Source organism: Calypte anna, chromosome 7, assembly GCF_003957555.1.
Source record: "Calypte anna isolate BGI_N300 chromosome 7, bCalAnn1_v1.p, whole genome shotgun sequence".
NCBI lineage: Eukaryota > Metazoa > Chordata > Aves > Apodiformes > Trochilidae > Calypte > Calypte anna.
The window spans coordinates 5,773,174-5,845,262 of NC_044253.1; the positions used below are offsets into that span (position 1 = coordinate 5,773,174).

At 39.6% G+C, this 72,089-nt stretch overlaps 1 protein-coding gene across 1 annotated transcript; it reads right to left on the reverse strand.

The window, feature by feature from the left end:
• Window positions 1-219: 219 nt before the first annotated feature.
• Window positions 220-36,015, reverse strand: SPOPL (speckle type BTB/POZ protein like). The gene is made up of 11 exons (XM_008494357.2): window positions 35,751-36,015; window positions 18,712-18,846; window positions 18,426-18,547; window positions 17,963-18,114; window positions 15,387-15,514; window positions 10,814-10,991; window positions 10,661-10,716; window positions 8,975-9,097; window positions 6,709-6,851; window positions 6,572-6,625; window positions 220-4,476 (listed from the first exon to the last, which is right to left on the reverse strand). Exons 2-11 carry the CDS (start codon window positions 18,787-18,789, stop codon window positions 4,332-4,334), a joined length of 1,179 nt encoding a protein of 392 aa, XP_008492579.1. The 5' UTR covers window positions 18,790-18,846; window positions 35,751-36,015; the 3' UTR covers window positions 220-4,331.
• Between the last annotated feature and the right edge of the window lie 36,074 nt (window positions 36,016-72,089).

Here is a 72,089-nt window from a genome sequence, read left to right on the forward strand (position 1 = left end):
ATGGAAAAATAACCAAGTTAACAGAGATCAGAGTAAGATGCAATATGATCCTCCCCAAAAAGGTTTCCAAATAAACACCATTATATTTTACACAAGACTGGTCGGCAGCTGGTAAAATACCCCTCTGAAAGGAGAGAAGCAAAAGTTGCCACTGTGAACTTATACAGTACAACAAAGTAAAATAAAAACAAAAAACCAAATACAAGCCAGAGAGACACATTCTGTATAAGTAACAACTTTATTGTAACTTGATGTGCTGAAACGCAAAAATATTTTCAGCAACAAGGTACAAAAAGTATTTCACCATTAACATCAGCTGATAAAAAAAGGCTGGATGGTTTGATACAACTGTTTACACGTCCAAATTCTCTTAATCATTTCCACCCCAAAACAGGTCTAAGTCATTTCACTGCTTTAATTTCTAAAACAGGACTCGCTGATCTTAAGCCTTCAAAAACCAGGTTACAAATATGGTGAAGTTCCTTGCAAACCACTGGAAATTGGGAATTCCCTTTACAAACGTAGTCCATTTACTGTACGCAGAAGCCAAGTTATGAGATAAAGTCAGTGTCTTGCCAGCTGAGCTAAACTCTGCACTAAATATGTTATCAACACCAGACAAAGATGACAGTTAACATTCCATTTGTCAATTACAGAAAAAAAAATAAAATAAAAATCAATCAGTTAAGCACAGGAATTTTAGCCAACTGTAAAAGTCAACAATATTTCAGGCAGCAATACCTCACGACTGCAATTCACTGTCTTCTATGAAACACAGTTTCAAATACTGCACATCATTTTCTTCTCCCAAAGGAGAAACCTTTTCATGAGGATTTAAAAGGAACATAATCTCCATGTAAGCCTTCTACTGACCTTCTGTGCAAAGGTGAATTTTATACTAAATACTCAATGTTTAGAAAGACATCAGAACCAGAGTAACTTATAAAACAGTTTGTGTCCATGATTATCACATTTTGACATACATTTATCTTGTAACAGCAAATATTTTCACATTTTCACAAAAATATACCATTACTTGACTTGCATCTGTAATATTTATTCCACGTTTGTGTTGTTTCTACTTTTGTGAAACTGAATTTAGGAAGCAGGAATCAACATGCAACAGAACTCAAATGGGCAATTTATAACACCTCGATCATGGATCAAATAGCATTCTCCTTCACCTTTAAAAATACCTTTTACAAAGATCTTGTATCCTGTTAAATCTTCCCTTCATTACAACAGTTTCCTAAAAAAGGCACAATGTGTTCATTTTTCTGCATGCAGTAAATGGACTAGGAAATAAGGATTATTTATTGAAGCATCTTCCACCCAAAGCATCTCCTTAGGAGAGGTTCAAATGGAAAAAAAAAAGTTTATATATATATATATAATACATATTAGCATTTTAACAGCAAATTGAGTCCTTATTTTTAGAAAGTCATTCTTGACAAAAAACACCACACAGCCATACACACACACTCACACACACACAGGACACATGCAGGGTTCTCCCCAGAAAAGCATGGAAGTGGTGGTTCACATATCTCTGAGGGAGTAGTGTTGGCAAGCCAAAACATGGCACCTTCATACATTTTATTCCTTATCTTTATATAAAACTATGAAAAAAAACAAACAACAACCCCTTAAGATTTCAGCCTGAAAAAAAAACCCTGCCCATTCTATCAGCTCGTTTTGTATCTGCTGCACTTAGAACTTACAGCTGAGGTTTTGAAGGGAAGCTCTTGAGATGTGGGGAATAAAAACAAGCAACTGAATCTGAAGGAGAAGGTTGCAATTACCAGCTATCCTGTTCCAGTGAGAACACTGCATGTAGTTAATTTAAGAAAAGAAGTCAATAATTGGTGCACTCACTTGAGAATACATCAACTGTTTTACCTTCTTCTTAAGAGTTGACAAAACTTGAAAACATCCATAATAAATAAAATGAAATCTAAACAGATCAATTATCACCTTTGTTTTTCTCCTGTTAGTGTAATGTATGGTGTATTCTGCCTGACTTGAAAAGTGGACACTCTACAATGTAGGTAATGGTATAGCACAATGTCTGGCACTTTTTTGGTACAATGTGTGCTATTAAGCTTTTTAAAAAAGAGTTTTCATAGAAGTCCTCAAGCTTTCCATTTAACTACTGTATGTTGTCACTTTAGAACAAGCTGAACTGGACAATAGTTACAGCATTAAATATTCAAGTCACTTTGTATGTTAGAGCCACAAGATTTACCAGTGATGAATATGAGGATATATATTCCAAATGCATTCCCCAGTGCAGCAAAATCATCACTGTTGTGGTGGGAAGAGTTACTTTTGTGTCTTATTGTGAAGAATGCATGAGATCTTATTTTAGATAAATATTTAGAAATTGATAATAGGATAAATCTCTGTAAATATATAATTTGATGCCTTATGTACTATTAAAGTTTCTGATTTTACACTTTCTCCATCATAAAGATATAGTTAAAAGGCAAGAAGAAAATGCATGTTTACAGGTTATTTTATTGTTGAAAATTGGACTGGGCATTTTTTCCAATTTACCTTTGCTAATGGTTTACTAGATGCCAAAGTAGAAAACTATATACTCTTTCCTCTAAAAAATCTCATTCAATGCAATTCAGATGAATCTTAATGAGGATGGAGATAGATTTGGAGATAGTAAACAATCTGAAATTCCTCCTCTCTCCTCCCTGCATAACTTTTTTAATAGGCAAACTAAAACCCTTATGCAAATATGTTTATAAATTAGGTGAGATCTCCTCCCATTCCCCACTTCTGAACCCAAGTCTTCCCCAAAAAAGAACTACAGCATATTATCACTATTACAGTAAACTCAAGGTAATAACTCAGGAACCATTTAGAGTGTGCACTACTGCAGACTTTTCCTCCCAATTGTAAACAAAGCAATCAAACACTGAGGATGTTGATATTAAAGCTAAGGTTCATATAATAAAGAACTGGCCCATGACAAGCAGTTTACAAATGTTTCATCCTTTTCACATTATGCAGAATTTCAATACCATCCACAATGCTAGTACAATAACTGAAATGCAAGACTGAGCAAGCCTCTGCTTGCAAACACCATCTGACATTTCAGGAAAATATTCCTCTGTGTGTACGTAGCCTCCTGAGGTGTTAATGGAAGCTGTGCACAGATGTCAAAATGGGAAAAATCCCTTCAAAATTTTACCATTCCCATGCCTTTTTCAAATAGCGAAAATATTCTGTTATTTAAATATGAAAGCTTGCAACAGCCACCTTCACTTGAGTCTCAAAAAGACATGCCTTTCTTTTCTAACAAAACTAAATCCCACGTGGCTATGGGCATCTTCAAATGTATCTAAAAAGTTAAGCCACAATTACCTGTACCTCATTAAATTCATCAAAAGCAAAATATATATGTACCACACAACATACAAAAGTTACACATCAAAAGTGCATATTCGGAATCTTATTTGGCCCATTTCTTCAATTTACATTTGGTCATCCTATGCATCCTTTACTTTCCTATGTAACCATCCAGGGGGGATATAGTTTTTCCATACACAATCCTATTCTGTTTTCACATTGAACTCTTTTAACCTCTCCTTGATGGACCACAAAGAAACACAAGCAAGAGGTTTATTTTGTGTTTCTTTTTTACCTTTTGGACAGTTTTGACACACACAATAAGCATTACAAACCGTAATGAAAATACATTTTTGGGCCAAACCATTGCATATTTGCCCCCACAATGAAAAATAAATTATGTTCAGAGCAGTATATTGCCATAAATAGCCTGTAGGCATTTGCTGAAGGTAAACAGGCTCTCTCTATATTTAGCACTTGTCTAGGGTACCTTACGTGCCTCTGGTTCAAGCACTTTTAATGAGAGGCTAGTTAAAACCTTCCAGTTAGCACAGGACCAAACTATAATAATTTTCTTTTTCTTCTGAAAATAATGGAAGATCCCTTTCAAAAATTAATCTTCAGTTATCAACTTTACTGCATTATGGAGCTAGTGCAATCCTGCAGAGCCTAGTCAAAAAGACAAGGCACATTAAAAAAATAATAATAATAAAAAAAAGATACATTAGACTATATGGACTAGAGAGTCATTGAAGATAATTTAAGGCCTTTCAGTGAATTAGAGTAATCAGTCTAATTTAAAGCTGAGGATTAAACCATAAATTATCCATCTGAAAAGCAAACAATAGGCTTTTTCAGCTTCTGTTCTGTGGACAAGGGTAACAAAAACTCTTGTTATGGTTTGTGAAAACACCTCTGGACATGGAGGAGTAGAGTCAATTCAATTTCTCTAAAGTTCATGGAAGGTTTCATGACTGTTTTAGCCGTTTGCGTGGAATGCCAAACTGTGGACACTGTGCAGATGCCAGGGCGCGAAAGGCCTCTGCTACTAAGTGAGGGTGGGAGTGGATCATGGACTTCCAGCCTGCTGTTTCCATTATGTCTGTTGCTTGGCTGAAAACAGAAGTATTAAGAAGAGTCACACAATTTTTTCCCCAAACCAAAAGGCACAAATGCACAGAGTGGAGAGGAGCGAGCAAGGCAGAAGGAAGCTGCGGAAGCGCAGCTGAGCATGATGAGAAAATGGCCTGGATGAATGGTGGGAAGGATGCCATTGGGAAGTGGCAAAATGTTAAAATTTGGGTGTATTAATAACATCACATGTAGGACAAAGGGTACTTAATTCTGCTCTGCTCAGTATCAGCAAGATCTCAGCTAGGAAATGGCATCCAGCACTGGGCACCATGTTAACTGCTTTAAAATGGCTCCGGAAAAACAAAAAAATTGATGAAAACTGGAGGAAGAAGAGGTTTAGCACAGAGAAGAAAAGCAAGGGAAAGCATGATAATCCCATTACCTAGAAGGGCATGCTCAATCTGGGCAGAGAGAAGGATGACAAGATGAAACAGCTGAAACTGCAGCCAAAATGATGCAGTTCATAGGCTTAGAAAAAGCCATGAAGACAGGTTAGCTGCCTGACTACAGAACCTTTCACTGGAAGCTCACAGTTTGAGTACTACTGGAACATACTTGGGAATATTCTCTCTTCAGTACAAGCTCAGGGACTACATTCAGAATGGGTTTCAATGCCCTCTGTTGATTTTTAACAGATACAAAAAGCAACAGATTTCAGCATGTATCACATGGACATCCAGGAGATCAAAAGCAATGCAACTACTCAATGCATATATTTACTTTTTTTCTGAAATAATACAAATTGAGAGCATAAAATTCACTTTGCACATTAAGAGTATTACACCAGTCGGGATGCATGACACATGGACACAAGACAAATTTATTATGTGGATCCAACAGTTTATGCATCAATCATGTTCCCATTGCCCTGCATTTTCCAAAGCCTCTCACAATCACTCTGTGGCTGTTCCTACCCTACACGTGCTCTCAAAAAATTTCTTGCAGATTTCTTAATGCAAGCCTTTAATCTTGTGCTGCAAGTCAGTAAGGCCAAAAAGCCTTGAGAAACAATACCAAAGTTCAGACTCCCTGATGCCCAGAGTCAATAAATGAAGCCAGACCTTCTCACATAATTTCCCTGATTTATTGTGGATGCTTCAGCAAAGATGACCAACATTTTTCCAGTAAGTCCAAGAGGGGGAAGTCAGCTCAGTAAATTCAAAATCTCTTGAGAATGAACACAAACTTACACTGCTATGTATGCTGACTTATCATTGTTAGTTTTTCTATGGGCATTTTACTTCTTCTCTTCTATCACTCCCTTCCTTTTCCACATCACAATCATTAGCCCTGTGAAGACTATTAATTTTTTTTCAAAAGGAGAAGCACATTAATTTTGAAGTAACTGGTACAACACAGCTTTTAACCTCTTTGGGGATTCTGACAAGAAGAAGTAAGTGCTCTGCTGCCCTTTTACTGCTTCAGCCTGTCCCTGGCTATTTTGAAGCTAGCTGGCTGTTGTTCCATGACTCATTAAGCATAGGTTGCAATCAGTTCTATGGTCTGAGCCACACACTCTCAACCTACTTCCAGTATAGGCATGAGCACCTGCAGAGTCAGCCAGATCAGGGGGACCTGACTGACTAGTTGTGTGGCCTCAACAGTGCTAGTGCTGGCATGTGGGAAGGTGCACAAACATGTTGCCAAAGGCAAAAAAGAGCAACAGCTCTCCTTTCCTTGGAAATACTGCAGGCTCAGGCAACACTGCAGGTTCAGATTGACCTTGGTAAGTCTTGAAACCACACTGGGGTTGCCACCCCTCCGTTTGCTCAGTCAAAAGAATGAATTCCTTTCTTTTGTGGTGGCTTCTGCCACCATCTCAACACCACTGATATGTCTCTAAGGAGTGGGATGACCACCAGGTGTTGTTAGGACCTCACACTGGAGGGCAATTAACTCTCCCTTACCACTTCAAGGGGAAGTGACAACCACAACTGGGGTAGCACCTGCTGAATCCTACTTTACTTACAGTCAGTGACTGGCCTCAGTAGTGTGGAAATGAAGCAAGAGTTCTCAAGATCTGCAGTCTATTTAGCAGTGTTTGTACAGAAGGTCATGAGGCAGGGAAACTTACTTGCTATTCCAGTTTTTTCCATCTTTACACCCAAGTTGTCTAAGAACACTGCACCTGCAAGAGAGAACTGTGCTAATATTGAAAAGGTACACGGAGCAGAACTATAAATATATTTAGAGTCTCAAGGTATTACTTGCCTGTTAATAAAGTCTATTGCTTGTGCTTTTAACTGTTCAGCGCTGTGCAAATCTGCGAGGATAAGAATGTCAGCAACATTTTCTACCGAGAGGTTACTACAGAGTGCTTCCTCACACATCACCTTCAGCCGTTCCAGTGCATACTGACAAAAGAAAAAACTACACTAATCATTCTTCAAACTTGTTCTCTCTACCCTTATCTCTACAGTTTTTAAGACAGTGGTGAAAATGCCGGCTGCCTCCCAAGCTCAGACCAAACCACTTCCCAACTGGGCAGTCACAGTTCGACAGGCTCAAATGGCAAGACGTGCATTGGGTTTGAGACAAGTGTTATGTCAAAGGCTTTACTGGGAGAAATTTTATTAAAACAACAAAAATCACTAATTTTGAAGTTTTCTTACAGTTTCGTAAAGGAGGAAAAGAAAATTACACATGCTTTTTATCAAAATCATCATTAGACACCTTTATATCTCAAAGTAAAGGGCAATAACTTATGCAGTCATTGCATGTTATATGCAATAACTTCATGAAATCATCCAAAGTAAAATTCATTAGCCTGTTTGAAACTAGCTTGTTACAACTTTACCCCCTCCCTATCTCTGAATTAATTTCTTCCATACCTTTGACACAGCTACCAGAAAACTGATGTAATTACATATTATATTTTGCACAAATAAACTATTGCTTTTTTCAAGGATGACTGAGTATGAATAGGTTTCATTCATCTGTAATACATGTCTACTGATTTCTTACCCAGCCCATTTAGTTTATAGCACCTTTCAGATAGTTTTCAAGTCTGAGAAGAATTTTAGATGTGTAAGTGGCATATATTCAATTTGCCACTCACTCATTTGTATAAGCAAGTGTTCTGTGCAACAAACAAGTGCCACTACAGGAAAGCAAAAATATTGGGCTAACATCTATGTTTCTAGACCTATTCATTTTATTACTCTACTACTCCTCAGGATACCTCTATTGGAAATATTAATTATAACAAATCTGTACCTACCAGGAAATACAGCAGTGTAATAGTTTGGTTATATGCAGAACACAGCTTTTTCAATTATTTCCCATTCATAAGAAATAGTTGAAAGTTTCTAGCAGTTTTTAACTGCAACACAAAGGTACAGGAACCTCCAAGCTCACCATTTTTATTTCCTGTTATGGCAGACAATCTTATAATTCTCTACATTTATCAATTAAGTCCCAAATAAAAGTCAGCATTCAAAAAATAACAACATTTCACCTTCCCAGTAGGGTATACTGAAACTTGCCAAAACATCATCAGTTTTGGAAGATGAGATATTGGCAATGAGAGATGAAAAGAAGAGTGGCAAGTCTAAGCCAGGGCAGTACCAGGGTCAAGAGATCTTGAAAAAAATAGAATACATTAAATTGCCAGAAGAAAAAAAAAATTATAATGGTTTATTGAAACTAACTCCCAGGATGACTTAGCTTACATGACTTAAATTAGGGTTCACTATGAGAACAGGCAGTTTTAGCCACAAATATTAAGGATATGATTGCACAACCCATTTGGAAATGGCAAAGGTAGTTTAATATATTGCCATACTCTCAGCTGAGAGTGTGTCAGATTAGACATAATGAGTTGAATATTTTCTGGTTCTAAAATACTTATGCCCCCTCATGGAATGACAAGAGTGTGTTCTCTGTGGATAGCTAAAATTTCAACTCAAGTTGTAAAGAAAAGAAAAGAAGGCATAGAGTCAAGGTTTTAAAAAGTTAGAAAACTGTAAATTATGTTGTGAAAGGGAATATTCTCATCTGAATGTCTGTGCTGCTAGAAGTCCTCTCAAAAATCACAGCAGAAAAAGTATTTCCCAGAGCAACAACTTATACAGTAGACAAGATCCCAATACAGAAGAGATGAAACATTTGAACTATTCAGTTTTTAGGGAAGAAAAAAAAAGATTAAAGTTCTGAAGTAGCAGTACTGTAGGGAGCACAGTTAACTCAAACACTTGTATAAATCCCCTTCAAGAAAACAAAGATCTAGGATACATTTTATTAAAGACCAATTTTGCAAATCATACTAATGGTCTCCAAATGCCACAAACAATTGGATAGTAAATATAATTAGTGTCTGCAACCCCTCTGGGCAAGACAGACTTAAGTTTCCACTGCTAAGAAAGTCTGTTCTTTACCATCTTCTATCTCTGATGAGATCTGTTTCTCATATTTAAAAAAAATAAAAATCAAAAAAACCCAAACATCAAGCATGAGAACTCAGAAGTCAATTACTTACTTTATCTGCAGCTGCCAACAAATTGTCAGCCATTTTTTCAAGGTTTGGTGCTTTTCCTGTGTAAATGAATCTCATCATTTCTTTAAAAACTTCAGGGTCTACATCATTTATTTCTACACGATTCTGGTAAAGAAGAATATTCATAAAAGCCTCTGAATTTAGTTACAACTTTAAAATGAACTTATCAAATATCATCTGCATGCATGCTAGAAGTTTTTTATTACCATCCATCATACAAAATCCTTATTAAAGTAAGTTAACATTCAAGAGTATTAAGCAGAAAGTAATCAGAAAGCTTGGCAATAAAAAGCAATTGCAACTTTTTTCCAGAAACGTTTAACTTTGGACTCTTATCACACAGACTATACATAAAAATCAAGCCACAGTTCCAGTAATATTTAGAAGTGCTGCTGAGTTTCCAACTCAACAGTGATGTGGCTTGGAATATCCAAAGCTGGAGCAGCAAACAGAACGAAGTGACTCAGTTTTGGCTTGACTCAAAATTGATTCAACACAGACTGCATTTTGTTCTCAGAATCCCAAAAGTACAAGCATGTGACATCACATAGCTGCAGGCTTTCCTCACAAAGTATTGCATGCTTTAATAGTATCTCCTCTAAACAACTAATGGAATGGGAAATTATGGAGTATAAAAAGCACAGGCTATCAGCACACAAGATGCAAGTGTTCTGGTCTCCTACGCACCCCCAGTATTCAGGAGAGGGGCTGCACTGGAGCTTTACTGGTAAAGTGAAGGCAAAGGCCCCTGGCACTGCCCATCACTGCAGGTGGGACATGCCCGAGTTTCTTTCAGTCCAGAAATCCCAATGAAATGCTTCCAATGCTCTAATTCTACTTGCAAAAGTTTCCAATTTGGAGAAGCAGAGAGAAGACAAATGCCTTGTTTGTAAAATTCAGTTGTACCAGAGCACCACATTCATCTGATGTACTTGCTCACAGAAGCAGGATCTTTGCACCCTATTAAGACTAAATCTAGTACACTGATTTAGTGAGCTGACCAACTCCTTGCTTTTTCATGGATTCTCCCTATAACCAACCCATTTTAGGTATTCATCTTCAGGAAAGAAAGGAACAACTCCTCACTGTGGGAGGTATCAAGTGCATAAAAGCAGAAGCAGCTCCTAATTAAGCAGCCATCCATCCAAAACACACAGGTCAAGTGCCTGCAAAAACTGAACACTGCTTCACTGCCTCAGGGATTAATTCAAGTCATATTTTACCTGCTGTTTCTTCATGTCCTGGCTACCATATACAATGTTTTAACACAATATAGTGAAATCTGGGTCAGGTAAATCAGCTTAGGTGAGGGTATAAACTAAAGCCAACAAGGACAGAGCTTATTAGGGCAATTGCATCAGTAGCTAATGTCAAAAAAGCAAACAAAAAAAACCAAAACAAAAACCAACCAGAGTGATCTAGGGCAAACAAGAGTACTTGAAGGAACAAATCCTCTAGAACTTTCCCCTGTTGGCTCCATCTGCCCTTTTTACACAAAGAAACTCTTGCAGAACTCACTGGGAAAGGGTCCAGGAGTTGTACCACCTCCACTCACACACCTTCATGCAATACTCACCTTTCTCAATTTGCAACACTTCAAGTTTTCAGCAATTTTTACCTTTTTCAAAATGTAAAATATTTATATTTAAGCTTTTCAGGAAGCCTTACCTTTTTGCTTTCCTCCATTTCATGTTCAAACATTGCATTAAAAACTGGAGATCGTGCTGCAGCAAGGAAATTAATGTTAAACAAATATAATCAAATTGAAAACTTTTAGCAATTTAAATTACAAAATGATAGCAATACAAAAGTAGAAAGTACCTGCAAGGATAGATTTATGAGCTTTGAATTCTTGTCCTCCTATATAAAAACTGCAATCTGTAAATCTTGTTGTTTCCCAGAGATTCCCTAAATCTTCTGCTAGTCGACATTCAGGTACCTTCAAAGTGTTTGTGTTAGACTGTCCTGATATATTTACTGAGTCTTGGACCACGCTTACCTAACAGAAAATCACAGCAAGACAACTCCTTCATAACTGAATGCCAACAATAATAATAAAGTTACAGTACCCATTGCTAGAATTTTAGCAATTCCAAAGCAAAGCAAAAAAAAAACAAAACAAAAACCCCAAACCAAAACAAAACAGTGATTTCTGAAACTAGGCCAGAACCATAAACCAATGCTGTACAAGTTTAAGCAACATAAATAAAGCTTTAGAGACCTTAACACTGTGCATTTAATCAATCAAAACAAAAAGCATAATGCCACATGATACCTGACAGAGATGTGAAACTAAATAAGCCAAGGACAGACACTGGCTCTTGGGATGCTAGTGGATTTAAAAAATATTAATGCTACTTTAGAGATAAATTAGCAATTCATTACTATCCACGCATTTCAATTAAAAATATATACAATATGGAATACTAAACAGATCAGAATCACAAGGTCATAGTAAAGCTTTGTAAGAATAATCCACAGAAATTTTTAATAGTATGATATTCTTAATTTTAATTACAGTAAGTCCATACTTGAACCTGTAATTTTATAATGCAAACTAAACACACGTAACATTGCTCCTTCACTATTTTAATGTGTCCAGTTGAGGCAGGAGTCACAAGTGATTGTCTTTCAAACAAGATTAAAAGCCATTTATAAAAAAGGTACTTCAATAAAGTAAAAATGTGGTAGGCAAGTAACTTCAAAAATGAAACATGCTCACAGGATGCAATTTTTGTACAAAATGGGAAAACAAAAGGTTAGAATAACTGTGAAATGTGTATTTGAAGTTAATATAATGCCATTATTCCCTGTGATTAAGTCTTACTTAAATGGTAAGCAGAACAGTAGCATTCTTACTTGCTTTTTTCCAGATATCTTTACTTACTGTGTAATTTTAATCTGTATGTTAAGAAAAAAGAAGAGCTCAGGTGGTTTTATTTCTGTTGTCTAAGAGCACATGCCTGAAACTAAAAATTTTGTGAAGCAGAGAGCTATACTACAAGATCTCAATCATTGCATCTCCCATATACAGAAAATTAGGAAAACATTAAGAGAAAATGCTGATATTGTTAGGATCAGTGCTTTGTTTGATTTCCAGAGGCACAGCATCTGGAATCAATCTGCCATAAAGCAAAAATAGTACAGCTAAGCTTCACAGAAAGTCAGAGCACTGCAAGCCAAACTCCAGATCAGAAGAGGAGGATGATCCAATTAAGGCTGCAGCTCAGGGATTTGAATCATTGCCTAATTCCCTGTTTCATCCCATACCCCCTTGTGATTGTAAGAAATGCCTTTATATTATTCCACCTTTTAAAAGGAAAATAACACCCCAGAGCACTGCAAAATTCCACTTTCACAGTGAGGCTACACATGTGCAACAGTGAGACATCTCTAGAGGTGTTGCATACTCTGCTTCCCACTTTTCATACACAAAGAGTGATTTCATACACAACCTGAGTTTTAGCATAGCAAAACCAGTCTGGCTGTCACAGGTAAAACTTCTGCTGTTCAACTTCAACTTCATGATCAGAGCCCTCCACACAGCATCGCCTTGCTAGCAGGACAGTGCCCAGGAACACATCTACAGAATCTTTGTGTATTTCAACTGATGTCTGATGTTCCAAGTTTCCAGTGTTTTCTAATGGTTTCTAATTTATGTTGTTAGTTGTGCAACACAACCCACCAGCCTTTTAAGATGTGACTCAAGCAAAACTTTAAGTCTACATCCAAATGGCCTGGCCTGTGTTGGTTGGAACAACTTTTACAGATCCACTTGCAAGGAGCTGATGTTTCATATCTCACTTATCCAGTTGGTACGTTTAATATCAAGGGCATTCTCTGTATTAAAAATTTATTCACATCAAGCTGAAATCCAATCAAGTCAATCCCATACATCGACTGAAAGCTCATAGTAGGCTAAAAGTTTATGACTTTCTCTTCACCCGATACCAAACACTTACTTAAGGCACCTTAGAGTGGTTTACAAAAATCACTTGTCAAGAACAAACATATTTCTTCTCTAAACTGCAGAATGATGAGAAGACACTAAACCTAACAGCAAACAACCTGTCTTTAAAAGTAGCAGCAATCTAGCTGGGGTTTCCAAGTAACTTCACAAAGTCTGATTTGCTTTACTTCTTTAGAAAACATCCAACATGCAGCTTTTGCACAGAAGAGATACTGTGGGGGCACAGGTCCTGCTTGCATTACACACCCTTGTGTGTAAGGGTATAGAAAAATGTATAAATGAGGACTTTGACTGAAGTTGGATCATTTTTTTAGTTTTGAATCTGTGGTGGTCTAAAAGTAAAGATGATCAAACACTCAGTGGAAGCTAGAGAAGAGATGAAAGCACTCCACAGGAAAAATCCCTGCAAAGAATTTACTGTTCTCCCAGCAAATGCAAATACTTGTAAGATTTCAGTTATCTCAGATTATATGGAAAATGAGAGCTGAATGAAACAGAGACCAGTTTGCTGGGATAAATAAAATTATGAACTTGTATTGAATCAGCAAGTCACTTGTCAGTGGCAACTTTCCTAAATATTTAACCCAATAGTCCTTTGGAGCTTCCAAGCCAAGAACATATCCAACAGATCTTAACATTCAGCAAGACAGAGGAATATATCTTGGCTGCCAAAGACCACCAAATAATCCTTCTGCAAAAGAATGGGAAGAGAAGAGCCAAGCAGCACACTTGGTACTCAGTGACTTTCACCAAGTACCTGCTGTATCTGGTAAGTTTGATCAAGCCAAGTGCAAAATAGTTTTAAAAAATTGAAAGCCAGTCTCCCACTAGGGTACAACAAGCAGGGAGGCAAACACAGGAATTAGAACTTAGAGGAAGGTTTTAAAAAGACAAAAGCTTCAGACTTGCCTATACAGAAATGTGTCCTTCAAACAACCCCTGTTTATTTCTAATAGCAGCTGAAAAGCTGGAACACATCTGAATACATTAATTTTAAAAACATTGGGATTTCCAGGTTTTTTGCCTTGGCCTGAAACAAGCTAGAAGCTATTTTAACATGCTCACTGTGCACAACTAAATGTTTCACTTCCTTCAGCATTTATAATCAGGGCAGATCAAACACTTCACAAAAGCAACTCACATTAAAACATCAAGAAGTTTTGTAAGGAAACAGTTATATTTAAAGATTAGCATCAAATTAAATGACAGTATTTCTCTGGAATTTTCAGTATTTATTCCATTAGTTTTTTTAAACATATCCAAAATTAGATATGTGACCCATTTCCAAAACCACAACTACTGTTAAAAGCTACTCATTTACATCCCAGTACTCATTAACAAGAAAACTTAAAATGAGAAAATAGTCAAAGGTATTTTTACAGAACCATAAAATACTTGTTACATCTGATTTTATCACCCAAATAATTGTATTCATAACAAACTTATCATGCAGCTAATTTAACTTGTCTAAGTGAAAATAAGATGCACTATATCTGCAATATCCAGTCTCGGGGGCCACATTTCAATTATTCTTCCTACACAGCATAATGACAATTAAATTGTACTCTTGCCAAAACAATTTTGCACATTTCCTGTAAATACACAGATCAAAGCAAACTTATTAGCACTTAGAGCATCTATCACCCTCCTAAGCCCCTAATCACTTTATGGCAGCAAAGTTAACTGGCCAATGTATATTTAAGATACACTTGTACTTACACTGCAACTCTTTAGTTTTCATTATTAAAATTGGGTGTTTTTCTAAGTTTTAATGGGACAACTTAGGTTACCAGCATGACTGACATTATAAAAGTGACCCATAATAAACAATGATCTTAGAGTTATACCACAGCTCTCAATATTAATTCTCAGTATTGAGCAGTCCTTCTGCAGGATATTTACACTTGTTCAGAAAATAAATTGTAATAATTAGCAGAAAAATAAAGTGTTAAATTTATTTAGAAGATCTGTTCATTGGTTAAAGCCATCAATTAGGCTATTAAAGAAATACAGATTAAAAATTAGTTGATATTTTTCATAATGCAAACAAGCATGGAGATATTTTTTTGTTTATCCCAAGAAAAATGACCCTGTAATTCCAAATAAAACTTCTTTACCAAAAGTGATATCAGTAAATGACTTCTTCTACTGACAGCATGTATCAGGTCATTTTGCATAACTATAGACAATTCTAAGGTAATTCTGGCAGATTCCTAGAGAAGACAACAGTTTACACGTGATCAGTTCAGACATACTTTATATTTCAAGTAATGTATCAAAAACCAAAACAGAATGCAGGCAAAGCAAAGCAATGTGTAAAGAGAAAAACTTTGATAGCTTATTACTGTTAAAATTAACATAAATCTCTGTTTATTAGAGCAGAAAACATTTTATTTAAAAGCTTACAACTTAAACTACACCCACCTCACAAAATAATGTAAGCTTGTCATCTGGTAGGAGACCATTAGCTTCATCTAGTAAAAAATCTCTTCGGATAAATTTCTTAAAACCCCAGTCCTTGCCTTGCACAAACCGATAGGCTCTTTGGCTTTCTGATAAAAAACAGTTATGTATAAATAAAACAACTTAAATAACAATACCAACCAAAAAAATGACACCTAAAACTTCTATGGTAAGGCTAAGTGTTAATCCAAAACCGAATCGAATTTGCCTCAAGTGCGTCACATTTTTAGGAAATCCACAAGTGTTTAAAACTTTTTATTGCTGTAATAGTGTTATTTTATAAAACGCTTGATAAAACTTAGTAGAGCACAATTTGCATTTCAAACCATATCATCTCCTTAGATTTTATCTTTAGGCACCATGCAGCAAGAGAGGAGCTTTCCAGTTAATGTTTAAGAACGCCAATGTGTCAAAACAAACTGTTCACAGGGAAATACCAGTACAATGAATTTGTCAGTGCAAATGCATTCTGACAACACTTCTGCAGTTGTCATAACAATCTGGTTTGACTTCTTCCTGAAATGAAAAATCTTGTTTCACAGGCTGGAATTATTTTTAGGATACAGGAAAGCATTAAAAAAAGCAAAACAGAAATAAAAGCTTTCAAGTAACAAATTATTTATTTGCTCAAAAAGAGATTTAATTTTTACTTACCTTTTAGCCATAGCTATAACAGTTTTTAATCCATCAGATTTGTTAATTATACAGTGTTCTCTTACAACATCCAAAATAAAGACATCTGAAAAGTGATTTCTCTACACTACAGTTAATTTAGTAGCTTTTACATCAAGAACCAGTGTTAAACCTTTTGAAAATAAATGATTCGTTGCAATTTAAGTAGACAAAAAAAAAAAAAGCATAGAAGTGTAATTGTATTTTTCTTCTAAGGTGAAAATGTTAGATTGTTACCTATTTTAGACACAGCTTCTTCAATGGAAGCAGCAGTCTACACATGAATTATCAGTTTACAAAGGACATTTACAGTCAGGCATCATTATACTGTATAAATAAAAACAGAGCATCTCCAGAAGCAGATGGTAAATGGCTGGAAAGTCAAAGAAATAAGATTTCTGCTGGTAATTTTCCAAAATTAAAAGATGTTTATAATTCTTGTACTGCCAAGTACAGGCTAACTACCACTGCAGACACACCTACTCAGAGGATTTTTGGGTTTTAGCACCTTGGGGGTTTTTTTGGCATTTAAAGCACCACTTGGCACACAATCTGCAGATTCTCAAAATCCTTCCATCCTACACTCCGTGCCCCTCACTTAATGACAGCACCATGGAGAAAGCTCAAACACAGTTTCTGGGAATTCAGCACACCCACGTGGCTCTCTGAACCATCTTTCAACTCATGTATGTGGCATGGGGGAAAAATGGGAAGGAATCAGAGGTTTGTGAGCAGCTGCAGAGCTGTGATCTCCTGGGTCTCACAGAGAGATGGGGGCACAGCTGACACCACTGGTGTGCTGCAGCAGAGGGTCAGAGGCTACTTGCTCCAACCCACTACAGGACTGGAAAACTCTCTCAAGCCACAAGCCCTGAGCCACCACATGGATAAAAGCAGAACTTGGGTCATCTGTGCTCCAGAACCAGCTGGCTTGTAGGGAATCAAAGCACCCAACTCTATCAGTGGAAGTGGGGGAGAGAGTGAAACATTCATTTACTTCTCTTCCAATAAGTGCAGTAATCAACTTTTTATATTTGAATTCAATTTGGTGGATTTATTAAAGATTATAAATGGGCCTAGCTCCATAAGGAGAAAGCAGCATGATCTATGGGTATGCATATTATGGATTTCTCTACATAGATTTCCTTAGAAATTCAAAATGTGCAAGATCTCTCAAGTTCTGGTATAGTTGGAAGGGAAAAGGGAGAGCTTCTTCACATATAGTACCAGCTACAGCACAAACTCAGTGATGACCAGCATTAAGTTACACATTTTCAGAATAATTCCAGCTTTCCTTAAAAGTATTTCCAGTCAAGGCTGTCCTTCTGAGTTTGAAAGTAAGAGCCATACAGTTTTCATATCAAGGAAATTAAATCACCAATTATTTCAAAGTATTTAAATTCCTTGGGCATATAGCTCATGTTTTTAAACTGATCACAGTGTAAATCAGATGAAATAGACCAAAACATTGTCAAGGAGTGTCTCAAAAAAAAAGCCAAACAACTATGCATATTTATCCTAATTAACTATGGAAATGAAACACACACTTCCACTGTAGCTAGAAAAATGCAAATACACCCCTTCTAACAGGAAGCAAGAACAGCAAAGCATCAAGAATCTGGAGTGATGGCAGACAGCAATGTGATGTAATTTATACTGCTCAGGACAGAATTAACACAGCTCACTGATCAGAAATGTGCAAAACATGAGAAACACTTGTAATTAAGTTTCTACAAAGATACTTAAAAAGATACTTTAAAGTTCATCTCAGTGTTAAATTCTGTTCTCGACTGAAAAAGTTACAATACTGCTTTTCTTTGGGATGTGCTTACACACCCCCATGCAACACATTAAGATTCCCTTACCCATTGCTTTTGTTTCTTCTCTTTTAGCATTCAGCAGCGAAAACTTGAATTTTGCTCTGACTTCACTTTTTGGACAACTGACTAAAAGCAAATACAGTGACAGGTAGTCTTTGCTTTCATCATCTAATCCCTTTGGATTCACTCTCAGGCACCTGGAAGAAGTGCAGAAATTGTACATTTTTGAGTGGTACACAGAATAAATTCAGAAATATTTTTAAGACACAATGATAAATGCAACCAAAACAAACATTTCCCTTATGACTATTGAAAGCTGAAAATGTGAATAAAACCATACTTGTAGCAAAACTTCAAGAAATGTCTGAAGTTTAATATTTATCTGCAATTTCATTTTGCAACTTTTGCAAGTAAATAAAACAACTAAAACCAAGCCAAAACCAAAACACAAACACAAAACAAAAGCAAAACAAGAAACCCAAAACAATTGCTGGAATAAAGACCTTACCACTTCATTTTGTCATTTGGCCCTGATGAAAAGGTAGAACTCTTTAAAACTTCACCCATTTCTTCTCGGCAAAAACTGAAGTTATTAATGGTCCACATGTAGGAAAATTTTACTACTTTAACCTGAACAAAAGATGGAGAAAATGTCAATGAAATTTAATATACATATCAAGCATTAACTATGAGAACTAGTTAGACTGCCAGCACAACTCAGTATGTTTATGGTGGTGTTTGGTTTTTTTTAAAAATTATTATTATGACTAGAAAATAAATCCATTGTAATTTACCTGTGTGTAACACCAGCTTTCAGCCACAGGTCCACAGGACATCTCCCCAGGAGGAGGTGGGGTGGGAACCCTTGACATTGCCACTTATTGCAGGTTTATAGTATCAAGATAGCAACCCAAACGTCAGTAATTCTCCTGAAAAGAGTAATTCATAAGTTTGGTTCATGCTTTTTAAGTGTAAAAAAAAAAAAAAAAATTCCACATTTTATATCATTGTTTGCTAAATGATGCATCTGAAAATCAAACTTGAAAAGAGGATGATGGCTTTGGTATTTGGCCAAGCTAAGTGTCACACATTAATGGCCACTTGTACCCAAAATCTGCAGGCTGAATTCTCAGGCAATGTTTGACAAAGCACCTGTGCATCCCATAATAACATCAGTGACATTATTTCAACATCAGTTTTGCAAATTACCACCTTGACCACTCCAGTCATGCTAAAAGGTTCTGCAGGATCTTCTCCTTTGTTCTGGGGACTAACAAGAGCCCTGTGAGCATTCAGCTCTTGGTACTGTAATCCATACAGGACAAAGAGCTCCTGGCTGCCTGGGAGTAAAATAGCAGAATCCTGGGATTTCTCAAGAGAGGGTAAGAAATTAAACTTGCATTTAAAGGAGTATTTTCTTCACACATCTTTAATTGTTTTCTTGTATCTTTAATACTGACAGATTTGACTAATTTTGATAAGAAACCACAACCAAGTGTTAGTTCCCCTGTCAAAATCCCAAAGCTGAAAAGCAGTCAACTCACCAACTCTGAGGTACTTTCTAATGGCAAATAAAGCAGTGTTGTTAGGGATCATCACCTAAGAGAGCACTACAATTTCTCCTGCCCATCAGAAACTGAGTCACATGCCCAGATTAATCACATCTAGCTCCAGACAGGTAATTAGGCAGCCTATTTGCACAAGCCTCTGTACACAGCTAATGAAGGCAGGCAAGGCTGTCAGGGCTCTGGGTTACTGGGCTGGCTCTCCTTTAGGTAGGGTTGGCAACCTCTTTAGACAGGTTCCTGCCAGAAGCACAGCTTCTCACTTAGACAGCTCCATTAGGTTGCTAAAAAGCAGCTAAATGAACCCTGATCAAACCAGATGAAAATCACAATTGTTTCTGCCACAAAACATCTCCTCTCTTGGTACAGAAAGTTTTGTTAAACACATCCTCTGTCACTAAACCACGACCAGGACTAATGACTTTCTGCAACACGAGTGCTTCACCATACAGGACTTTTCACTTGTGAAAGAACAGCATTAATTGTCTTACTCAAAAGATGGGATTGCACATCACTAATCACGTTGGAACTCTTCCTTCAGGGATGGGCAACATGCAGAAAGAAATCTGGATGCAAATATCAGTAAGACACTGCAAGACCATGTGCAATTCAGACCCAATGTGAAGGAGTTTACTACTCCTACAGAGAAAAATTATCTGGAAAATGCCATATTCCTCAGTGGATGCTTTCCCTCCTGCCCTCCTGGTATCAGTTCTCACTCACATTATCAATTAGCCCTTCCACATCAAAGCCTGCTGACACTGGAATTATTCCGAATCACCGATGTATAAACCTTGAAAACAAAACTAATTCTCTGTTTAATATTTATTAGAGGAGGAAGCAAATGCTATATAATCAGATCCCTACTAAGATATCTACCCTGACAAGATGAAAAAAAAAAATCATTGAATAGCTCTCCTTCAAGATATGGATCACTGAGACATTAAAGTGTAGCCACAAATTCAGCTGCCTCTCAACTGACTTGTCTTTCCAAATAAAACTTGTGTTTATGGCAATCTTCAGTACTTAATTAGCACTTTCCATAAATGAAGACTAGAACTAATTGCCACTCTAATTTTAAGAGAGCAGAACTTGCTTGCCCCCTTTTTTTTTAAGCTGGAATCGCATGTATTGCAGGAAATGTGTTTACATAGATCTTGTTTACAGGTTTATATATTCTTGATTCTTTGTACAGAACCATCCAGAGTAAAACTCCTGGGAAGATTACATGTGAACACCCTTATTTCATAAAGCAAATATTAGTAATGTTACTATTGCATCTGACAGTACATCCAATTCAATAGCAACACCTGAACCTGTTATCCAAATACAAGATGGTTTTGATATAGAAACATATCCTGAAAGCTTCAGAGCACCTTACCTCACCCTTATTGAGATTATTTGCTCTTCTTCATTCTCCAGCACTAAACCCAAGAAGAAATACAGCCCATTCTCCTCATTCTGACATTTGCATGAGATGCAGAAGACTGTCTCAGCTCTAATCTGTTCCTCAATTCTTTCAGTCCATTCTACCAGTCAGCTCCTAGTAACCATGGAAGAGCATCAGAACTGAGCCAAGTTTGTTCTGAAGAGGTTTCTAAATTGAAGAAGGCTGGAAATAACTTCTGTATGGTATCCCATTTAGAAAGTGTCCAGTGACCCTATGTCAGCTACCAGTAGTTATTTGCCCCCCTCTGTCTCATAACTCAATCAGCTTGATTCACTGAGAACTTAACTCCAGTTATTTTCAGGTCTGTCTGCTGCCTGTGGTCTACGTGTCTACACAGGGCATTTCTACCTCAGAGGCTGTTTCCACCTGCTGCATAGCTTTTACTATTCCTTTCATGATTTTACATAAGTACATTTTCTCAGATCCTTCTGAATAGCTTCAGGTTTTTGTAAAGTTTCCTATTGCAGCATTAGTACCAGACAATTGATTTTCCTGAGCTCTCGAGGAACAGATTTGTATCTCACTTCTTTTGGCACATATTTATTAAGCCAATCAATTTTTTTTTTAGATTGAGAAAACTGGCAGAGAGCAGTAACTTTAAATACTTGATATCACCCTGTGAGCTAGCACTGAGGAGTGCCCTTTCTTTAGTATGCCTGGATGAATAATTTTTCAAATGTGAGAGGCCATCCAACAGCAAAATGGAAAAGGAATAAAGAGAGCATCAGATGTTCTGTTAAGACACAAGGAACAACTGCCAGGGAACAGCAGGGAAACAACTCAGCAGTACTGCTGACCTGCCCCACCACTTAATCCATTAATCAGGATTTGGGTGGGGATGTGGAGACATTTACCAAGGCAAGAGAGAACACAAGCTTCAAAGGTGCTAACCTGAAGTGTAGAAGTGTTTGGGGAAGGCAGGATTTTCTCAGTCCCCAGGCTGACATCCAGACTGAGGGGGCCACAGACTGGATTTTTGAGGGTTACCAGGGCAAAGAGGTTCATCCCCCATGAGCTGACTGAAGGTGAGAAGAAAAATGAACCTGTACACTCACCCTTTGTTCTACATCCTGTGCTCTGCCTGGGGAAAAAACTAAACACTATTTTGAAGAACATGTTCATGAATCATTGATTAGCCACAAGTCATCAGCTCCAACAAAAAGGTTTTCCAGGCACCAAACCCTCATCACAGCTTATTAGATGAAATGGCTGGGAACAGATGGAGCTGCAGTTCACAAAACCAGTCACAGAATTAAATCAATGGAGTGCAGGAAGAGAGGCTTGTTATCTGCAGGATGAAACAACTTAGAGGGACAATTTTCATGCTAGAACCTGCATTTATTCCTCTGCAGCCTATCAGGAACAAAGCATCCCAGGTGACAGGGAATTATCAGGTAATAACTCCAAGAGTTTTTCTTCAGGCAATGCTGTGCCTGTCTGGACATGGCTTAACAAACCAGTTAGAGTGGCCAGTTTGCCAGGCAGAACTCTCTGGCCATGACAAGGAACATGAAAACAAGTTTTGGATGAGGGCAGATGATGTTCCTGCCTTCCAAAATGGAAATTTTGAAATGCATTTTTCAAGTGTGTGAAGGATTTTTGGTGTTTGGGTTTTTTAAATGAAGTGATAAGCTCATAGTGAATGTGGTGCAGGAGGTGGTGATGACTGAGAGTTTGCTCTCACTGTCTTATGTCAAAAGAGGAAAGAAAAGCTCAAAGGTATTTTACTGAACCTGTATACCCAGCCACCAAACATGAAGGGCTTATAAATTCCACTGGTCTGTTAAAGCAGGTGTTGGTTTCACCTGTTGATCACTGCCAAATGGACCAGTCTGTCAAATCAGGATCTTCACAGAGCTGAGTACTACTTACAAAGCAGAGAGCAAGTAGAGATAGCATGAAAAAAAGTAATTTCTCAAAGCACATTCTATTTAGGAATAAACCAATGTACTTTCTTATTCAAAAAATGTGTTAAAGTTTAAGCCATCTGAAGCTGATCATCTCTAATAATCTCTAATTATCTCCACACAGAGCATGAAGAAAACATGGGCTATCCTCCATGAAACATATTTACACTAAATTTCATCAACAGCTTTACCAGCTATTTCATTTCAAAAGGTCTTAAGATTCAAAGCTACTTCATATACCAGTACAATGCTATCTTGCTTACCTTCCCAGAAACTGAATATTTGTCAACATTATTCTAAATAGACAATTCTAAATTGTCTATTATTCTAAATAGTTACTTTTCAACCTCTTAGGGTCAGACAAGAACACATTCCCAGTCTCTTGGAGCCAGACATTTTACATCTGTTGGAATCATCTCAACAGCTTTTTCACTGAAAAAAATTACCAGCTCATTAAGAAGGTACCATCATGTATACAGACACACAAAGAGGACTTTTCTACTCCAAAAAACACTCCATAAACCTACTTGAAGAATTACCTTAAGGGTTAATGTGATTTTTTGGTAGCTCTCAAGTCTAAGAGTGGAAGTTCAGTCTAATAATTATACCATAAAAGTTCTTTCAGAGCAGTATCAGTGTAACAGATGCATCCAGGCAGGTGTGCATGTTAACCAGTGACCATAGCAATCTTATCTTTGTTTTTCTGAGAGGTACTACAGTCAACAAAGCACTGGCAGGACTGGATAGATAAACTGCCTTCTGCAGGTTATCAAAACACACTCCAGAAGTCAAACCCAGCCTGCTAGAACCTAACCCAACAGATCAGTTCACCAAGCAAATCAGTGACCTTGTCCTGTTCCCTCAAAAGCAAGAAGGGAGTTGTGAAAGAGATGCTCAGCTCCTCCTGACCTCTTCTCTCTGCTCTCTCTTCTTTCCAGTCCTTGAAACTCCAGGATCAATGCCTTTCCCTCCAGTGTTGGCCATATTTTGGCCCATCATAGGACTTCCAACATCTCATCACATGATACAGCTGAACATGAGCCAGTCTGGCACTGTGTGGTCTTATTCTCCAGCCCTGTCCAGAAACTGTGTCACAACCCTACACTTAACATCCATGGCATGGTTTGCTTCCAAACCACCATGGCCCAAAGTCCAGGGTGCCCCAAAGGAGGCTATGGAGCTTGTCCTGCCTGAAGCATCAAACAGCTCCAGTCAACAAACTACTTCAGGCATTTAACAGCTCATGTAAAAGACTCATTTACTGAGTGCCCAAGACTGTCTCACAGGCTCTAAAGAAAGCCTAAGAAATGACCATACCAACAACTCCCCCCCCCAGCATATCTCACATATTCCATTTGAATGGTAAGAGTTTTTCCTGAATATTCGAAGAAATGCAAAGCTGTTATGAATTAACTTTTTTGTTTCTTTTGGAAATACTGGTATTTCGTCACTGGCTAAAATAAAAGATCACCTTCTGGAGGTTAACTTGCAAATAACACCCTGTTCCTCCAACTTTTTATTCCTAGTATATTCATAATTCAGTAACCACACACAGTTTGTCCAGTTGTACAGCCAACACTCATTTTTTAAAAAATCTGAAGTGAATTAAGCCTTCCATTCAATAAAATCATCTTCCAAAAACCCATTCAAAATAAACATGCTCCAGCTAGAGACAGATTTAATTTCTTTTCATTAAATGCTCAGTGAACAATGCATTACCCAAGTATTGCACTAGTATTATATAAGCACTACATACATTACTATCAATCAGTATTTGTTACTCCAGGAATCAGTTTTGGTTTTTTAAACTACAAGAGGAGGCAAATTCTTGGGAAAATACCTAATTGCTTTAAGGTTCACCATCTTATCAATTCTTGGGTGAGAGAAAATACATTTATGAAGCTAAAGATGGAGGAAGCAAACAAACAAGATCAAAATCATTGAGTTCAAAGACATTTTAAGACCCAAGATGAAGTTAATTTTGCAAATCCCATCTAAACCCATGTTCCAGTTGACTCCCACAGTGCCAGGTAGCATCTATGAAGGCCAAGGAAGACTTTTCTCCTTTTCTCTTAAGTCACAGAAGGAGTTGTGCAACAGGCACCCAGCACCTGGGTCATGCTGATGCATAAGCAGAAACTCCTGTGGACTGAACACTGCTCAAGTTCCAGAAAAGACATTATCTTTTTCACCAAATCTCAGAGACTTAAAAAAAATATCCAGTTGAAGAGTGAAATCTACCTTTTTTTTTTTTGTGGTTAAGAGTTTATCTTGTAAACTGATCATGCTTACAAAAATTCATAAAATGTATGCTAGTAAATAAAGAAAATCTGAACTTTGTAAAAGATGGGATATTTCTTAATTAGGAAGATTTGCATATCTTCATAATTACCTTTTTAAAAGAATTAAGAATTGCTGCACGTTTCCTATATGTCTAACTATTAAACTACATTTTCTGCTGGATGAGATACAACACAATAAAAGACATTTGAGAGGATTTATTAAGCTTAGGCAGTTTTCCAATTTGTTTAGCATCATCATTTGCTTCTCTGAAAACAGGCTCAAAATACACCCAGAAAATTTAAAGAGTGTTAAGTATTTATTGAATTTGATCCCAACCTATCACTGCAACATTTGAGCAAACAATATTACTAACACTGATGCAACTGCAGTTATATTTATCCACCCCACTAAGTTAGGAAACCTGCAAGTTAAGGATACAGTACCTTGTATATTATTTGTAGTACTTCTATCACACAAAATGTTTCCTTTCCAGGGCAAGCAGAAGGGAAGAGCAGTTGGTTATGCATGGGAAAAACCCAATGACACTGAAGAACTGAGAGGTCTGTAACAGCTAAACCAGTGAGTTTCGGGTTTTTTTCCTGAACACAGTATTAAAAAATGCTTATTTGAGCATATGTTTGCTCTGGAACCAAGTACACACAAACTTAAATCAGTGCTGGGGCTTAAATCATAAGCTCTGGCTGCTCCTACATTCTTGATGCTTGGGATCTCACCCTTGCCATCCCTCAGTTCTGCTGGAAGCTGCTGCCCAGCCAGGATAAACATGCACACTTCAGCAGCCACACAGCCAATTCATACCCTTCTCCTCCACTCAGTAAGAAAAAAAATACTACTCTGGACTGGACCATGACAGCTGAGAAACTATGTCTACATCCCTGGTCACCCCTGCTCCAGGGACAGAAAACTCCAGCAGAGACAAGGAAGGCAGCTGGGGTCAGAGACATCTTAAAATAGCTGCAACTAAGAGTCCAGAAATTAAAAGCAGATCCCCAGGGTGGTTCCAGCAAGGCAAAAGGTGTGAAAGGCTCAGCTTTTCAGGACAGTGGTGTAGCTACACCTGATAACACTTAAATCAGCAGCTCAGAATTAGCAAGGATTATGCTATCAGCTGTAAAAACTGTAAAGGCAAACAAATGTCTTTTTCAGGTTTTCCTCTGAATTTTCTCTTATTTTAAGTCTTTGAAAAATAAACTTTACCTCAGCTGAGGGAAAACCTCGTGTCCAGCAGAGCTTGCACTGTGACTGTCTATTTACACTACACAAGCTTATTAATAAAACCCCCTCTGCATTAGCTTTGCATTATTGTTCTGGAATACAGAAATCCACTGCACTCCTTACTAGATAACCTGGACCATTTCCTACAGGAGTCATCCATGCATTCCCCTGGAGCAGAAATACAAGATTATTTCTTACAACATATTTCAGTTTCATTGCCCAGGCTAGTTTTATGGGACCCAAAAGATGGGTATTTTCACCACAATTCCTTCTGGGAAACTATTCTATTCAAATAATCTATTGCTATTGAGGTTTTTTCCTGGTATACAGCCAAAGCCTCCTCAGTTTCACTCCATTGCTCTTAGTCAAACAAATCACTGGCACATGAAAGTATATTAAATGAAGACATCTTTTTCCTAAATACTTTTTTTTTTCTAAATAATACAAGTGTTCACCAAACTGAAAATACTAATCTTTAGCTTTTGCACATACAACAGAAATACCTATATTAGACAAAGGAAAGTTTAATTGTAACAAATAAAAAAAGAAGAAATAAAAGAAAGAAAAATCTTTCCCCAGCAGATTCACAGTCATTTTGGTTGCTCCTTTCTTTCTAAACTTGTAAGATTTGTGAAAAGCACTGAACTACCCTCTCTAGAGGCCAGTGCTTTCACCTCTGCAGACTCTTATCACCTGGAAAGTCCACAGCTTCTTTCAGCAGCCAGAGATGTTATCAGGAAGGGTTTCTGATTATTTTTCACCTTGTTACCTATCATAGCAAACAGTGGACAAATTTGTGACACCTTCACGGAAATATTGAGAGGATTAGGTCTGTTCTATACCTCTTGCCAGACAGTCAAAAAAACATTATCACCTTAGTGCAAAAAAATAACAGATACTTAGAAGCCAAGAAATAACTGAGTTCTACCAGGGGATCAAGCTGCATTCCGTACTTCACCCAAAGAATCTTGAAATTCAACTAATTTCAATGGACTGGGTATTAAATGTCACCCACAATGGTGAGACATCATCCCAGGAAAAGACAAATAGCTCCAGAGGTAGAGCTCCACACACTTGTTTTAGAGATTCCTGCTTCATCCTGACTAAGCAGAGTTATACAAAGACCTAAGAAAAGCCATCAAGGCAAGGAAAACTTGGCATCTCAGCTTTGGACTGCAGCTGAACAAGTTCAGACCCTCAGAGGTAAAAAGAAAATCCTAAAAGTTATAGACTATCTCAAGTTGGAAGGAAGGGTTTCAAGGGTTGGACTCGATGATCTCTGAGGTCCCTTCCAACCCAGCCTATTCTATGATTCTATGAACCTAACAGGCTCACCATATGCAGCTCCCAACTTCAGTCCAATAGGGACTGGTTTTTGAATTTCAAAAACAAGTATGCAATTTCTCCTAACCTGCTGTTTCAAAAACATCCAGATATTAGTTGACTTATACTTTTGGATGTAAGAATAATTACAAAATAATCTGCTTAAGATCCATTTTTCCACAATAGAAGTAATCCAAACCTTTGCAGTTTCCAATAACTTTTCTCACTTACGGTGGAGTCCAACTTGCTCAAGACAGAAGAAAATTTCAGTATCTTTACTCTCTCTACACAGAAAAGATGAGCAAACTCAGCAGCTCTAAGTTCTACAACTATAGATTAGAAATGACAAGTCCTGAGACCAAAAGCAATCCTCACATTTTTTCCTCACTTCTTTAAAACTAGTTTAAGCATTAGAAAAATTCTATAGCTTTCAAATTCCACTGAACCATTTGATGCCTCACAGGAAGACTGCTCAGCAATAACCACTTCTTGCTCTGCAACCCCAAGCCCCACTGCTTCTCCAGCAGCTGAGACTGCAGAACTCCCTGCTCTGATCTGCAGCCTCAGCCTGCTAACCCAGGGTGAGAGGAACAAGGAGCAGGAGGATGGTGCAGTTCACTCCACATAAAGCAAGAGACCCTGCAAAAGGTCTTTCTCCAAAAGGTTAACGTCATCTGCTCACTTGACAAAACCTCTGCAAACTCAGAGGGTTAAATTGAGGCTTCTGACTATATTCAAAACTAAACCTAACACCTTGTTGAACAGGGGGTTTGTTCACTTTTTCCCCCCCTCCTCCTCAGCACGATTTCCCTCAAGCCATCAGTTTTACTCCTACAGGTTGATTGTTTTACTGAAGTTTGACAGCAAGGCAAACACAATGCAAAGAGGCTGGTGTTGGGCTTTCAGGGTGGTCTGGCTAATCCAGGCAGGCTTAAGCAGATTTCTGTTTGACAAACTCAACAGGGTTACCAAAGCTCTATCAAACTTTGTATTCCATACTTCATCAACCCTTTCCATGTTCCACCAGCAATTATTCCCTGATAAACCACTGCCCACTGACATCTATGCTCAATAAACCCAAACATCCCTCCTTTGCCCATGTCTCAGCACAGCTGGGCTTGCAAAGTCCTCCACTGGCTACAGCAAATAGATTTGATTGCCTCTTCAGTGCTGTCAAACACAGCAGAACAAAAGCCAATGCCAGTCTGGTTGCTTTTTGCTTCTGTTCATTCAGAGGACATCATCCTGAGGAGGCCACCTGGTTAACACAGCACAGAACCATGCCTGCTGGGCAGTGACAGAAAAGTGCTTTCACAAAAAACAAAACAAAACAAACAAACAAAAAAACGAGCCAAAAAAACCCCAAAACCAAACGAAACCAACAAACAAAAAACCCCAGAAAAACCCAAAACAAACACCACCAAAAAAACCCCAAACCAACTCCACACCCAACCAACCAACCACAAACAACAACCCAGAAAGAAAACACATCAAAAAAGTTATTAAATATCAGGAAATTCAGAATTTGGCTAACACCAAGCAATGAGCCCATCTTTACAAGTGACTCTGAAAATCCCTGGGAAAGCTTGGATACTATTACTCATCAGTAACCCAGATATAACACACTACTACCATCTATTTTTTCCTCTTACCACTCAGTGAGCAGAGCCTCAGGTTGTTGGAGAGGACAATACATTTTCAAACACAATTGCCATTTAAATTATTAAAAATGATGCCTGGCCTGGAAGACAATATTCACTACAAAATAAAGGCTGATTTTGCTTGATAATCCTACTACTATCACTAATCAGAGCATCTAACTCTGCAGACAAAGTTTACTGCACACAATTTTTCAGCACACTTTCCTTATTTCAAGAGGATAAACAACACTTCAGGAGAACATTATGGATAATTTTTGCCATAAGCAAGGCAGGAACTCCCCTAATCAAAAACCTCTCATGGGATATAATAGTATTAATTCAAGTCTTCCAGATGGTTTCACTGCTGTGGTTTTTTTCCCCCTCAGTTCAACCACCTGCCCATTGTATTTTGCAAAGCTTGGAACAAATGCAAGCTTATTCAGCACAAGAGGTTTCAGTTTCTCAAACTATATCACCCACTGAAAAAGAAACATTCTCTTGAAGCCATTTTTAATCTTAAGAAGTATACATAAACAACAAGTAAAATCTGCCTTGGCATATTCTGCAGGGAGATCAAAAGAACACTGGAACAAGATTTCATCCATCCTGTTCCTCTGAAACAACCATTTACCAAATGCAGGACTTACTAAGAGTAAGCTCACATCAACTTTCACATTCAGCCCAGCAGTGGAGTGCATCAGTGTACAAATCACCCAAAGAAGCAGAAGGTTTCAGCTTGGTTTCTAGTATAATCTTACCAGAACTGTAATACTCTGAGTTCAGTCTTTAAATGAACTCAAATAGTAAGCAGAACTTTCCAAATGTATGAAAAGAACACCTGAAAGTAAGTACAAATCCAGATGTATGCAAATAATTAAATCCACAACCCACTAGTTGAAATTACTGTATTTTGTGCTGCCTTACAAAAACAGTTATTCAGTTTGATATCTAAACATTAGTGACCACTGGTACCTAGGATGCTCATAAAAAGGAGTTAAAGTTCAATATTATCATTACATATTGCTTCTTCCCTGAAGAGAAAGCTCTACTAAGCATTTGTTATCTAAATCATTAGAAAACAGTTCAGACTTTATCTTCAAAAATTTTTATACAAACAAACAAGTAACTCTGAAATTAAACTAAGTTTACAAGGAATCCATCTGTTTGGAAATTTAAGAAAACTGTCACTCAAGTGTGCAGCATTGGTGCTGAGGTAATGTGTAAATTAAGGAATTTAAATCCCTATCCTGTTAAATGCTGCAGACAGAGAGCAATTACTGCCTCTAAAGAATTTTTTAAAACTTTCTGAACTAATCTGAATTATTAGATTGCTACATTAAAAACAGATTATATATTTTTCTTTAATTTCAACTTGAACCAGTGATTATTCAGTGAAATTCTGTGTACAGAAAATGGCTGTACCTCACAGCTACAGGCCATGCTGATGGAGAAAACAGACCCATCAGCTAGAAACTGAATAGGAAGCAAGCCAGGAAAATTACAACTTTTGGGAAAAGTAGTTTTCCAAAGAAAAAGACAACATGGAACAGAGAGCTAGAAAGTGTGGCACCAAAGGGGAAAGTTATACCAGGTACTTACTCCTCAGGCCAGAATGAGTTCTGCACCTACAGGAAATTTCAGTTGTTCAGGAAGCAACAGGTGATGCAACTAACTCCAAACCTTTTGGAGACATCCAAGTCTAATTAATTTCCCAACCATTTAACACATAAGAAAACAAGCCATTTGAAAGAAATCAAGTCCAAGTCACTCTCCCTCAGTCCCTTCATCTCCATTCATGACCCTGTTTATGAACTGCTTTTGCAAGTGACTTGACCGACTGGTAAGTGAGCTCCTGGGAGGGGATGAACATTAAAGGAAGAAGCAGGAAGGAGGCTGAGAGAAAGCTTGGCTCCCAAGGTTCACCCAGTGATCCTCAACACTGCACAACAGAGGCAGGAACAACAATAAAAGGTTCCCACCCCATGAACTTTGGAAGTTTCCCAACCGCTGGAGACATTGACTCCAGGAGCAGCAGCACTGCCTACGCCAAGAGCTACTCTGTTGCATTCTCCTGGTATATAATTGCTTTTTCTTTCTATAAAGCAGCCGGTTAAATTACACATCCAGTGATCATTCACCTTTGAACTACTTAAGGAGTCGAGTCACAATACAGTGCAAGGAGCAAATGTCAGGCGAACAAAGGTGGATGGAAGTGGCACAGACTTCACCACTCAGCTGATAAAGTGCCACTAATTAAAGGCTGAGCAGCTCTCTATTCTAAAGAGATCCCACAGCAAGAGTACAATCAAACTAGAGCTTCATATTATGATTATCAGCTAAGCTGAAATCTAAAGTTGAGGGGTTTGAGACTTCTTTTTATTATTATTTAATCTGCAGACGCATTTGTAGGAAATTACCATCCTGCATGCGCTCACAAAACCCACCAGCTTCAATCCCACTATTTAGCAATGGAATCAAGAGAGAGCACTTTAGACATTTTTAATGCTTAAAAAATAAAAAAATAATAATACATAGAACAACCTCTTTTATAGAAGCGAGAACTCCACACAGAAATTCTTCTCCCCCTTCACCAAGCATTCAACTTTACATGAAGTCAACTTTGAAAGCATTTAGTCCATCTTTACTCTCTGAACAAACACCATGGAAAAGTAACTATTTTATTATAAATTAAAAAACAACTGTCAAATTCTGAATATAGCATTTACATATGATGTCACCTATTTTTTATGATTTCCACAGAAAGAAAAAAGACAAGTAACTAATAAAAAGTGGCAAGTGGAATATTTTTCACAGAAATCAAACGCTAAATGGCTTCCAGGAGATCCAAGGCAGCATCAAGGATAAATAATCTAATTCAGAAAACTTGTGCATGTGAGATTATTCCATGCCAACGAGGCTCTGAATCAGCTGAAAGTGCATCTCACTTTCCACTCCATTTCCTAAATGCCACATGCAAACACTGACCACAACGACATCGACAGACATATGCATGCTTGCAAAGTAATTCTTTGTAAAGAACATCAAAAAGCCTTTTTTAGCTGACAAAGCATTAACTAAGTTACCAAAAATCACGTTGGAAAGCTATCAAATTGAAGTAAATGGAATCGGAGAGTTGAGGGGATCTTAAGGTCACTCCAGTACTGAAGAGGAACTCCTGCCAAAACTCTGCCTCACCAGGCAAGCTGAAAAGCTAAAACGATACCAAAAAATGAAGCATTTATGCAAAACATTACACACTTTGTAACATATTATCCAGACTACTTCAGAAACTCGCTGGACATGGGCAAGTGGTTATCCTCACTCAGTAACAACTACTACAGCCTGGAAATTCCTGCAATGGAAACACCTTCACCCCTCACAGAGCTGCAACAATTCTCCCTTTAGCATGAGGACACCCTGAAGAAACCCATTACCTACTGCTATTTGAAGGGACAGTTCTAAGAGGAATCCTTTTGATATGGGTGGCACAAGGAGAAACAGAAACCAAGTGCCATAAGCACATGAATGGGAAAGTTTCTCAAGAAATCAGAGTGAGGAAGAAGCCTCTTGAGAATATGCATGCGTTTTACAGAGAGGAAAAGGAGTCAAGAGGCAAAGTATGAAAACCTCCTAGAGAGGACATCTCTTAAGGTGATGGAGGAAGAACTGGATAACCAGAGGCTTCTGTTTTGTCCTAAAAATGCACAGCGTTGAGAGAAAACACAGAGCCTCTCTGGCTTACTCAGATGTTCTGCCTTCCTCTTCAGGTTGCTGACCTCTGCAGAGCCAGGGGAGAGCTGGGTGTCCCTCCAGCTGCACCGGGGCAATTTCTGAAACTGCAGTTCACACAAAATAATCCAGCATCAGAGCCTTGGATTGCTGCCCCTTACATGAGCTGACTGTGTGGCACATTAGCTGGGATGGACATGGCTGAGGAAGCACTAAATGTCACTGGAGAAGGCAAAGTGGTTTCACAGAAGTAGGGAAGAAAGACCCAAAAAAAAGAAAGGAAAAAGTGGGAAGGGAACAACACTGATACTTCTTAAAGTGTTAATGTTTTGAGCCAGGGCACAGTATTTTGAGTATCACAGGATTTTATGATTACAAGTATCAGGTTACTGCTGAGAACAATCTCATGTAGATTTCCTTACTCTTAATTATGTTTTGCTAAATACAGAGGAAGCAGAAGGGGCAGCATGATGTAGACAGCTTTCTACAAAGACACAGAAATGCCTAGAAGGAGCATAGGAATCTGCCACAAAAAAAAAATACCACAAATATCTACTTCTTGTGATCAGGAAAACAAAAAAACAATCAAACAAAACCAACAGGATGGGGTAGTTTTGTAATGCAAGATACACAGAAACCTGCTTCTGAGAATACCCCAAAACCTGGAAACAAATTCAACAGGGCAACATCTAACTCTGACCATTTCTACAATGGCATGAGAAAAGTGTGAACAGATGAGGTAGAGATGCAAAGAAACTGTGTATGAAAGAGTGGGGAAACAACAAATGCAGACAGAAAACCAAGGCAGAATGAATAAAAAGTCAGTGAGATCTATGAGCAAGCCTTAACCCCACTACCTATTGCTGTCCTCAGCTATTTCTTTTCCACTTTGAGTTATGCTGTTAACTACAACTGGTTTCATTCTTTCTCCAAACTCGTAGCAAAAAAGGAGAGGAAAAAAAAGTAGTTTAATAATAAATGATTTCAACTGAAGCTCCAAGAGCTGCAAGCAGTATGCACTGACAGCTGAATTCAGCAATTAGGCCAGAAAAAAACTTGGAAGATTTTCCATTTTATATTTGTCTATGGCATTCACAAGTTTTTAATAGCAACAAGTAGCTCACAACACCTATCCAAGTTCAGGATATAATTCTTTATTTTCACTGACAGTTTAAAAGCAGACTGCAAACTACTGAAGTTGAAAGCTTGGCAGAAAGATGTTTCAAGGCAATGTAATACCAAGGATATTTCTGGATATTTAAAATCTCAGGTTTCCAGAAGAGATTTAGTAGTAGTTTCTGGTGATGTACCCAAGCCTGCCCTGTTTGCAGCTTTATATATACAGAGGGCACATTGTTTAAAAATTATTTTCCTTTTCCTGAGCAAACATCTACTTAAGAGGGAGGGGAGGGAAATACTGTGCAGCAGACACACTGGAAATCCTTCACAAACATTTTTGTTTGTTCTAGTCACACATCCTGGAAGGCCCAGATAGAGAAGACAGGTTAAAACCTTTCAGAAGTGACAGTGACTGCTAAGTGTCCCTCCAGGAAGGGATTTTTATTTCCAGAAATCAAAGTCTTTACTAAAAGCAGAAAAAGGAACAGGACTTTTTTTTTTTTTTTTTTTGAACAGTTAAACTTGGCAGTCATACAAATGGCTCAGCTTCAGCACCACCATGGCACAAATTCCTTCAACCATATGGGATATCTATCAAAATAATGCATTCTGCAGAACTGATAAGAATAAGGAATGACCCAGCTTGACTCTCATACACTGCTCTTCCTGGCAGGAGCTTAGAAACAATCCTTTTTGTTCAAATCCTATTTTTGTAACTCTTAACACCACTTTACAGTCAAAGTTGAGAATATCTTCATAAAGCAAAGCTACATTCTAAAACGAAGTGCTGGTTTTAGTGCATTGCACTTAAGAAATATACTTAATTCACCCACAGTGCTCACGCTGTTTTCTTTGGTTTATTTTCCCCATTCTTCCCCAAATTTTTTCCCCAGCCCTCCCCCACTATTTCTGCTCCCAAACCTCCTGAACACGACGCTGATTTCCCCGGGCTCCAGGGGAATTTCAGCAGCTGACATCACCAGGTGAATAAAACCACCATTGGGCAACTCCGAGGGATTAAAATGGTGCAGGCAGCAGGGATGAACCCAACACCAAGAAGGAGCTCCGGGACTCAGCTCACCTGCTGCTACAGCCTCCCCCGAAGTTTGCCCACAACAACCTAAAGAAAGGAGCCCCGAAGCCCCCGCTGTGTTTTTTTCCGCCTGTTTTTTTTTTCCTCTTCCAAGATATTTTTATTTTTATTATTATTTTTCTTCCCACCAAGCTGTCCCCGGGGCAGCCCTGGAGGGGAAGCTGTTGGGCAGGGCTCATCCCAGGGCCTGCACCGGCCCATAGCAGAGCCCTTCCTGCCCAAGGTATGGATTCCATAAGGTGGGAACACCCCCAGCCACACTCCTCTCTCCGGGATGCCGCTCCAAGCCCGGTTCCCAGCACCAGAACCGAGGTTCTGGCCAGGCCCGGCCCTCCCGCCAGCACCGCGCCCGCCGCCTCCCCAAGGGACGGGCCCGCAGGCCTCGGGCAGAAGGGTCCCGGGGATCCCCGGTGGTTGGGAGCAGCGCAGCCAAGGCCTTCCCTTTCCTCCCCTCACACACACACCGACAGCCCCGCGGCGGTACGTACCGGAGCGCGGCGCTGGCTGGGCGACGCGGTGGGTCTCATACTGCCGGGCCGAGGGAAGGAAGGTGTGGCGGTCACCGGTGCCCGGCGGCAGGCGGAAACGGCGAAGCCGGGCGGTGGCGGAGCCGCATCTCTGCACAGCGCCCCGACACCGCTGCCACCGGGATCGGCCCCTCACGGCTCCCGTACCGCCCCGCTCCCGCTGCCGCTCCGGTACTTCCGGGCAGGGAGGGGTCACGCCACCTCGCGCCGCGCCGCTTCCATCCGGGGACTCGGCGCGCGGCTCCGCCCCCTTCTCCCCTGAGGGGCGGTGGGGGCGGGGCCGGGAACCTGAGGGGCGGAGCCGGCTCCAGGGTCGGGGTCACCCCCAGCACCCATCCAGCTCTTCCCGCACCCACCCTGCTCCTCCCGCACCCATCCCACTCCTCCCTCACCCACCCTGCTCCTCCCGCACCCATCCCACTCCTCCCATACCCACCCTGCTCCTCCCGCACCCACTCTGCTCCTCCCACACCTATCCCTCTCCTCCCGCACCCACTCCTCTCCTCCCACACCTATCCCGCTCCTCCCGCACCCATCCCGCTCCTCCCACACCCACTCTGCCCCTCCCGCACACACCCCGCTCCTCCCGGACACCGCTCTGACCCCCCCCAACTCCACCCGTGGTTGTTTGGGGTCCTGTGAGGGGAAAAAGCGGCGCTTGGTGTCGGGAGGAGGCGGCGCTTGGGAAGGGTCCGGGGTAGGGAAAGCCCAAGGGTGGTTTGTAAGCTCACTGTGGGGTCCTCGGTTCAGGAAGGAGATGGAGGTCCTGGACCGGGTCCGGAGAAGGGAATGAAGGTGTGAAGGGATCCAGCACAAGTCCTGTGAGGAAGGGCTGAGGGGGCTGGGGGTGTTCAGTCTGGAGAACATCACTCTCATCACTCTCTACAACTCCCTGAAAGGAGGTTGGAGCCAGGGGGGGGTCGGGCTCTGCTCCTAGGCAGATATCAGTAAGACAAGAGGGCAGGGTCTCAAGTTGTGCCAGGGGAGGTTTAGGTTCGATAATAGGAAGAAATTCTTTACGGAGAGGGTGATCAGCCATTGGAATGGGCTGCCCAGGGAAGTAGTGGATTCTCCATCCCTGGAGGTTTTTAAGGGGAGACTTGATGTGGCACTCAGTGCCATGGGCTGGGAACACAGTGGTAGTGGATCAAGGGTTGGACTTGATGATCTCAGGGATCAAGGGTTGGACTTGATGATCTCAGGGGTCCTTTCCAACCTGGATGAGTCGGTGAGGCCAGACACGAGTAGCTCCCATGAAACGAGTCCCTGAGCATCACCCCTGCTGACTGACATGGCTCATGGGGCGGGACAGACTTTGAGCTTCTGAGGACTTTTTTTTTTTAAAGGTAACCTGAAAATGACACTTGTGAGCTCTGCTACCAGGTATGAGGACCTGACAGGAACCAGCCCCACAAAACTGCTCCCCAAGTGCAGGGCTGGTCTTGGGTTCTCAGCATCTTACCTGATGCTCAGATCTGCTCCAGGCTGCTCGCATGAGCTTCGAGTCCTTCACTGAACAGCTCCCTGACTCGGGTGCTTCTGTTCCCTCCCACCAACCCTCACCACCCAGCAGTTCTAGGAGTTCTGGAGCAAATCTGTTTCCCTTAGCCCAAGGGGAACAAATTTCCCTAAATCACTGATGTATCTTTCTAGTTGCTCTTAAAACATAAATGATGTTATCATCGTGAATTCCCTATTGCAGACTTCTTTGTGGAGGATTGCTAAGGAAGCAGTTTTGGTTTGGTTTTGTAAGCATCAGGGCTTTAAGGAAAATATGGAGACTATTAAGACTCAGTGACACCTTAATTTCCTGCCTTGAGAAGGAGTGTGACGGATATGTGTACACGGCATTGCTCTGTGTAAGGATTCCCTGAGCTATCAAGGGCTCAAAATCAATACATCAGTGAGACACAGTGCCCTGGACAATTCATCCTGCAGAGAAAAACTGCACTGACAGAGCCATAGTGCTTTTGGTACTACTAGCTCACTCAGAACTGTTTCAAGAACCTGTCCAATATTGCACTGTATTTCCAGATGGCTCAGCATTTTTCGTTTGTTTGGAGTCTTCTTCATACCAGTCCTTGTAGGAAGTAAGGATACAGGCAAGGACTTGTTCCTTTAGCTGAATGGGATGCTTGGAGGAGGAACAGGAACTGTTTCTACGGGCCATTACTTAGAAGAAAACATGGCAGGGCTTTGTGGGTTGTATGAGACACAAGTGAAACACACACTATCAGGATTCTTGGTATTGGGAGCTGAGTAGTTCAGTGCTTGGAGATGCTGTTGCAAATGGGAAGTGAAAGATGCCTGCTCTTTCTCAAGGAAGAATTCAGTGTCCCCTAACTGGAAATCAAGGGTATGTTCCTAGTTCTAACTGAAGAGTCTAATGTGAAGTCTCAGTATTTAGAGTCTTAGGATTTAAACAGAGTAACCCATCACATGGGGAAAGCAGTGAGCTGAGTTAATCTTCCTATACAGTAACTAACTACCATCTCCCTTAAATCCCACTCTAGAGAAAGTCTGCAAAGAAGGATCATTAACAGAAGCTGTGAGAAACACTTGCATATTGTCAGCTGTCAAAAGGTGAGATTACAGCTCATCTCTTGGGCCAAAAAGTTCTTTTGCTCATCCTCAGACTTGTAATTTTTTTTTTTTTTTTTTATGGGGAGGGAAGGAGGAATATCACTGAAGGGTGTGTAAATGGCTGCCAAGCAAAGCAACGAGCACTTTACAATCTCCAGTTGGTTTCAAAAGAAGTTTTATTTGTTTTCCTATAATTTTCATCCACTGCTCACTACTATTCCCTGCTATTCCCCCTTAGATTCCCATTTTCCTACTCTGTGTTTGTTTCTCAGTGCTAAATTAAAGTGCACTGCACAGTCCCAGGCTGCTGTGTCACATTAAGGTGAACACTCATATCAGAATGCATCACTATTATTTGTGTTATGGCAGCACTTAGTGGGTCAACTGAGATAAGTGGCTCTTTATGCCACACATTGTACAAAATATGTGAGACAAACACAGAGTTTGTAATCTGATTAGGACAGAAATTGGTAGAGAAAACCAAGACAGGGTGAAATGATGAGGCAGGTTAACAAAATGAAGATTCTGGCAGAGACCAGAGGTAGAGCCAAACTTTCCAGAGTGAATGCCCTAGATCATACTTTCTCAAATCAGTCAGAAGGCCCCAGAGGAATAAGCACTTACAATGTACATTACTTTCTGGCAGAAACTTGGGAATATTTATAATTTTCAAAGCTTTTCAGGAAAAGGTGCTATGTTACTTTATTGTATAAAAAGGATTTAAAGCCAAAAGAAGAAAAATGCAGTTGCATGCATTCTCTCCTCCCAGATTCTACAGGACAGACCAATGTTTCCACTGAACTGTCCTGGGTCCATCCTTCACTGGGAAGTCCTCATACTACAATAAAATAGAATAGGATAGAATAGAATATTTCCATTGTAAGTGACCAACAATGATCATCTAGTCCAGCTCACGGTATTTCTCTACTACAGTCAGTTTGGATCCCTTCTTGAGTGCTAACTTTTTCAAACACCTAACCTAACAATTCTTAGGGGATTCTTATTGAATAATTTTACCCAAGAATGCTCCTAGAAAGAATATGGAAGCCTATTAAAGTACACTTACAAAAGGATCAGTATTTTGAGATTTTAAGTGCTCTAGTCTGGGCAGGCAGCACAGTCTTTCTGTTTTCCATGGTGATCAAGCTTCAGACAGTTGGGACTTTCACCTTAGATAACCCATTCCCATTGGGGAAATGGTTTAAAACTCCAAGAAGGGAGATTTCAATTAGACATTAGGCAAAAATTCTTTCCCATGAGGGTGGTGAGACCTTGGCACAGGTTGTCCAGGAAAGTTGTGGTGGCTGCCCCATCCCTGGAAGTGTCCAATCCAAGGTTGGATGGGGCTTGGAGCAACCTGGGCTGGTGGGAGGTGTCCCTACCCATGAAGGGGGGTTGGGACTGGATGAGCTTTAAGGTCCCTTCCAACCCAAACCATTCTGTGATTTTATGATAAACCCTTCAAAGCACAAAGTCTGTCTCCTTTATATTAAACATTGTATTTCCCAGGCTTGTGTTTGAAAGAGAGAATTTATTCTAGGTTATTGAGCAGGTTTCCTCATTTTGTGGTGTGACATGAGCTGGCTGACCCCAGGTGCTGTACATGATGTTAACTCTCATCAGTTCTTTTCAGTATTAGGCACATGGGTTGTCCCACAGACTTAAGGGAAGGGGTTGCATTTGTAAACATGCATTTAAGTTATTTGCAGGGTGAAGTTGCAACTGGAAGTCATTCTCTACCCCATAGGTAGCCACATTTCCATGGTGAAACTATATCTGCTAATTGCAGATTCATTATAAAACTCTTCTTTGAGATCTTTTTGGTGAAGGGAAGCATTATACACACGTGCACATGTGAGCCAGCACACACTGCTGCAATATGTTTTCAAGATGCAGAATAGGATAACATCACTAAAAAGTGTGAAATAAATTAAAGACAATAATATTAATTTAATCTATTTTTTAACATTTAAAAAATCTATTTACTCTATTTTTAAATTATTTTTATTAACTTATTCCAGTAAACAACCCAAGATAATATTAGTGTCCTATGCTTTCTGTTTTGCTTTCCTGTCTGCTTTCCAAATGAGAGCACTTGCTGGAGGAATTATGGTAAATCTGTAATACCTTACTTTATTCTACTTGATATACTTTTAAAAGAGCAAGCAGACAACATTCACTGCCAAGATGTATGGGTGATTTTGCATTCAGTAAATGCAAAGCCTGATCTAGCTGATATGAGTCACAATTTTATGGACAGTTTTAAAGGTGTGTAAAATTTCAGCAGGGAAGTTTTTAGTCTTTTTATAACACAGCAGCTTCAGAATTTGAATTGCTTTTTGGAATTTGAAATTCCAGAATATTAAAGCATTACCCAATTTAGACTGACTTTCCCACCTTTACTGCTTTTATTTCCCTTCTGAATTTTTGTCTTTAAAAGAAAAATAATAAAACCTGTTAAGCTGCAACAAAAAACCTCATTTCTTCCAAGTTAGTGATACAGCTCTAAAATTACCCAGTAATGTTTCAACTGAATTGGTCTTCCCTTGAAAAGGTTGAAGTTTTGAAACCAGAACTCTAAAATAATGGTAGTTTTGGCAGAAAGATTCTGGCAAAGATACCTGAGGGACAGGTTTGTATGAATAAAGAGTGTTCCAGTGGCTGTAGCAAAGAACCTACCAATGTTGGGTGAGTCAGATTCAAGTTTCTGTTTTTCCTGATTCAGTGAGAGTTTTGGTCTCTTGTCTCTTACATCACAGACAAAACCTTAACCACCAAGTTACTGACTGATACACAGTTACAATCTTCCCTGTCCCTCCCCCTTTGTATTTTGTGTAAACAAACATTGATTTTAGCAGAGACTTGAACTTGGGAATTCCAGTCTTTGCCTGAGCTCTGCAGCTGCTCTGTCTGAGCTTCACTTTCTTCTTTCATTAAAAGCAAATAAATAAACACTTAGGAGATCTTCATGCAAAATGTGAAACATGAAAAAGTATGAGTTTTCAGACTTTCACACACCAAGCAGATGATTCTCACACAGTTCTAGGCAGCTTTGTAACTCATTTAAGTTCAAGAGCAACTTAGATGTTAGCAGCATTAAAAAAGAATTGTTAAATAGAATTTGCTCTTCATTGCCATGTTCCTTTACCTCAGTTTCTCTTTCTGTGGTTGCTCTATTCAATGTTACATTTTAAAACAGACTGTAAAGACTCCAAAGCAGATTTGATATCTCCATATGGATATTTCTTCAATGCATGATGGCAGAAAACTCACTGGAGACTGCTTGCAGCATTATGTGACATTAATTTTGCTGTAGACAGACCTGCTGCAAACTGCTGACCATCTCTGGTGAGTTCCTCCTCAGTGTTCTCTGACACACATCACCATCAATTTCTTGTCCATAAAATTCCAAGATTCCTGTCAGTCATCCACCTCTACAATTCTTCCACTTTTTTCCTTATTTTTCCTTCATGCTCATGTAAATTATGGAATTATTTCATATCTGCTAGAGCTTCACAACCATGACTGTGTAACTGTGTGCTGGGTTCTTTCTGCTTTACTCTCCCCTCACTGCCACTGCAGTCACTGAGGGTCACAAATAAGATGGCAAACCAGTGGTGTTATTTCATATGCTCAGGAGGAGATGGGCCTGACAGCTGCTACTGCTTTCCAAGTTGAGTTTTTCTTCTGGTTCATTTCTCCTTGCTGGCAAGCATTTGGGATCTCAAGACATTTTACAATTCATAAGGTGAATAACTTCCTTTTGCTCTGGGATTTGGGAGGCCAGCCTGGAAGTATCCCATTCTTAGAGCAAAATCTCAGATGAATAATGCAGTGTAGAGTGTACCCCTCAGTGAGGGAGATGCTCTGTGCAGAGAGCTGAAAACTCTTGGTCAGGAAAAGGTAATGGTCTTCTGAGTCAAATTCTCTCTGCCATAAGAAATATACAGTGATAAAATAGTGTTAGAATCATCTTGCAATGCTGTAATTGGATGTAAACTTCATTTGAGACTTTAGCTTTCAACTGCTTTCCCTAATTTACATAACACAAATGCTAATTGGTAAAGAAAATTATGCAGTAAACGCTCATGCACCTTGTGCTCAAAGAAGGTCAAAATTCCTCTTTTCTCAAAAGGTGAAAGTAGCTTCCTCATTTTAAAACAGTCTGTTGACAACACTGGTGTGGAAAGATCTGAGTCTTGCAGGAACTCCACATCATGATAAGGCATATTTATTTGCATGGGGATTTCATTCTGTATCTACTCACTAAAAAGCATTTTCCATAGTTTTCCTGTGCATATATTAAAAGCCCAATTTTCTTGCAGCTCAGAGTTGAGTTGCTTAATTTCTTCTTACACTTTCTGGTTTTATATTTTGACTACTTTACATTAAATATTTGAAGTTTAGAATCTGATCTTTTCAGTGACAGTGTTGAAATCACTCAACAGTTATCCTTAGCAGGAGAGAAGCTGCTTCAATAATGATTATAGCCAAAAAGCAGAAATGGACTGTGGAATGATAGCATCATATTGTATTCAGTTTCAGAAAATGTGAATAATTGATCCCTATTCAACCCTGGTGATAAAGACCCGACAGCCACCAGAGTGGGCAGATATCTTGCACTTCAGTTGTTGCATAAGTAAGAACTGGAATGTCATTATACCCTTTGAATATTAGTATTTCAAGGTGTTTTTAGTGTATAAGGAAGTTAATTAAAAATAAATACGTTATATGTTTTCATTGTGGGTAAGTACCTTCATTGCCTCAAAGTGCCAACAAAAACTTGAGCATGAAGTGTGTTATCTCAAAGCCTTTGGCCATCATGTCTGAAGCTCTTCAAAGTACTCTTCAAAATATCTTCAAAGAACAAAGACCAGATTCGTGACTGAAAACATCTGTTTGGTCCTGCGAGTTTTAAGATACCAGAAAGCCACAGCAGCATCTCCTCAAAATGAAGAGATTCAAAGGAAGCCATGATATAATAAACAGAATAGCCTCAGGCTATCCGAGGTTCTCTGAGCCATATCTCCCTGATGATAATTCTGTGGTCACTTCTGAATGAGGTCAGTTTATTTTGAGAGACAAGGAACAATACCTGGCAAGTAAGAAGCAAAGATGAGTTGGCATAATGTTCAGTTCAGTCTAGTTCAGTTCATAAAAGTCCATTTAAAGTACTTCTGATTTGCAGCTTTGATTTTCTTTTGCTCTAGAAATCCCTTCTAATTTTTCAGCCAGTTCTCTATGAAGGAGTCTATGAATTTCACAGCACTGGGTTAGAAAATGATTTAGTTTTGATACTTTGACTAGTTTTTGCTGACAAAGTTTCATCAACCATTACTGAGATTTCTTTTCTACATCCAACTGGCAATGCATCTTCTCTGAAACCTCGTTTGAATACATGTATGCAAGTGGATATTTTGCACCAAGAGGGAAAAAAAGCAAAACAAAAAGCTCAAAAAAACACCAGAAGAAACCACCCCACAATTTAAAAACCACCATGTTTGTCACCTGTGCTGAAAACAGTTTCTGGGGACATGTTTTGATTAATACAAAGAACCCTCTAAGAGTGGATGCTTTCCAAAGTTTTATTCTTGGTCATGAGAAAAGAACTTGTCTATCCAAATTTGTACAGGAAGTAATAAACAGGAATAACCAGCAGTATGCAGGTCACAGAATTTAATCAGATCATTTTCATGTCAAGCCCAGTTACACTTGATAAAAATCGTGTGTTGCTAACAAATAAATCAGATTTTATTACAAAGATTTTATGCAAGGAAATGACCTTTCACATGTGTTAACACCTTGGAGTTACAGGCTAACTCAGAGCCTGGAAGAAATGGGGGAAGTTTTGTGTTGATATAATACTTTGTTAAAAAAGCTACATAGAAATCCAGGGAGACTAAATCTTTGTATAAATAACTTCCACAGATGTGTCTGAAAAAGCAGAAAGCCTAAAGACAACCTGAGCTAATGACAAGACTTTTCCCTGGGCATCCTGTACATGTATCAAGAGAAATCTGAGCTGCTGCCTGAATGCTACTGTAATACTTTTTAGGGTGGTTTAAATAAAGGTTTGCCCACTCTGTTTTAAGAAATGCAGACCTATCCATCTACAAAAAGCCAGCTCTCTAGGAACCAGTGCTATGGTAAAGAATCTGTTCCTGAAATATGTAAGATGGCATTTCAAGATTAAATCTGATGTCATTGAACAGATCCATGACACCCACAACATGGCAGGAAATACAATTACCAAGATGAAAATGCAATACCTGCATTGGGTCACCTCTATATCCAGACCAAAAAGAACTTGCATGTTATTAAAAACAAGAAGTTAATCTCACCATAAACTGACATGATGATGAAAGCAATGATAAAAAAGTGAAGATAAAATTGGGGTTTCCTTTTTTCTTTTTTTCCCGTGCGTTGTTTTATTTTGGTTGGTTGTTTTTTGTTTGGTTGTTTTGTAGTTTTGTTTTTTCCTATTACTAGGAATACCTCCTGAAAAACTGAAATGAGTAGAAAGTGTCTGATGAGAACTGTGACCTGAGAAAGAGCAAGACTGCAGAATAAATAACAACAGTTCAGGGTAAAGGAACCAGGAAGCAGAGCAGGCAGACACTGTCTGAGAAAGCAGCTGTTGCAGTTCACTGCAGAGAAACCAGACTAAAGGCAGGAAACAAAGTGCTTGGCCCCAAAATACTGGAGCTGTGTGGCCAAAGGAAGGATCCTAGAGTTAGTTCCCCAAAAGAAATGAAAGTGGAAGCACATGTGAGCATATATAAAACTACCAAGAAGGAACATATGTTGTGTGACAAGATTGTCTCCAGCGTTCTCCATCTGCACACTTGTTATCTAGGAGGAGCTGACTGCTATTTTTGCCACTCTATAAGACCAGTGACAGTGTGAGTCCTGGCTGCCTGGCAGAGATGCAAATTTTTTCTAGCAACTGGTACATGACTATGGGAAGAGAACTTCAGAATTGCAAGACCAGTGGATGAACTATCAAAAAAAATTCCACACGAGATGTTGTACTGTTCCCTGATTCTTAGGAACTGGCACAGAAATGCCTCATCTTCCAAGAAAACTATCCCTCAAAATAGCTGAGTAAATCTCAGGATGTTCCATTAGCTTGGTCCACAATAGCAATGCTTCACTTTTTATCAAAAATCGTTACATTATTTGATCTTTTCTATTTTTTCTTTTAAAGGGACTTCTGAGTTGTTTCCTAATGAAAAAACAAAACTAAACAGTGAAGATGTAACATAGAATGTTTCTTCTGTTCCAAAATGGGATAACTTCTCTCCTTGTCTGCTGATTTTTAGACACACCTAAACAAAATTTGGTTTGAAATCACAAGTAACTTTGGTTCTGTTCAGTATTTTGGCAAATAAAAGCCATGTGCTACAATAATGAAAAAATGTGCCTGGGTAGTGAGTAGCAGGCACAATTCACTGCTCTAAATAAGCAACTGATTTCACTTTCCACATTAGACACAAGACAAAACATGAGTTTACAAAGCTGTCTAGGAGAACTAAAGGTTGCAAGTCCTCTGTTTTTGAATGTTTATGAAAACAAAGCTCTCTGTGAATTACTCTGTTACTTTCACACCTCACAGTTTTGCAAATTTCAGTCTCTGTTTCATCAAAATCTCAGAAGTGACACAATTATAAAAGTAGACTGACAAACATTAAAACTGACAGGATATAAAATGTTCTCAGTTCAGTAGGCTGGATATAAACTAAAAGCTAAGAAGGCAGCACATGTTTCTACACTTGAAAAACTTCCCCCAGAATCTTCTTTCAGGGACAGCTTGAAAAGACAAATTGTACTGGAGTTTTTCAATCTGCCACAGTAGAGGACAGCTTCTGAGCTGGAGAGAGATGCTTTCAAATGAATCATATATCATCTTATCTGAGAATTTATAAACCTTTCTAGTCCAGTGGGTTTTTTTTTCCTCTCTCTTCAAATACCAGAAATTCACCATCCAACTCCAAGCCATTACATAGTACTGAAGCAACTATATAAATCCAAACCAAATGTTGGGATATCTTAGCTAAATTGTGCATATATTCTTTTATGATAGTTTTCTCTTCAAATTTAAAATATCAGTGTAGAGCAAAGTGAGGAAGTATCCATGTCTGCAGTGAAATGAGGCAACCAGGTGCCACTAATTGCCAGGGAGTGAGCATGAGTTTGTGTCAAGCCCACCTGTGCCTAATTAGGGTTGGCCCCCTAATCCTGCTCATGCGCAGTGGGGGCCCACCCTAATCAGGCACAGGTGGGCTTGACACAAGCTCATGCTCACTCCCTGGCAATTAGTGGCACCTGGTTGCCTCATTTCACTACACATGTCTAAAGGCAACACCAGGCTGCAGATGATACCCCAAGCTGTATGAAGCTGGAATCAAGCACTTAAAAAAAGTAAATCTTACAGTGCAAAGGAGAGGTTATTGTGTCTCTCACAAGGGAGATTCTGTATAAGAAGCTACACAAGGCTAATTCAATACTCTACCTACCTCTGATTTCAGATATCTGGATTTAACCTGGGAATTTTTCCTGTTTATGAGAAATCTGCATCAGTGCACAGGACATGAATCTCATCATGCTCTGACACAAAGTCCATAAAATTGAAAAAGCACACATCAGTGTTTTCTGATGGAACGATTCAGTATAAACATTACTGGTGGCTGCCTATTCAGTACTGATCTGGAAAGAATCTCAGTGTCATCCCTTCCTTTACCACAGTAAATGTCTCATCCTATATGGTTCTCTTTCCTTTCCCTTTCATTTTTGGCCTGTCCCTGAATAGTTTTTTTTTTTTTTTTTTAATCTGATTCTCTTAGATGGTATCTTAGACCATCTAGGTGGCTGGTACTTTGTCTACTCCCAGTTGTTGGGGTGTTTGTGCTGCCCTGTTCTCAGTCTTATTCTCAATGGACATTCTACGCTTGGTTTTTTTTCAGTCCTCAGTATAAGACTGAAAGTATATTCTCGAGCACAGACCCTATGAGGAGAGGCTGAGGGAGCTGGGGGTTGTTCAGCCTAAAGAAGAGGAGGCTTCAGGGGAGACCTCATCACTCTCTACAACTCCCTGAAAGGAGGTTGGAGCCAGGGGGGGGTGTTGGTCTCTTTTGCCAAAACAACTTTCAACAAGACAAAAGGGCATGATCTTAAGTTGTGCCAGGGGAAGTTTAGGTTAGATATTAGAAAGAATTTCTTTATGGAGAGGGTGATCAGACACTGGAATGGGCTGCCCAGGGAAGTAGTGGATTCTCCGTCTCTGGAGATATTTAAAAAGAGACTGGATGTGGCACTCAGTGCCATGGGCTGGGAACTGCAACGGTGGTTCAAGGGTTGGACTTGATGATCTCTGAGGTCCCTTCCAACCCAGCCAATTCTATGATTCTATGATAAGACGAGTCCTCAAAACCCTGTACTTCAATAGGATCCCTGTTCAAAGTGAATCAAGAAGATTCACATGCTTTATATTGGTGACAGGCAAATAAGGAGTCAGTAAATTGCTAGGGACATTCTCTGTATTTAAAGTTTTAGTTAGAAAGACTAACTCATCTGCCACCTTGTCTCTGACAGACCTACACATTTCTTTTAATAATGTACTTTTGCCAACTTCACACCAGATAACAAGCAGAGCTTGCTGACCCCTTAACATCCTGTTAGGTTGAGGAACCCCACATGGAGCTTCTGTTACTCTTTGGTGGTGTGAGGTGAGTTAGGTTATACAGAAAAGCTGCATGAAAGGAGCTAAGACATTAAATAACAGGTTTCTGCCCAGAGTAGGATTTTTATGCCTGAATTATAAACCCCTTGTGATGGAAACTCTACGGGAAATTCAGACTATTAATTGTAGCAGTGCCAATATATTAAGATGACAAAGATTTTCTAAAGGTATATGTAGTGGAACAGAGCAACCAGGTGCCTCTGATCATCAAGAAGTGGGTGTCAGCCGCTATCAACTCCACCTGTGCCCAGTCAGGGCAGGGCCCCTATGGAGCATGTGCAAGACCATGGGGCCAATAAATAGTGAGGCTCACACCCACTGAGGCAGCTCATTCTGGAGCTAGCTGAGAGAGTGGCTGGTTGCTTCCATAGCAGCAGACCATCTTTGCTAGTTCCACACTGTGGGCAATAGACTCAGATCACATCCTATGAGTCTATATCACTGTATCAACGTGTCGATCCCGGACAAGAGACTCCCTTCCGGCTACATCTGGTGGAGAATGCGGGCATAGACCTTGGTCTAGCCCAAATTTCTGTCGGATCAAGAAAAAACAGGACCTGACCCAGGGCAAATGACAACCGGCAGTCGGATAAGAAGATCCATTATCTTTCAATTATCACTAAAGATGGGACTCTCTTCCAGCAGCCCCTCTGCACAGGGACCTTCCTACTCCCCATCTGCTATCACCGCATGGGCACAGGTGGGGTTGATAGCGGCTCACACCCACTTCTTGATGATCAGAGGCACCTGGTTGCTCTGTTCCACTACAGGTATATACTAAGCAATTTCTGTTCCTTTTACTTACTTCATTAGAACTGAATTCTTCATAGGTGCATTTTCAATAAATCTATGTGTGGATTTAGGAGCTCCTGTAGTGGAGTCAGTCACTGCCCAGGCTCAGGAAGCACTGCAGTCCTAATGCCACCAGGGTCATACTGCTGCTACATGTTCCTCTGGGCCTTTGGCTTTCTATAATCTTCATCTAACCTGTGGGTATAATCCATGCTGACTGTTTCCACCCTCAAGGAAATGAAGTGAGATTAAGGCTTCTAAGGGTATAAGTTTTGAAAATTAATTTCATATTCCTGAAGCCTCTTTGGCTGTTTCAGCAGAATGGTACAAGTTGGCTGATCGTGTCTTTTTATTCCCATTGACAAAACTGTTCAAGGAAATGTTAAAACTTCTCCTTTGGGAAAGGCAAATTCATTTGTTCCTGGCCTACAAAGGCTTCCCTGAAGTTTCAAACTCAGAGATAAATCAATCCAATGTTGTTTGTGGTATGGTGGACTGTCACCCAGTGAGGAAGAAAGCTGATTTCAGTGCCTTCTCTGCCTGGCTGAGATCAAACATTGAGTCTCAGTTGAGACTCTGAGTGTTGTAACACTCACTTAGTATCATTCACATTTTTTTTATTATTTACTTAAACTAGAGCAGGTTTTTAAAAAGAGGGGAATTAATTTAATTTTAAAAAATAATTTAATTTTTAAAACTTTTCTGAGAAGAAACTCTTTTACCCAGTCTTATTCTGCAGGGATAGATGGAATGACAGTCACAGAACACAAGCACAAATATGTAAGCCAGAAATCAAGGCAAAACCACAGAAGACTTAAGCTACAGTGAGAGTCCAAAACATATTTTCAAAGGACATATTGCAGATTTCTTGACTGAATTAAGAACTGTGTCTATGGAAGTGGTTCTTATAATTGGAGGAAGAATTTTTTTCCCTGAAAAATCACCCGGATTGGGTCCTTTCCAGTTGTGCATGAGATAATAAGGTTGGTTTATTCCTTTGCTGGTGCATTCATGCTCTGCCAAGCCTCTGCATCTACTACTGGAAACAGAAATTTTTATTACATGACTGTAGAAGTGTTTGCCACTGTATATCTGGCTGCTCAGGTGTGTTTGGGGAACAGGCATCTCTGCCTGAAGAAACAGTAAACAAGATCAACATTGCTGGTATTTTTTTTTCCTTGAATATTCATTTTCTCTTGGGAAGTATTTCCACAGATGTCCTGTAAAGGAACGAAGTGCTTGGAAAGCCTAGAGGGACAAAAAAATATTTCCTCTTACTAAGCATCCCTAAATTGTTAAACATCAGTTTGAGAATACACAAAAATATCAGCTACTTCATTTGACTTGTTGCATGAAGTTTTGGTTTTCTCCCAACCACTTCCTCAGCTTCTCTGAAAAAGCTATTTTGATTCAGAGGCCAGCTGCAGAAAATGATGGAATTCCATCAGTGGAATAAAAAGAAATATCAACCTTATAACACATGAAATTATGCTGTCTCTAGATGAAGAAAACTACCTTTCATCTTCATCAGTGTTTAATTGTATATTGTTATTAAGGTGAATCCAGAACAGTGCTTTTTTCTTTTTGCCCAGGAGCATTTACAGCTTCTCACTGTTTCTAACTGCTGTTTCCCTATCACATCTTGTCATACATAGCACTTTGAGCTTCATGTGTTTTTCCTCAAAAGGTCAAAGACCAAAAATTTATAGCTACCAGTCTTCCAGACTCAGTGCATCATTCCAATAAATTCAAGGTGAGGGTCTGGCCTGTAAGAGGCAGTGATGTCCATCAGTGCAAGAACACTTTTAAGAGGCATTTATACCCTCAGATATTCTCCCTCTGCTTTGTTTCTTGCTCATTTTCTCTGCACTGAAATCATGGAGCTTTTTTCCTAACTGCTTTACATTACAGTTCTCTCCTAGAAAAATACCTGTAATTTAAAGGTTAATAGGAGGCTGATGTCACTGTCATTAGAGCAGAGGAAAAACATTTCTGTAATTACTGTTAATGCCTTCTTGCTGTTCAACCAAGAAGCTCTGGCCCTCAGTCTGGGTAGAAGGTGGGTGTAGAGATCTGTGTGAGGGAGAACGTGTGACAGGGTGATGAGACTGGTGCAGAAATGATGCCTGAGTCACATAGGAGCATGTTGGAAATTGGTGGGTAGGCAATCCACCTGGGAAAAATAGAAGGCAAAGTGTCAAGGATGAGCATGTCATTAAAACCCAGTTTAAGGAATTGTCTGGCCTGAAAAAAATTTAAGAAGTGCCATTGATAAAAATCTATTTTTTGATTTTCACTGCACCGAGATACAAATAAATCCATTTATTTAGGAGGTTTCCAAAAACTCTGCAGAGCGGTACATACACAGAAACTTGTGATAATGACCCCTGGGACAGGGCTGGGGGGTGGTTGCATCCAGATCTTTATTCCTAAAGCTGTTGGTGGGTCAGGTGCACCAGCAGCTTCCCACAGAGAGAGCTGGTGCTTCAAAGCTCCCAGGGAAGTCTCCCTTCTGCCTCCCTTGGGAAGTGGTGTTTGGGAGCTCAGGGGATCACCTGGGAGCAGAGGACCTGAGCTCAGGAGGTCTTCAGTGCTGCTGCACTTTATTTAACATACTTCTCCCTCTGTGGAAGCTTGTAATGGCTGCCTTCATCTTCTAAGTTTGTTTCCTCTATTTTTATAATTTTTAATTTTTTTGTTTTTTTTTTTTTAAGGATCATTATCTTAATTGCAGATTGTGGTCAGCCAGGCTCACTGTCTGAGGCCTCTGCTCCTTGCATGGCTTCCTTGGCTCTGTCTGTTATATTTGTACTTCTCTTATTCGTGTACCAGCAAAATTGTCACAAGGCAGTATAAACTTGCAGTGTACAAAAGTGCTTTTTGTCTATTTTTTTCAATGTAGATGGAAATTATAGTTATTCAAACTGAAACATTTAAATTCAATATAGAAAGACCACAAAAAGGGAATAATTTCTGCCTTGTAAGAGGCTGTTTTAAGAAATGCCAAGAAATTTCTTTCCATACCTTCCAAATGACTGTTTATATGCACCCATTTGAAATCTCCCACTTCTAGGTGACTGATCCCTATTATTTCCTTCAGCATTCAATCTATTTTTTCCTTCACACAAAAATATTTTAATTTTTATATGTATATATGCATCCCATGGACAGCAGCTCAGAATTGGTGGGTTTTTTCCTAGCAAAACTCTTTGTTTTCACACACCTGAGACTTTGAGAAAAAACCTACCTACAAGTAAGTCATCCTAAGGGTTTTGCTAACTTTACTGGAATTACCTTTGCACAATTCCTAATGAAATTCTACACCCTGGTGGATCCAGCAATCATCAGCCTAGCACTGGAGCAGTGAGAGGGCAAAGTGCAGTCCTGTGAAGAGGTACTAACTTCCTTCTTTAAGGCAACGGCACGCTGCTATCATGGCACTGAGCTTGGGCTAATTAGCTCTGTCCCCCAGAGCTGGCTCATTCAGTACTAATTCTAAGAAGCTCATCAGCCAAGAGTAGAAAAGAAGAAAAAAATTCTGCTCTTGCTATTTTTGCTATCAGGTATTCCCCCTCTGCCCTTTGGTAGACCTACTGCTACTCAACTCGTAGCTTGCACGTGTCACAGATGTGGATTTTTTTTTAAAAAGTTTGCAAAAAAATAGCTGTGAGTTTCAGTTCAGAGCTGGCATCCCCTGGAGGAGCTTGGAAGGAGGGAAGCAGCAAGTGCAGGTGAAGGTCAGAAGCAGTGGAAAGAAGTTGGATGATGTGATAATAGACAGGAGGAGAAAACAGTAAAAGTTTCATTGCAAAGGGAACAAGCTTGCTAGATTAGGAAGAAGATAAATAGGCCTTTGAAACTTCAAATCTTCTGCTTTCTAGTTTAACATATGAAAGTGAATTATATCTGAATGCTTGTGGGGATCTAAAACTGAAGAGCCAAGGTTCTTTTCTGACATTTTTTTTTTTTTTTTAAAGTGTTCCAGTAGCTCATTTTTCACTTTGAAACACAAGTGCCAAAATTCTCCTAATGTGATCTGCAGACTTTAGGGGTGTGTCCTCCAGAGATGTTTATTGCACCAGCAAATATTCCTTCCTTGTATGATCACTGCAGTGATCAGGACTCTTGTACAGACTCAGAAGGTTGTACCAAAGCTGCTCCCAAGTGGTTTTAATGATTTGAAATTGCAAATAAGTTATAGATTACTTCTACTAAACCAAATGTAATACAGAAACTGCATCCTTGAGTATGCATTTCTGTACTACTTCCAAGTAGACTTAACTATGTGATTATTGCTGGTGTATGTCTGTAGTCTGCATTAAATTGTAATTGTGATTAAAAATCTAAGAGACCTGAGATCTTGATGATCTCAGGTTTAGTACAGGCCTTCTTCATACAGGCCAAAGAGATTAGAAGAAGTTTATTATCTCTAATTCTTTTAAATCTGTTTTGACTAAGTGTGATATGAGTATGGAAAGAGGTTAGACATTTCAAACAAAAACAGAAATTGCAAGAGTTATATCTTCTATTGATCCAAGAATTCCTGACAATTCAGGTAATGAATGCAAAGGAGAATGAGAGATACCCCTTTTATTTGGGAAAAAACCTCAGAAACCAGGAATAATGCCGTTCAGTTAACTGTAAATGCTGCAAATAATAATCACTGTAATAGAGTGGAAAGATCACTGCTCAAAAGGTGTCTCATGAACTCATTTTTAGGTTCAGTTTGCAGCTCCAGCTTTTGTAGCTTTCACTCCTGTTTAGCCTACATCAGGCTAAATTGAATCTAATCATAAGCATGCAGCAGGCTAAATCTGCTTGGCCAGAAGTGACTGTTCACTCCCTCTTCTCAGAGGACTGGACACCAGGGGAGCATTTCCAGAGGACCTGTTACTTGCTCAGGCTCATGGAAATGATTTGAAGTCTTCAGGTGAACCATACTTGGATGTGGAGGATGCTTATTTAAATTGTAGATGGACCATGAGGGAAAGGTTCTGATCTCTGTGGATGCATCTCTCTACAAGTAAGAGTGGTACAAGCAGCCTGACCAATACCAGCAGTTAGCAAGAGATTAAATTTCCAGCCTTTTGCAGGATAACCCATGCACACTTCTGAGCCATAGTTTGCCAGTGAGTTGGAAGCTCTGATACTAACAGCTCCTATGCCTTCTTGTTTCTTTAACATGTATTTTTCCTTCTCTCTTTATTTCTCTTGTCCTCTGCTACTTGTCACTCTGACTCTCTTAGTCCCAGATTTGTGAAGTGACACTGTGTAGTTGATAGTTCTTTGCCAACACATCCTCTTCTCTTTATGAGATGTTTTGGTTTAATTTGGTACAGGATGGGAAACAGTGGCTGATGTACAGAACTGATAGAAATTTCTGAAAGGAAAATCTGCTGTGGACTCAATGCAGATTTTGATGGAAAACAGCACTTCACTTTTCAAGACCTGCAGGTAATGACACAGAAATCTCAAGGCCATTTAAAACAAGACAATTCTGTGAGAGGAATTCCATGAGTTAAATCACCAAATACTTTAAAACCAAAAGGTGTTCCATGTTGCTCTTTCTCTGAACCAGCGAATTACATTTTTACTTCATTTTGAAATGCTCACACTATAAGATTATTTCAGAATGTTCAGTTTTTTATCCAGCAGTATAAGAGCTAATTTGCCCACTCAGTCTTTGCAGTTTCATGGTAAGAAGATTTATAAAACAATTGTTTTGCAACTGCAAATAAAGTGAAAAATGATAATATTCTCAAAGTTAAAAAATCTGTGGATACTGGGCATCAGCTTTACAGATAGCTATATAATCATGTCAAGAATCTACACTAATTTTCATAGGTCCAAGTACTAGCATAAAGAAGGAAAATGAGATGGAATGCACTCAGTTTCTGTAATACCTATTGTCATAAGACTGCTATCAACAGCTCTGGTATTGTAATGAGGAGAATTGTCAAAATAGGAAAAAAAATTTGTATATTTTATTGTAATCAGAAAAATATCTTCATGCCTTTGCCTACAAGAAAGCTGGAGGAGGGCTTTTTGCATGGGTGTGTAGTGATGGGACAAGGGGAAATGGTGTACAATCAGAAGAGGGGAGATTGAGGTTGGACATTAGGAAGAAATTCTTTAGTTTGAGGGTGGTGAGACCCTGGCACAGGTTGCCCAAGGAAACTGTGGCTGCCCCATCCCTGGCAGTGTCCAAGGCCAGGTTGGATGGGGCTTGGAGCAACCTGGGCTGGTGGGAGGTGTCCCTGCCCATGCAGGGGGGTTGGGACTGGATGAGCTTTAAGGTCCCTTCCAACCCAACCCAGTTTGTGATTCTAGGATTTACACGTTTTTCCCTACAGATTTGTTAAGTGCAACAGCTACTGCAGCTGAAATTATTTTCTCCTTTACTTTTTCTCATATGTCTAAGCACCTAAGGAAAAATGTGGGTTTGTTTGTTTCTGTCTTAGCACAATAGTTAGTTACAGTATTTTTCCGACCAGAAACTCCCAAAGCTCTTAATAATTTATTCAAAATAATGAACAGGCTCATAGTACAAAGGAGAGGAAAATTCATCAAAAAACATGGGATGAAAACTTGTTAATAATGTTTCTGCTATTAAGTGATGCCTTCCATGCCTTGCACTATTTCTCTTGCCAAATGGCTGCTCTGTTTGCATGTTCTGGCTTTTGCCTTTTGACATAGAAAATACTGCTCTGGTAGTATTAATAGTGCAACCAGATGGTTTAATTGTAGGAAGATACAAGTATCTTTCTTGAAATTGGATAAATATCTTCCCCTGACTGAAAGTTTATCTTGTGGCCATTTATAACCTTCCTGTTTTCAGCTGGAATCCTTGCTTTTTACATGGGGAATTCTGCCCTCTGTTACTATTCCCCTGTAACTGAGAATTGGTTATTGGGTGTGTAATCATGGATCAATATTTCTCAGGAGTACATTCACTTCTTTCACATTCTTTACTGAAAATATTGTGTATGTTCACTGGCTCTGGAGATTCTTTGACTTGCCTTACCTGAGTAACAGTGATCCATGGACCACACCTTGCAAACCACTACCCAAGACCATCAAACTACATGAAATCCAAACAATAGTAGGAATTCTTGTTACAGCTGCATTGTGTTCAGTACTCTAGTGCCATGCTGTTCCCTGCTCCCAGCTTAAGAAAGTTTTTTCATAGAATCATAGAATCGTAGAATTGGCTGTGTTGGAAGGGACCTCAGAGATCATCAAGTCCAACCCTTGAACCACCGTTGCTGTTGCTAGACCATGGCACTGAGTGCCACATCCAGTCTCTTTTTAAATATCTCCAGGGACGGAGAATCCACTACTTCCCTGGGCAGCCCATTCCAATGTCTGATCACTCTCTCCGTGAAGAAATTCTTTCTAATATCTAACCTAAATTTCCCCTGGCACAACTTAAGACCCTGCCCTCTTGTCTTGTTGAAAGTCGTCTGGGAAAAGAGACCAACGTCCACCCGGTTACAACCTCCTTTCAGGGAGCTGTAGACAGCGATGAGGTCTCCCCTGAGCCTCTTCTTCTCCAGGCTGAACAGCCCCAGCTCTCTCAGCCTCTCTCAGCTCTCTCTCATTTATCAATTAGTAGTAGAAATTATAAGAACAACCACTGTACTTGTAATAAGTATTTTACTCTGCACTATTACTTAAACTGAGAAAAAAAGGAAAGAGATATTTCATATTTTTCTGGGCACCAATGGATGGTGTTTTTTCCATGCTTTTTATTGCAGTGGAATTGTTTTTTCCTACTACAGATCAGCTTATATCTGTTTATAACAAAATATTCTTGAGTTTATATTCCTAGTGTGTTTAATTATTATATTACCAAGCTTCAGTACAAGTCATGAAATCACACCCTCTTTCTCTCCTCACTTTAGTGCAGCTAGGAAGAGGCAATTAAACTGAGAAAATAAATGTGTATTTCACTAGAAACTGCAGCAGCCTGAAATGCCCTCTGTTCACAGTCTCATAACTGAAATACTTTTATTCAGTCAGGTTGCATTAGTTGCATGGAATGAGTCTATTCCATACTGAAGTTTCCTTGTTGGTAGAGACAGCAGTTGTGTAAATAGTCTTCAGTTTCAAGATATGGAGAAATGTGTAAATCCAGAATCAAATCTTGTTAAATGGCTTCGTGTTGTTACTTAAGGCAGGAGGACTGTAGCTAAGTCAAAGATTTTGATGGTGCAGTGCATAATTTGTATTTTGCCCATGGCATGAAGTAAGAAAGCTTATTGCAGGGCTTAAGTAATGTACACATGAAACTGGCTGCTCCTTTAGTTTAGTAGCTATTCTGTCATTGCTTTTCCTGGGCAAAATCATGCAGTTTCTTCCAAATGAGTTTGAACTCAAATTGAAACAGCTTCTCAGGTACAGATTTGCTTGAGCCATCACTTTCATTCTCTTCTTGCACATATGGAGGGCTGCAATTTTTTCCAATGGCACTTGGCTGCCTCTGTCACTGGGCATTTAACCTTTTTTTTTCCTTTTTTTTTTTTTAAATAGATGTGTGAGAAGGCCTTTCATGAGCAAGCAGAGCTTGCTTTCAAAACTCAGTGAGTTGCCAGTCATACAAGCCCTCTGCAAGATTAATTCAAGTCAATAGGGGATTTAAAAGTGAAAGGAGAGAAAAATCAGGTCAGCAAGAAATATGAATAGAATGATTAAATCAGTGGGAAATGCTGTGGTAAAAGACAGAGGATTCCAATTCCAGTTATTATAGATTGGGAGGCTGAGATGTTTAATAGCAAGGAAGGCAAGTATTGCCTGAGAATTGGATTGAATTGGCAGAGTACAGCCAATCAGTCTCCTTCTAATAGAATGGTTGAATGTGTAATATAAAGTGATAAAAATGTTTGGTCTCTCTGCTTTTTAATAGGAATACTTCAAGCACAGCTCCAGAGGAAAAGACCATTTGTGTTTCTTCTCACCAAAGAGACAAAGTACCCAAACATGTATCAGATACTGTGTGTTTGTGTGGTGGTTTGCTGTCTCTTAAGTCCTAGATTTTAATAATCCTAGATTTTAGAAGAGTAAAAGCATTTCCAGCTGTACTCAGAATGGGTGCAGACAGAATGAGTGTGATTATATATTCTAGGAAGAATTAAAGTCTAAATGAAAATCCTAGTTTATCCTAAGAGCTATTTATAAGGGAAGTATCCAGTCTTGCTAAAGTGTGCTGTTGGATCATGAGTGGTAGATGTTCCCTGGGGTTTTATCTCCAGGAGATAAAACAAGAGACAAATTCTGCACCTGTGATTGATTGTCTTGCTCCAGACATTCAAAAAATTGCAAACACAATGGAACCCCAAAATTCATGTGGGAATCTGGTCACTGCCTCAGTATAAATATTCAACAGTAGGAGATGGGACAGACATTGTCACTGTGGCATTATGTGTGCACCCAACATGATGGCATTTTAATTCTCTTCTTAGGTGGCACAGTTCTGTCACCCTGTAGAAATTAGAGAGTAAAAAGTCTGTGCCAGGCTGTGCATTCCCCATTCTACATGAAGGAAAAGCTATCATCACAAGACAAGAGGGCACGGTCTTAAGTTGTACCAGGGGAGGTTTAGGTTGGATATTAGAATTTCTTTACAGAGAGGGTGATCAGACATTGGAATGGGCTGCCCAGGGAAGTAGTGGATTCTCCGTCCCTGGAGATATTTAAAAAGAGACTGGATGTGGCACTCAGTGCCATGGTCTAGCAACCACAACGGTGGTTCAAGGTTTGGACTTGATGATCTCTGAGGTCCCTTCCAACCCAGTTGATTCTATGATTCTATGATCACTGCAAGGGGACTGAGTGTAGAGCAGCCAAAGATTCAGAAAATTGTAAGCCACCTTGTTCTACCTTAGCTTCCTCATGTAGAGAGAGACCTTGCTTTAATCACATTAAAACCATTATAATGTGAGTGTCCATGGAAAGGATTCATGCAGCTAAATAAACCAAAGTAAAACATGTTCAATTTTCCATCTGCCCCTCTGTGGGTGAGTCCTAAATATTCTTACCATTTTTTTCTAACAGCCTTCACAAATCCTTCATGAGTCTGGTTTCCTGATGTCAGAACATGACTGAGATGTACAACCCACATCAAAGATAACTTGTGGGATTTTGCTGTGCTTTCCTTTTCGTAGTCATGGATGCTAAGCTTTGATAATGTGTTTAGCTCTGTAAGAGCAGTAAAACTGACACTGCCTGGCCCAAGGAGTGTGCAGCCTAACAATAGACAGACGGGGCCAACTGGGGTGGGAGACCTGGGGAAGGTACTTCTTAGAGAAATATTTCTTTATTTTTAAAGAGTGGTTGGGTGCCTTGACAACATTTACATTAACAATGGTTAGTGTTCATGGCTTCAAAAAAGATGACAGTTTAGGGAGGGGATTTTGCTTCTACAGATTTTCTTCTACCACATGCAGAGGGATCATATCACTCAGCCCTTGATGTTGCAGTAATATAAATTCCTTCCTTACTGTTTCTTCATGTGGCATTTAAGCCTGCTTGTTGATCTGTGCACCTTACATTTTGCACACTGACTAACAGGCTACTCACAAATGCAGAGGAGTTTACATCCTTCCTAATGTGTAATTAGTACAGTGCTCTGGGCAATTCATTGCATCCTAGGGAAGTTTCACTGGGCTTACAATGATGTCAGATATTGCTGTACCAAAGAATCTTCTCCCGGAAAATAAGCTTCTTTAGTCTATGGTCTTTAGTAAGTCCTTTAAAGTAAAATTGATATATTTGGGCTTTTACTTCCTCTTTCTTAGTTACTTCTATATGTGTAGGATTAAAGCCTTATTAGTGATCATCTCTCTTCTAGTTAAAGAAGTATCTTTATTTTTGAAGGGACATATCTATTGGTAGCAAAAGGTGTCTGAATTAGAAAATGAAAAACTTTCAAGTGCAGTAACAATGCAAACTGATAATCTGGTTTGGGTCTGATTCTGGGACAGAATACATGAGGAAACAATTTTTCACATGATTAACTTTTATTGTCAGTAGATTTAAAAGCATCGTATCTCCAATCAGGGTCATGTAGGAAAAGTGAAAATCATTTACAAGGTCCAAGTGAAGTCTATGAAATTCCCACACTAGGAACTTGAATTGTCCTAAAGAGAAATCAAAAGGGGTTTTGGTATAAAGCTGATGATTACAACATACTTCCCTTTGCTCTAATTATTTTGCCCTGTTTGAGCTTTTGATTCAGATACAGATTCTGTGGTTGCTTTTATTTTAGCCTTGATTTTAGAAGCAGCTGAAAGCTCATTGTTTCCCTCTGCACATGTGAGAAATTAGTTCTCACACACAGTGACTGATTTTTAAAATTTTGACTACTCTGAAGAAAGTGGCTAGAAAATTTAGAGTAGTGAGAAATCTTTTACTCAGCCTGATGGGACACAGCCAGTCCAGGCTCTAGCAAAGGAATGTTGTTTTATTTAAGTGGCAGATTGGCACTTCTATAGCTTTACTCAAATGGCAGCAATCACTGTAGCCATAATTTGTCATAATTAATTAGAGAATATTAATTATTAATTTGTCCTCAGTCTTCCTACCCTGAAACAGGCACTGATAACAACCCATTATCAGTCTCATGGACTGGTTTGTGTCATCCCTTGCTGTGTTACTCTCATTGCCTTTGTTACTGTCCTTTGCTTCACCTGCACTGGGTGGCTTCAACCAGTAAAGCCATTGCTCTTTTGCAAGGACTTCTGTAACTCATCTGTTCTGGTTTCAGAGAGTCCTCACAGAGACTGGTTTTACCTGCAGATGTTATGCAGTGTTGTAAATGAGTCTTTTGTTGTCTTCTCTACAGTGCTTGAGTGGGAGTTCATTTACAGTGTACTGTGGGATGCCTCTCTGGGATCTTCAAGTCCTTAGCATCAATTCAGTGGTTCCTTTGCACCCCATCAAACTTTGTGTCACAAACTTGGTGTTTCTTTTAAATTTGTGTATTGGCTTCTTTTTAAAAGAAAGAAGTGCCTATAAAGTTACCTTTTTTCCCTAGTAATCCTAACTACATTTTCTTGTGACTTTCTGGCTTATTTTTCAGCAGACATGGTAGCTGCTGGGAGGCTGTATTTCTAGCTACTTAGCTCTAGAATCAGACAACTGAATTTAATTCAAGAGAAGTGTGTTCTGACAAGGTGACACACAGGCTTTGCACTGGCAGCACCCCCACTGCCCCAGCTCCACACCTGCCTGGGACAGGGCAGACTGCAGGTCAGAGCAACCTTTTTGACCAGATCATGGTTTCAATGACTACAAGTCTCAGCTTGATGGGTTTCATCTCAGGGTGCCAGTGAGTATCTCAGCAGAGGGTTGCAGGTTTTGACTTGTCACTTGTAAAGCTGACAGTCTGAGCTGTCAGGCAGCACAGACTCCCTGGCAGATCTGAGCTGGCTGCACTTCTTCCATGGGCTCCACACTGCTGTACACTTCAGAGCCAGAAACCAGCAGGCCCTTCCCATCAGTGGTTACCAAGAGGCCAAAGAGAAAATACTGATATCATGTGGGAACAGAGCTGGTGGCTCAGCTGTGCTAAAATGAATCACCAATTCAAGTTCAGTCCTTCATTTTCAAGCTGGCAGGGACTCTGTGTGCTGATAAGGAAACCTCCTCAGCTGGTGCAAACTTGCCTCGTTTCACTGTGTCTCAGCTGCTCTCCAGGGTGAGGTACATTCAGCTTCCTGGGTCTGCATTGCTGGTTCAATAGGAGAGTTTTGTGGTTGTAATGAAAGGAAAAGTCCAATGAGGTGAGGAAAAAGGGGGGAATCTTCATCTTTGGAGAAGGGCAGGGAGGATTTTGAGATGTGGTAATAGAAAACAGAAGGAAAACCCCATATTTTTCTGTGGAGTGTTGCTCTTTGCTGTTCATTTGTGAACTTCCATTTGAGAAGGAATTCAGAGACAGAATTTATGAAGGTGCTTACATATAGACTGAGTTTTTACCAAATATGTCCTGTTGATGACAAAGCTTTTTATTTCATTTGATAAAGCTAAACAAATTCCAAACTTTAATAAGCCAAGTTCAGCAGGACACTGCAGCAGCAAAAACCTGGCAACATATATGCACAGTCAGGATCCAGCATTTTAAAAGAATACATATTATGTTTTCTTCTGCCTTGAAAACTGAATATTAATAATATAATTATGTTAAAGATGCCAAGCATTTTTCTAACATAACTGTTAAAGTTTGCAGCAGTTAGGTATTCCCTAATGAGCTAGAGATACACATATGTCAGTATGTGTAAACTCTTTATGGTGTTTTGTTCCAGTCTGGCAATCATTTTGGGATACTGACTGAAGGAATTTACACTTCTGCCTGCATGGTCACACCAAAACATAAATCAGCAGGAAGTTAGAGAGTTTTTCAAGGTTACAAGTGCAGGCAAATAGTTTACATCTGTGAGTTTTTACTTGCAGAGAATGTTTTATTTTCCTTAACTCAGAGATCACAGAATGGCATAGCAGGTAAAACATTTGATATGTATTTAGTTAGAAGATGCTGTGGGGGTCAGTCTGAAGCACGTGTACCCAAAAAGCATGGTTGCTGGTAGCAGTAATCAGTTTTCCTCTCTGATTCTGGTGACTCTTACAAGCTTGTCTGGACATTTTGTGGGAGAGGAAAATGCTCTGTTGATGTGGAACCACTGGAACTTTGTGCCTGAGATTTCTAGAGCTAGAACTGTAGTTGCTGATGGGATGTTTGCTTCTCCTCTCCCTTGTCTTTGACTTTGCAGCTTCTGCTTGTCCCTGACAAAACCCATCAACTTCACAATCTACTTTCCTTCAAAGCTGCTGGGGTTTTGCTTTTTACTCCACCCCCAGAGTGGTTGCAGTGAGCCAAAGTGGTCAGTGCCAGTTGTTACCTGGGTGTGCTTTGGTTTTTACCTGTTTACATTAGAGAAGGTTCAAAAACCCAATAAAGCTTCCAGCAGACCACCACTCACAGTTTAAGAAATCACATTTAAATGATTCCTAAGGTATTGCCATGTTGTATCTTTTTCAGCAACAAGTAGTAGAAGCATTATCCTGGCTGCATATTCTATTGGGCAGCTGGTCTCTGAAATTTTTGGAGGCTGACTGTGCAGATGAACCCAGAGAAGATGGAACAGCTTCTGTGCTCAGAGGAGTAGCCAAAGTTTTCAGGTCCAAAGCCTCTCTCTCCCCACTGTTAAATTTCTATAGTGACTTCCACAAGCCAAAACTGAACACTCAGACTCTGCTGACTCTCTCTGACTCTCTCTGACTCCACTGAAAATCCACCCAATCCCATGATGTGCTGTGTACCTCAAAGACAGATTTTAACCTCAAAGTTGTCAGATTTACCTTTTTAAAAGCAGTTACCATTAGCAGGAGAAACGAAGGGTGCTGTTTGAACAGCATTAAGCTACCTTACAGTATGGAGGGAAAGAAACATGGGAGGAATCTGTAAAAACCTGGAAAGTTTACAAAGAAGAGATCCCAGAGCTTCTAGCAACAGCAGCTGTGCTGGGACATAAGGACTGATGTACCAGTTCTCTGATCAATAGGTTTTACTTCTAGGACTATTATTTCTTGGCAGACAACCTAATGTAATTATGTATGTTTTCCTGCAACAAGCAAACACTTTATGAGGCTGAGGAAACAGCTGCAGCACATTGAAGTGCTCATCTGCATAGATATGGAAGTATAGTCACAGAATTACAAAATTAAATATTGTGTAGAGATATATGTTAATGGCAAGGATTATAAATACCTATAGGGATTTTTAACATCTATAGTGCCCTGTTATTAAATTAATTCATAATTAGCCATTTTGAATACTGAAGGGCAGTTTGTCACCCGACTGTTGAGTCTAAAAATAACTTTGAATCGGACTCTGAATTGGAGATCTTTGCATCTTTCCTTCATTTCTATTTTGAGCCACTCCTCAAAGCTGGAGTGATGTGTGGAAACCTTCAGAAAGGATCACCCAACCTCATTTCTTTAAAATTTCATCTAGGCTCTTTGTTTTTAAATTCACAGATAAGTTTCTGAAACAACTTAGTAAAAATTCTCATATATGAAGTGCATGAAGCAGAAGCTAAATTCCAGGTTGTTAGTAATCTGTAGGCTGTTAATACATGACCTGGGATATTTGATGTGTAGTGACACGAATTACTTCCAAGAAAGTCCAAGTGACAGCACTAGCATTTGTGCAAATGGGTGTCAAAAAGAAGAGATTTGCTGGAAAAGGTTTGTTTCAGTTCCTCATTCAATTCACTTTGTGACCATACAAGTGCTTGTGCTGCACAGGAGTGCTGGCAATGCCAACCAGAAAAGGAAAGCTAAGAATATGGAGGATACAGAGACAGCATCAGCCTCTACTGCCCCAAATTACCTGGGGAACTGCAGCATCACACTGGGGCAGCCAAGTTCCTGCCATGTGCAGGGGCAGCTCGGCAGGAAAACCTCATAAAGAGATGGCAGGGACACCTCATAAAGAGATTGTAGCTTAAGTGGTCTTTAGCCCCATGTTTTAGAAGAAGCTTGGCACCAGTTCTGGGCTTAGGAGAGGAAGAGCTGCACACACCTGCAGCAGATACTGGAACCTTTCAGAACTGAGCACTGTAGGCTGCTGGGGCATCATGAGATCAGCCCCTCTCTGCTTCTGCACCCAGAGCCCTGGGTGTTCACAGTGCTGCCAGTACAGTACCTTGCTGACACAGTGAAATGGATCCCACTGAAGCCTTTGTGCTGCCCCTTAGAAATGTGTAGCTTTGATTTTTTTTTTTTTTTTTTTTTTTTTGGTAGTTTGATGTAAATTTGATTGATGTGATTAGATTCAGCTGGCAGAATCAGTTGTGTAATTAGTTCAGCTCTTCATGAGGTAAGGACAGAAGAATGCTTCAAGGGTCATGACAACATGGATGAGATGAGCTCTAACTCATCTGCTCAGGATATTGCAAAATATGTTGCCACAACTTCCTCCAGTTTCTCGTTCTGCCCATCTGCTGGATGCTACACTTCTGGCCACAGCAGAAAAATCAGCCTTAGTACCCAGAGAGTGATGGGTTTTTTCTGAGTTGTTCTTTGCTGACAATTTTAACTTATATCTCAGCTTGGCACTGAAGCATCTCAGGAACATGAACATGATCTCCTGAATGATACTGCAGTTCTCAGATCTTGCTCTTCCTCAAAGAGGAAGCCCTGCTTCTGCCCATGCCTCTTAGTTTCATCTTTTTCCTTTCACCAGCTTTTGGGAACAGAACATCAACCAGAAAGAAAATTAACCAATGTTTTTATCAAAGCAACACAGGTTGGATGCTGGAGGGCACAGTGAGAAACAGAGGAAGAAGGAAGGAAAGGGAGGGTACCAGTCCTCCTGGGGGTGAGTTGTCAAGTTAGCCTGTTCAGAGTTCAGATTCTGCAACATGACCCCACTGTCACCTCCAGCAAGAAGATGGTCTGAACACAAGATCTTGGATGATGTCTGAACACAATGCTTTCCTGACAGCAGGTTGTGGTGGTTATTACATGATTAGTCTGCTATGGCACTCTGGGCCTTGAGGAGGTAAACTCTGGCAAGTCAGGGCTCAGCCTCTGAGAAGCTGTTGGACCTTGTAGGAGTACACACTCTGTTCTGAGCAGGGAAAAATGGATCACAGGAATTCTGTAGGAAGAAAGCAGCAGAGAGAAAATGATATGCTTTGGGCACTAAGGTTAGTCACTGTTTCCACACTGGATGGGTGCCTGAGGATGCTGTGGTCAAGAGGAGGCAGACACAGCTGAGTTCTCCCTGCCATCTGAAGTGCTGGTACACCAGCCCCTTTGTTTTGGTAGGTATCTGGATGTGTTGGGGTGGATGTGCAAGATTTTGAGGAAACTGAGCTTAACTTCCCTGTGTGGAAGTCTGTGATATGGCTGATGAGCCCATTCTGTGCTGAGCTGTTATGGGTGTGACATTCAGCTTCCACAGAAATTCAGTGTCACAATAAACTGATAGCAGTGATTGCAAAGATGGTTGGATGAGGCCAAGCTTTCTGCTGTGGGAAAATGTGAGTTTGAACAGCATAGGAGTGGTGATAGGATGACTTCTCATGGGGGTAAAAAAGAAAATATTTCAACATCACCCTAGTGATAAAATTTAGCTTAATTCTCATTTTTCCAAGTTTAGATTGGAAGTTAGAATTAGAAGTGTCTTGTATTTATCTCCAAAATCATGTATTTGTGTTTTAAAAGCCTTTTAAGCACAGACTTAGGGAAAATGATTCCTTGGGAGGCAAAAGTTCTTTAGGACACTTGCAGAATGCCTGCCCTGATTTCTTTCCCTGAGCACAGAAGCTACACAGCTGTGACAAGGTAACAGAAGGTTAAGGGCATTAGGGATTTTTAACTGGTTTTACTACTAAGAAAGGGGAAGGGTGCAGATCCACACCACCTTAAGGTCACCAGTTCTGAGGCATCCCCTGCTACCCAAATATTCCCTAGTGATTTCTTTGTGCTGGCAGTGATGCAAGGGAGCCAATTTTCTCTAAAATTTCCTAAAAAGGAACCTCAGGTGTGATGGGGATGCCCCCTTATTAGCATGCAACTATGTGATGAGCAAATTTGGTTCCTCAAGACATTCTTGTTACCTCTGAAACTTCAGCTTGAGAGTTAACGGGGCTTCTGAGTACTTCTCTGCATTCAAGAGGACTCTTTCTCATCATGTGGATTCCTGACCCCATGGGAAGCAGTCTGCTAGCACAAGTTTCTTTAAGGAAATATTGGCCACTCAGATCTCCACTGTCAGGCTTCAAGATGGGCCAGGTTCCCCCTCTCTTTCCCCACCCTGAATAGAAGCTGCTTTGAAAGCCTGAAGCTTAGAAACACTCTTGGATCAGCCAAGCAGTGCAGACCCATGTGCCAGGGTAAGCCAATCCCAGGGGATGATGAGGGAGGGCACAGAGCTGGTGCTAATATATTGTGGAAAAAAGGCAGGAATTGCTGTTCCTGTGGGCTGGCTGTGCCAGCAGAGCCTCCTCGTGGAGATGCAGCAGGTACCAGCAGCAGGAGCTTCTCCACTGGCTCTGCCTGCACAGGCACTGCTGCTTGCCCTGCTCCAGGGCTTTTCCTGGCAGGATGCAAATCCCGAGGCCTGGCTTGGCTGCAGCCAGGTGGAAAAGCAGCAGGAGGCAGTGGCTGGACAAGGAGTGGACAAAGATTTTGCAATTGAGGGTTACAACTTCTCTGCTGTAAAAGTGCTGTCTGCACAGCTCCATCTGATAAAAGGTGCCTGCTCTCAGTTTTCCTCTATTATTGCACACTTGCTGGGGAGGGGAAAGTTTGTTGTAGTGTTTATGTTCGTGTCTTTAACATTGTACAAAGCTTCCTGATCCTGATATTCCTGCCTCTGTTCTTTCAGGACTCCATAGGATTTCAGAGTGCAAAGGTTTTAGTGAACTTTGCTGTCTGTTTCTTGCAAGGGTGTTGGTCTGGGAGCAATGCCTCTGGAAATGATCTGCTTGCAGCTCTCAGTGTGGTTTTGAGGGTTTAGTGGATGCTGATAATCCTCAGTTTGGTTTTGGGATGAAGCAGCTAGACTATAACCAGTAGGTATTAATAATAAGCTAACTATTCTAGGAAAGTAAGAGAGCAATAACAAGATGTGGAACTAAAAAAAAAAGAGAGACAACAAGTAGTAAATATGATAAATGTTGCAATCATATGTATGAAGGCATATGAGATAACATTACTTAACATAAGGCCAATAAGTTAGTGCAGACAAATCAAAAGTACATATAATGAGGAAAGATAAGTCATAGAAATTGCCTTGTTGCTCAGAAAGGGGAGCAGAAAGCTGTGCATGTATTCAAAGAGCATTAATCTATTCAGTAAGCCTCCTGGGTGCCCTTACAAGCTGCAGGAAAGTGGATCTGGCTTCAGAAGAGGATGCTTGTGCTTTTCAGATGGTCTTGCTGAGGCGAATAAACAAATAGGGCTGGGACTATGGAAATGATGGGTTGGTGAGGTCTTTTTGGAATTTAAACAAGTGTGTTACTCAGTATGGAAAGACTGTCTTAGAACTGATGGAACCCTGTGGACTTGCTATAAAGATGGGACGTATATGAAAGAGTGATAAGTTCTGTGAGAACTGAGGCTGAAAAGGCCTGACAGTTAAAAGCCAGGCTGGAAATGCAACAGGATTGTGTCTTGTTCTCCAAGTGGTTTGAAATTCTCAAGCATAAGCTTCTTAACATTTGCTGGAAGAAGACATGCTAAAGATTACCAGCCTGAAGGTATTAGGGTATGCAAGGCATTAGGAATAGTAATTACCATGACCTCATACATAAATAATCATTTAATAACACAGCTGATTTGGGGAGCCTGAGCAGTGTGCTGTCAGTGTAGAAAATGCAAAAAGAAAATTCTTGAAGCAGGAAATGCCTCCAACCTAAGAATCTATAAAGACAGGAAGCTTTGAAAAAAAAAAAAAATCAGACACTAACAGATTCCATGAAAAGGCAGAGAAGTTGAGCAAGAGATGCTGAAAAAGAGCCTGTAGGTAGATTTTCAGATTTTGCCAATGTGAAATGCTTATGGTAAGCTCTTTAACAGAGCAGGCCAGAGTTTTGATGACACTGGAAAATATCTGCTCCCACTTGGCCACTATATTTTTGATGCCTCTTCAGGTCAGCCAATTTCTAATTAGGTTTCAAAATATGAATGTATATTTACTTTTAGACATATCTGTGTTGGAAAAGTGAGACTTTTTCTGTAAAATTACTCAAAATGTCTGTTTTGTTATCTTGTTTATTACTCTCTTGTCTGACATCTCATCAGTTTTCTTGCCAGCATCAATTCTGGCAATGTTTCCAGAGCCAAACTGCCCAACATCTCTGTGGAGTAAGATGTGTAATTGGTAATTCACCGTGCAATTTGACAAGAATTATTCATAACTTTAGCTTTTGCAATTTGATAGCCTATTTTAACAAGATTGTTAGAAAGGTTCTCAAACAATTCTATAACTAAGTTATCATAATGAATTTACCTAATGTCTAATAAGTATGTTTAATTTTTAATTTAAATATAGCTTCAGTTGGAGTACCTCTGAAATCATGAATGGAAAGACAATGAAGAGTTGTGAATGCTATTAATTGTGAGTAGGAGATGATATTTAGTCTGTGTTCCCCACGATCCCAGAAGATTTGCACTAAAAAAAAAAATTGTTTCTGAGAATGGGTTCTCACCTACAGGCAGAGATATTTTTGAAGAGCCCGTGTGTACCTAGTTAAGACAAGAAGTTAATAGAAACACTTGATTAAACCAATGTAGATTTTGCTTTTTAATATCTACATTTCCTCAATTATATGGGATGCAGCTGATGGAAGAGGTAAACAGCAGAGTACTAAGCAAACCAGAAGTTTACATGCCTACACTTATTAGAATTTTTAATCTTTTCTCACTCAAAATTAAACAAGTGTCTTTTCTGAAGTCAGTGCTAGGCTAGAAATGAGTTATCCAAAGGTGTGGATTTATATGTGGGGAGAATTTCTTTTGTTTCTGAAACAAAAGGCAAATTATACTTAAAGACATTCTCACACTGCCCTGTGAGTGGCTCCAGTTAAATGAGTTAAGTTAGATACAGAATTATGTGATTTGGGCCAAACCTAATAATACAAATTTCAGAATTCATTTCCATTTGTCTTTTGACTCATTACTTAGAGGCCACCAGGAGGGTTGATAACTATTCTGTGAAATTCATTTTGCTTCAGAACTCCAACCATTAATGTCTGCTTACATTGTGCATCAATCCCCCTGAGTTTTCCTGCAGGATAGTAAGCTTTTCTGACAGCTTACATTGTACTATATTGTTCTATGGAAGTCTTTTTTTTTCTGAGGACACTATTTTGAAATGTAACTTCTTTATAGTTTCCATTGTTCACTAAATTTTCCAATTAGAGGCCACATCAGCTGGAGCCTGGGAGAATTCTCAGTGAATTACAATGTCATGTTGAGCTGGAGCAGTTAGGAAGGTGCTGTGGCACATGAGATGAAGCACTTCCCAGGTATCCAGCTGCAATTGCATTTATTTAAAAACTTCAAATCAAACTTGAAATTGAAAAACACAGATTAGAAAAAAAGAAACCATGAAAACCTCAATCTCCTCTCTTTTTACCTGAGGATCAATAATATATTTTGTGCTCAGAGGGTACATTTGCTTGTGTTACAGGACATCTCTTGAGCTGTCATTTCCAAGCTGCTGGACTGCAAAACCAAGCTCAGTAGATTCTGTAGAACTTTTATGTCACTGACTTAATTTCAGGTTTGTTTTGGGTTTTTTTTTCAGTATCTTTACAGCTACCTTTCTCTTTGAGTCCATTCATTTCATAGTCTTTCAGTACAGTTTATAATTTTCCATGTGCCTACTGAATGGCTAATCTCTCAGTCCTTCCAGATAGAGAAATTCTGTAAAGTTATTTGGATTATTAGAAGGTAGGATGTTGAAACAAATGACTGAAGGGAACGGATGACTTTGCATGTGATTGGTATCTCTGAGTGACTCCAAAACCAATTACATCTGATCATTGCTTTGGCTCCCAATGACTTGGTGGAGACTGAGTTAGAAGTCTGTATAAAGGAGCAGGATGAAGTCTCTGCACTTCCTCAGGACTGCCATTGTATATGTCCAGGAGAAAGTGGGCTGTTGGATAGTCCTCATAGTCCTCAGTACCCAAATGACAGCTGGAAGACCTTGAGGTGAGGAAAATGCTGAGCCCACTGATCACATGTGAGCCTTTCACTGCAGGGCACACCTGAAAGCAGGACAGGGTGTTCCCAACAGCAGGAAGTCCCTGGTATTTCTGCAGTCCAGTTTAGATGAGTGACACCAATTAATTCCTAAAGCAGACACTTCATTCAGATGTCTCACCTTCCTCTTCAGATGCACACGTGTTGTGCCACTGGTTGTTTATCTTCCGTGGTCTTCTCATGTCAAGGTTTACATTTAGTATCTGGAGGCTGTAATGAATTTTGTAAACCTATTAGCTTATTCTACCCTGGCTCTGGTGCTGTATACTTCTTTTCCTCCCATTAGGTTCATAGTTACACTGAAATCTTTATCCTGTCCCTCACTGGGGCAGCAATAGATCTGAGGTGACCTGCAAGGAGCAGAGAGCAGCAGAAGGAATTCCATCTCCTTTTAGAAAAGCACAGCAGGCCCCCCTCTTCTCCAATATTGTTTCACCTGCACTGGGTGTCAGCCACAATAAAAGAACTTATCTAAATGGTGTTTGGAGGTGGTTGCTAGTAAATCAGTCTTTGCTTGCTATCTTTTAAGCAGTTTCTCAAGTATTAAATCAATTTTGTTGATATTTAGCTTGCAGAGGTGAAAAAGCTAAATCAGCTTTCAAACACATACTTGTGGAGTTTTAATTGGGATTCTAACTAGGATCCTTTGTTTTATCTTTTATTAGAAATTGATTAAAGAGAAAAATTAATAGCATTCTTGACTCCAATCCAAATTCTTCTCAATTTGAGATAGCTATATGATTTGACACAGATGGGAGAAGAAGGGTAGAGGGGTGAGTGATAAAGGTGGGAAATCCTGACAGCTGATTTGCTTCTGCCACCTTTCTCTTCTTTCAGATCCATTTTAGAAAGTCCTGTGCCTGCCTGTTTGCATGGGCCTGTTCTATACCTGGAGGGCAGAAACCTTCAGCAGTGGGTGAAATGGGAATGAAACACTTGTGGCAGTCAGAAGTTCTTGCAATACTAATCAAAAGCTATAGAGAATCTTGTCCTAAAAGTAGGAAAAGACTCAGTATCCTAACCCTGACTTTTATCTTTTCCATCCTGATAATGGATCCTTTTTGAGAAATATCTTAACCTTGATTCCTAGTACTTTAGGCTGCAAGCCATATTAATCCTTTCTGAAGTACTACTCAGGACAGATGGATTTTGTTGGGTTGGGGGAGAGAGTGAGTTCCCTCATCTGAAGATATTTTCTTAGTACAAACTGCAATCTGAGTGAAGCAAGTGGAGCTGAATGTGTCCCACTTTAAAGGTCTAATTATCAATTTCCTGGAGACGAGTTCCATAGCCTGAGAACTCTTGTATTCTTTCCTTCCACACTGAAACCATAATCATAGCTCTACACTTGGTGTAGGATTTAGTTGTTAAATACCAGAGGCTGGAAAACCACTTCTCTTTAT

Excerpts from the sequence above, each read along its gene's own strand:
- SPOPL (XM_008494357.2), bottom strand. The coding sequence starts at position 18,789 with ATGTCAAGGGTTCCCACCCCACCTCCTCCTGGGGAGATGTCCTGTGGA. Across the intron at positions 15,515-17,962 it reads AGAAGAAACAAAAGCAATGG|AAAGCCAAAGAGCCTATCGG; the intron begins GTAAGGGAATCT and ends GTTTTTTATCAG. Across the intron at positions 9,098-10,660 it reads AAATGGAGGAAAGCAAAAAG|AATCGTGTAGAAATAAATGA; the intron begins GTAAGGCTTCCT and ends CTTCTTTACCAG.